Raw genomic sequence first — 72089 nt, forward strand, 5'->3', positions numbered from 1 at the left:
CTATTATTATAACAACATTGATTTTCAAAGCTAGCATGTACCTTTTGATATTGTTCAACATTTTAAAATTAGAACATGTCAGTTTAACATAAGGCTTTAATGAGAAAAACGGCAGAGGAAATAGCTGTACGTTTGTTGCAAAAAAAATGAATACATGTATAAGAAGACATATATTTGAATATATATTTATGTTGATCTAACATGCAAAAGGATCTTCAATGGCATGTGGTACATTTTGTATCAACACATATTTATCAATTGGAAATATCAGATTCTTTTTCGAATTGAATCAGGAACTAGTTACTTTTGTTTTGTTCAGCCGCAACAATACCTTGAAGTAGAAATATTTTAAAACACTTATATTGATTATATTTATGTTTAATACATTAATAGAGGTATTAAAACATAGGTATATGGTACATTGTGTGTCATGGCAAAGCACTGTTGTAATTAGAAAATGCTTTTTGTGATAAGATATGAAGCAGTTCCTTATTTCTTTCTTTTAAGGGGGAATGAAGTGCACATCAATCAAATGCGTTTGATTACGTGTATGTGGCAATTCAACAAATCTAACGTTTGAGTACTCTATCCTAAAGTGAGCATGTTTAAGTTACAAACGTCACAAAGTAGTGTTTCTCTGGACAACTTACTTGCACGTCCTAGTTGAGTACATGCACAACTTCTATACTGCAACTGTCATGTTGTTCTAAATTCTTCTAAATTGTTCACTTGCAAACATTTTATACAATATTGCGGTAAATAACTAAATAACGTTCAGACCTCATGTTTAATTGTCCCGTGTATTTTACACATAAACGAACGTATATCTTAGTGTACTGTTTTGTCTACTAGCGGATTAATATTTAGCATGTGTATTCGACTTGAGGTCATAAGTTATGTTAATATTTAACGTTATTTTACCGTTTGTTGTAGAATAGATATAGGGAAAGATTTCCCGAGTTGTTTAAGAACCAATACAACTATTTATGATACAGTCACGTTCCGTTAAAATTTGCCTGTTGATCTTTTTGAAATCCAACATGCGCTTCTTTTTAACACTCATATCATTATGTTTTCCTCCTTTTCGAACTGAAATACGATCTGCATACGTCTCTACCACTCGTCAATGAGAAATAATTTGTATTAGGTGTTTAGTTCCATTTTCTTACAAAGGCTTCTTGAGAGGGTTATCAAACCTCTCTCAAAATATATATAAATAAATATATAAATTAATATATAAATATAAAAAAAAAAAATATATATATAAATACATATGTATATTTATTTATATATATATATATAATATATATTATATATATTTATATATGTTTATATATATTATATATTAATATACAATGTTTCGAGCAGAGCATGATAAACTTGATCTCTATTCGACACCCACATAATATTCTATTTATCCTTTTAGTTTGGGGTCGTTTACCTTTTAAAAAGAGTAAAAATACTTTAAAATTCAAAGAAACAGCGCTGGTTTCCCAAGTTGACTCCGAAGTGTTTGTTTACTTCAAGGTCATCATTTGCTATGAGGTCACATTGAAAAATATAGTGTTCTTAAGATAGAGATAGGGAAATCATGGTCTACAAATATCGATAGTATAAAGCTTAAGTTTATACGATCGTTGTTAAACTATCGATTTTCATCTGGTAATAGGATGAATTTATATATATATATATATATATATATATATATATATATATATATATATATATATATATATATATATATATATATATATATATATATATATATATATATATATATATATATATATATATATATTTATTTATTTATATATGAGCCGTTCCACGACAAAACCTGCATTAATGACAAAAAAATCATTTTTTTTGTTTTTTTTTCAATTTCATATTGTGCGTTCATGAACAAATCCAATGATGTATAAATAACATGTGTACGCCACTATTTAACGTTGCTATGACAACATTATATACGCATACTATCAGGCAACAAAGATGTTGACATTGCGTCATTTTCAATCGGAATGACATATTCATGACGTTAACAGCATGCAAATAGTTCGCAATATCAAACACTAATTCAAATATTACTATAACTTGTTGGAAAACCCTTCATTAACACGCGCATGGATGAAAATCACTGTTTAGGTTGAGGTTCGAATATATGATGCAATCACATGCAATCAGTCTGTGGGTGTTGGACAGGTAATGTCCTGATAACATAGTCGCACAAATGGTCGGACAGATATTTCAAGCGATTCTCTGATAGCCCTGCCGGTTTAATTAAGCACGGTTCTGCTGAGGGGAGTTCCCTGTGTTTCATGATGAAGAAGTCTTCCTCTGGAAGGTCCGTTGCTTTCTTCGCGAAAACCGTGCCGGGCCTCGATTAGTCGAACCTGAAGTACTGGTACTTCCTGTAACACATTAGCCAGAAACAAATCTTTAGATATGTCTTTTAGCTAGTGTTTAATCATAAGTATGTGTTTTATTATTTAGTATAATAATTAAATACTAAATATCTTATAATTATTTACAATAAATAAATACACATTAACTGCTGCATTTCAAGTGAGTTCTAACACACTGATAAACACTATAATATATTGGTGACTCGCATCACACAAATATTTGTGGGGAACATGTGTGCATTTATAAATATTTGTGTGTATTTTCAAACATATGAAAAATGTGTAGCTTTTTCCTAATCCCGGGTATTGCTTTAAAAGATGTAGACAAGAAAGTATCCCAGTCACGCCAGCGGTAGATCGGATATTGGACAGCTTCGTTTGCAGCTGACGACTTGTTGACAACATCCTCTAGCTGCTGAATGGTGTCACAGTCCGAGCGTCTGAAGCGCATGTTCAATAAAATAAGTAAAACAAACAATGTATAACATGTTTTAAGGACTAACATGTAATGATACCATTTTCCATGTAATTTATTCTGATATCATCAATAATAAAACTTATTATTATCTTGTATATTTAAGCTGCAAATAGAACTTTTAAAACTTCTAATGCGTTTTTTCAAATGGTAATATATTTAAGTAATCGTTATTTATATAATAAATGTTAACTTATAACAACGATAAGGTTTATAACATGTACAGCTTTTTAATATGGGCGAACCCACTATCTACCAAAGATCGTGAATGACCCGGAACCTGCATCATATATTCGATTGAAGTATGGCGCCGTGTCAGGACTCGCCATGCAAAGTGCCCAAGCACAAACTGATTTTCGTTTTGACCTGAAAGCAACAACAATAACTTTGATCAAGAGATCAAGATCGTATTCATCAGACATCGTTTACTTAATCGTCATCATCTTCATCGTCATCATCATCAACATCACGATTATTACCATCATCATCTTCTTTACCGCCACCGTTGTCGTCGTCGTCAAAACCAGCACACTTCCATCATCATTCATTTTAAAACAACTGTTATATGTTTTGATAATTTATGATTCGCGTTATTATTATCACTATACATATAATCAATAAAATATTCCAATATTATCGTTATATTTTGCGCAAAATGAAATTATAATGATCAAAATAAAAATTTAACTCACCCGGGCAATTATCGGCGTGTTTTGTGCACGAGAGATCTTCGCATCCATGGGTGTCAAGCACGTAGTCTATCATCGAGATGACAGCGTTTGGTCTTTGGGCATTAGTTCCACTGCACCGATGCTCTAATTTTCGTCAATGAGAAAATTTAATTGACATGATTGTCTATCAATTCTCATTCCAAAAATGTCGACTTTTCTTAACGATGCGAACTATAATGGCCCCATCTGTCGTGCATGGTACGGTATACATACACTTTGCGCGAAATCAACCGTGAAGTGGTTTTTTATCGTTCAGCTGGACATAGATATGACGTTTCTTTTGCTTTTTTTAATGAGACTGTTGTAAAGGTCTCCTTCTTTTTGTGCCAAAACAATATGACTTCTTCAGTGGAAGCTAGTGCGTCGTCTTCCGATACCAAATCCATATTTTTTTCGCTGCTTCTCACAGGTCGCGCACACATCGTCGCTTGGGGATGCAACCTTTATATGTAGGATGCAGGCACTCCATATTGACTGAAAGGAGCTTTTTCGACGAAACGCACGCCAGCCTCTTTACAGCTTGCTTTGTACAGCTTATAAATGTTCATTTTCGTTGTACCACTGTGTAGGTATATCGGTGCCGTATCGTCTCTTCCACGCGGAGCTGCAGGTTGTGGCATCCCGAATTCTTCCGCATAGTTGCAGATGAATTGAACCACACGCTCGACATCTATACAGACCAGAGCATGTTTTGGTTCCTTCCTGTATTTCCATGCCGGCGTGGGCCCGGACCGGTCTTGTTCAATAACTGTCTTATTGATTTTAATGCACAGCGTCTTATGTCAAATAACAATCTGACCGTGTATGCGAATATTTTCTGACCGCGGAATGTGTATTTGCCACGAATTCGCATTCTCTTTTTCCCACGCTTTGTAGAGTCATTTTTGGGACCTTGAACACACAGCCTTTGATATAAATGTTTTGTTCTTCCCTCGTCATTTCCCGCGTATCAAAAATGTGCGTTTTGATTTGAGAGGCATCGAATTCTCGTGGCATTTCTTTGCACACTCACAGCCAGATTCGTGGAAACGTCAAATGCTATCACTCTGTGAACACGCATCACCGACATCACTTTCATCATCGTCAGTGGAGTCGCAGCTTGATTCCGAAGGCTTCCCAGAAACGAAGAACCCAATGCGGTTTTCCATGACGGCGCTACATGCACCTTCTATCTGGTCATTGTCGTCATCGGATGACAGTTCTTGAGCATGTGCATGCGTACATAAAAATGCTCAGAAAATAGACTTTCGAGCTCCTGAAAACAATTACGAAGTATCGATTCTATTATGTGCATTACACATAAAATAAATGTAATCGTTTCAATTTACATTTCATTCAAATACTTGTTTCATTTAATATTTTGACCTAAAATAATTATCTAAAACAAAATAAAAACAGACTGGAGCGTGGTGCGATTATGGTGCGATTATGGCTTACCAGCTGAGCTATTTACGTTTTATGCGCCTCACACAATAACATAAAGAAATGAAGTAGAATCATTTTACTACAAATAACATATTTCATACCAATGTCGTTCATTTTACAAAAAAAATGTTATGTATGATTAATTTTGAAGAAAACATTTAATACCGCAAACATATCAAAGTGACATTTCAATATACAACAGTCAACTTTGAAATTGTTTCAAGCATTTCAACGTGAGACGAAGATTAATTTGCTTCTTTCAATATAAATAAGTTTAAACTTTAATAATAATTGTGGTTAAATTATTGCATATTAAACATGTCAATGCAGTTTATTATTTTTGAGACCTTGTTTTGTAAAGAATTCATCACATAAATCGCGATCGGATTTAAACCCATGTTTTGAATACAAATGGGCGCTATTGTTAGTATCGTCACTTTGTCACACCTAATTTTGCATCGATATCGGTGTTTATACACATAGATCTATAAAAAATAAAATTATTTTATCAGTCCATAAATTTACGTCTATATCCAACTCCATTTATATCAAACAGAACAGAAATAACACTAAAAAACACTCCGTAAATCACAACTAATTTAAGCTCCGCGTAAATGCACTGTGTAAACTCGCATTTGACGACGCCATAATAAGTGATATTTTCCCAACGACATCACTGATGTTATTAATGCAGGTTTTGTCGTTGAACGGCTCATATATATGTATATATGATAAACGTTAAAGTTTTGACTAACACTTAAATAAAGCCCATGAAATACATGTATATCTAAAGAATGGTTCAAAATTACCCCTTTCTTTATATATAGATAGACGTTCAGTTCAGATCAGTTCTTGCAAGAAACATGTTCGTACTTCATTTTACACATATTGTGAACAAAACTACACTTAAAGTATAGAACATGAAATTAAATATTCGTTTTTTAAGGAATTGCTATTGTTTCCGTTTCAATACTTGACTATTAATTGGTTGAATTAGCAAAGTGGTTTTCCGATATATTTTCGATAAAATTCTGATATAACTGACATTTAAGATTGTATTGTACACTGCTCTGAATCATTGTATTAGAAACAAAGGGATGCGATTGAGGGCACAATGCTACATACTTTTAGTGATTTATTGGGACACAGTTAGAGGTTCAAATTAAACTGCACGACGTTGTTAGAGCCCATCTGATTATTGCTTTCAAAGAGATTACACCTGATGTCAAGAGAGCGCTGTGTTTGTCACGCCTGAAGCCCCCATTTCACACATGCCACGAATTCAATGAATAACTACATATTTAAGATTAATAAGGTTTCGTTACAAAATTGTATACTTTTAGAATTAATTTTACTATTTGAACTAGTTAGTAATAATAATGAGTTTTTTAATGCGGGCTGAACATTATTTAAACATTATTTTCGCTGTGTAGTAAACAGATCCGTGAAATAATTGTAGGAAATGTATAATCAAGTTAGAAAATGACACATTTTTAAACGGCTTGACTGAAAAATAATGATTAGGTCCCTTACTCATTATTCAAGGGCGAAAACGAATATGTAATTATATTTTATAAATAAAACAGTAGACTTGTTAGATTAACTATTGTATTTTATAACAACATTGTTTTTAAAAGTAATCATGTACCTTTAAATTAATGTTCAACATTTTTTCATTAGATCATGTCAGTTTTATATATGGCTTTAATAAGAAAAACGGCAAAAAAAGGGACGTAGCAGTACGTTTGCTGCAAAAATTAAACTGAATAAATTTATACGTAAACATATTCTTGAATATATATTAATTTCGAACTAACATGCAAAAGGATCTTCAATGTTAGTATTCGGTGTTTAGGTCCATTTCTTTACAAAGGATTCTTAATAGGATAATAGGCTTAATAGGATTACAGTATTTCTTACTGTGACAGTGTGCATATTATAAATGGAATATTACATAAATGTGTTCTTATGAGGAGTAATCTCGTACTCGTTTGATACGGCGAATGCTCTTTGAAAACAGCACGCAACTAACTCGTGAAATAGAACCGATCAAAATTATACAGTAATTTACGATTTCCGTGTTTTTCTGTTTGCTGCTTATAGTCCACTCCTTTTCGGCGAAGCTGGTTAAGAAATACTGTGTAGAATTAGCTTACTCAGTGTATGTCGTGATCATCTCTTTGACAGAACGAAATACCTTTTTTATCAATCAAAAACGGATTAATTAAAATGCTCCTTTTTAACATGTTGGCAAGTGGGATATAACGCACGACATCCTCTGCGTGTAACCTATGTATATGTATGGTTTCGAATGTTTATTTTGTTCATGATTAAAGGTTAATCTTCGATTATTATATGAAACGATTTCAAATTAAGTGGAAAAAATAATATTACTCAATTTCTAAGAGCTCATATATTCTAGTACCAATGTGGTAACATTTTACTGATCATCGTTACAGGCCATCAAACCAGTGACTTAACATGTTCTGGCGATTTCTAAAACTTAATGAAATGTTGTTGTCTTTTTTTCTTCTGTTTTTGCAAATTCAGTTTTTACAGTTAAGACGAATCTTCAACCCCAATATTTAAAGTAGGTTGTGGATATGCTGTCCGATTAGTGACCGCGAGGCCAACAATTCGATCCCCAAAGCGGGAGTGTTTTTTATCTTTCCCAAAAAACATTGATTACTGGTTCTACCAAAAACGGACACGAGAGCGTTTCAATAAGCTAACGGCTTCAATGTAATCGAACTAAAATAAATAAATATCGAACTTCAAAAAATCGGTTTAAACTTAATTTTGAATACACAATCATTTAGTTACTATAATACTAATTTAAAGTAGACGATGGTTGAAATTGTTCGGCTTAATTAGACATATTGATAATAGCATATATTTATTTATTAAATATGTAAACAAAACTAAAAAGGTAATTCTAGTATTTAGATCATTGGCATGGCTCAAAACTTGGGATATTGTGTGATCGTGATCCAGTTAAAAGCTGGATTATATGCAAGTTAAGCAATCAACCAGCAAGTATATTATCTTATTGAATGCTGTTCTTGCTTTTGAGTTATTTAACTCTGCCTTTTTAACTTAACTTTTTTGGAATTCTTTTTACACGTGTTCCTGAGACGAAGATCGTCCCGACCGTTTATTCCATCGTCAATGTTTAGACTTTTTTTAGACATTTATTGTTTACATAAATGAAAGAATTAACAAGAATGATCTTACACTTCATTGTCTTATATATGGAAGTGTGACATAAATATATTTGGATGTAAACATTCAGGTAACACTACTTTTATTGCTTTTTGGTACAGTTTTTATATGTTAAACAATGCCGATAGTTTAAGAACGACAGTTGTTTTATTCGGTTTGAATATAAAATACTTAACCAATGAACTTTAATGGGAACAATATTGTATGTACCCGGTAAGATTGTAGTTTCAAGCAGTACTATGCATCTTCAAATATAAATAATGCATAATGCAACTAAAACAGTTCTAGTATATAATCACTATAAAACTTTTTCTAATTAATCATGGCAAAGACATGTGCGACCAAAAATAAAGAACACACTTGATAGAGAAAAATTTATTTAATGATATTTTAAAAATTGTTTTTGTATACAATTGGAAAAATAGAAACTGCGAACAACAATATAATGAAATATAAGAAAATCATTACTTTGACATTTGAATACCTCTTTTTTTCGTAGTACAAATTACAAGGTCCCACTAAAATATTTCACTAGCTTTTCTTCAATTGGATTAAATCATAAAACAAAGTATTTTTACCAAACAAACAGTGTAATATACACGAATGCGTCTACTAACTATGTCCTATTGTCTTATCATGTTTAGAATGTAACGTGTTTAAGTTTTACGTTGTAAATTTAACGGACAAACACACAAACCAATCCAACGGTTTAAGAATACATGACGTTTGCTCCCATTAACATAGTTGTTTTATAACATACCGTTTTATTCATTCTTATATCTCATCTGTATAGACCAAAATTAAAGTGCAGTGTTTTTCACATAGCCAGCAGACAGGTATACATTATATGTAGCTGGGACTCGCTTGAGATTACTTTATGTTCTGTCCATCCACCCGGGAAATCTTTGAAACCTGTGCACTAGTGATGTTTGAATGTTAAATCACAAGGCTATATTTCTTACCGCCTTTACGTTGGTTCAAATATCCCATGTATTTTTGTGTAGAAAAGGAGACACAATGAATGGTTATTTTACCGGTAGTAATCCAACCAGTATGTCACGAGTACACTCATGGATGTTGTGTCCGGTAATTGCGTAGTACCAGAAAAGAGGTTTTAAACAGTCTTAAACAATTGTTTAATTAAAAATTCCATTTCTAAACGACATCTCGGTATTTAATTGCAATTTATAAAAGGTCTTTAGTTAGCAATAACACTGTGACAAACAATTAAACAAATGTGGATAAAATGTATTGTTTTTCCAGTTATCTATTTTACAATCCGCTCAACTGCGACTGCCAGATGGAATGGCTCATTGAGACGGCACAGGACAGCCAGTCCAATCTCACAGTATCCGGCGCCGTGTGTAGTAAGCCCGCACACCTGAAGGAACGTAACATAAAAAGTGTCACCCAAGCGGATCTAAACTGCAACGGTATGTGCATAGTTGTTACATTAAAATAACACACCGTGTCTTTTTTATCAGCTTACCAGAGCACAACGTGCAGACTTTTCTTGTCTGCCATGCGTCGTCCGTCGTCATTCGTCCGACTTGCGTCGTCAATACTCACCTAAGTAACACTCTAAAGGCCACAGTTATTGCCCAATTTTGTCGGAACATTTATCATAATGAAATATCTGCTGAGTTAAAAAAAAAAAATCCGTTTAAAAGATGACCGTTAGGGAGCGAGGCAGATGTCTAGAGTGACTTTAGTAAAACTTTTGAGACAATCGAGACTTGTTTTGTATTTGGTTTAATCTTCATGTAACTTTGTCAGAATATCTGTTCTTATGATATCCCCTCTAAGTTAGTAAATGGTCCCAGTCCTTTAAAAGCATGACATCCAGTGGGAATGGTAGTTTTCCTTAGATGGCTAAAGCAAAGCCTTGTTAATACCATTGAGTTAGAAAATGGTCTTCGTATGTTGAAAAAAACATGGCCGCCACTGGGCGGGACCGTGTTCCTTAAATGGCTAAATGCATTCATCATTTTACTTGACCGGTCTGGTCGTTAGGGGGGATAAGAGACGACGAAACATAGATCCCCCGCCAGTCAGGTTGTTTGTGGGCTGCCATGAGTAGCTCATCAAATTTACCATCCAGCTGTTCTTATGTCCGACTCGACGGTCACCTCTAGCAAGGGTTTCCTGAGCATAGTCTTGCATAGGAATTTAGCCGGTTGACGTGTTCAAATCAAAGCCAGCTTGCATCCTTTGACGGTCAGTCGGATGGGTCTTTGTGGGCTAACAAGTTCTGCTGTCATGTTCCGGACGTACTATTTGATCTTGCGCTCCAGGTAAGAGATAACGAACAGTCCACGTAGATACTTGTTCCTAAAGGCCTGTATCCTGCGTTCTGTTTCCGCGTGATGTGACCAGATCTCGTAGCCACACAGTAAAATTGAGACTACGTGGGACTTGAAACACCTATGCTTGCTAGAAAGCGGATGGATGTCTGGCCAACGCTGCAGTTGTTATGGTGATTCTTATTAGGACCTCATCGATGATTGTTCCATCATTAGGCAGGGTTTCTCCTCAATAGGTTTGTGTGTTTTTGTCTTCATGTTAATTGTCGTTTTTGGTGATTTTGTTCATGCTATTCGCCATATGCTTTGACTTTTCTGAGCTGACCTCCATCCCGTATGCTCATGCTCTTTCGTAGAGCTTGTTAATGAGATACTTCCATTACTGGTATCATCCATGGTCAATCGCATAAGCGAAACCCAAGTTGGAGGTGGATCTGCCACCGATGGAGACCGAGCTGTGGGTTTTTCGGAAATCTCCTGCATTATCTCCTCACAAAAAAAAGGTTAAACAGGACGGAAGAGAGAGGAAACCTTGACAGACGCCCACTGATATCCAAAAAAGTAATGCATTTGTCCATTTAGAACAACTGTGGTGCTAGCGTTTCCATAGAGTTCTTGGATCACTTGCAACAGCACTTTGTCAATGTTGAACCCTTTCAAAACCTGACATAGTTCATCACTCTGCGTGAGGTCAAACGCTTTGTTCACTAGTTTAAGTTGTGGAAGACCCATGTTAGTGTTTCAGGTGTCACAATGATGACTCTGCAGTTGAAGATCTGTTTCACTTTGATCAGCCCAGACTTTAATCCAGTCCGCTATTCTGCCAGCAGTTATTCAACCTTACTTTTCAATCGGTTGATGATGAATCTTGGATGGCTCATGAGGCTGATGGTATGGTTTTTCTCACACAGCTTAACATTGCCATTTTTAGGTAATGTAATGACCAGAGACTGTGTCCATTCATAGGGTCACTTCTTCTTGTCTTCTAGAAAAGTGCCGTGATTAATCCAGGCGTTGCCTCTCCTCTATGTTTAATAAGCGATTAAAGTACGTTGTCCACTCCAGATTGTCCTGTCTTCAGTTTGCTCACTGCATCATGCACCTCTGCCTTTAGTATGGACAGACTTTTGTCCTCTGCTCTCGCACTGTGATCACTTTGGAGAAGACTGGGTCAGGTTGAAGGAGATAGTTGTAGAAGTCGCTGCGGTTTTCACTTTATCTATTTAGGAATGCGGTACTCTCTTTGTCAATGTTGATTTATGCCACATCAACCAACTCCTTCTTGGCCTCTTTCATCTTCATCCTAAACTAGCCCACCATGTTTGTTTTCTGGTATTCTAGGCCCATGACTGGTGTACTTCTCTTGCATCAGACCTGTACTCTTGTCGCAGAGGTTAAGGATCTCTTCGGCCATCCGTGGCTTTTTCTTCGTCCTCTCTTACCTAAGAAGATCATTTGTTGAATACAAAAAACGTCTTTGATTATGTAAGTGATGGTGTCGATGAGTTTTTCTTACATGTTCATGGCTAAAACCTTACCGGAGAACTGTGATTTGAATGCCGCTTATAGATCTGGATCTCTCAGTGTCTCCAAGTTAAATCTAAAGTGAGATTCTTGGTGTTGCGCTTGTTCTTTGATATGAATGAGTGACACTAGTAAAAATGCATATTTTGAAACCTAATGACGTTATGCATGCTATTGGTGATATTTATCTCTAAGTATTGATCTTCAGAAATTATATATCAACCATATAAGTAAATGTTAAACAATGAAACTTTTGTTTTATCATTATTGAACGAAAATATAAACTAACAATTTAGAAATTAGGATGCAGACACATGATTATTATGGTTAGTTTTTTTATTGTCGGTAAATATAAAAAAATATTTATGGAGCATCCAGTATACATTTACACTAATTAAATGAAGCATTTAAACCTTATTTACGTTAATAAAAAAATGGAAAAAAATTAATCAGTGCATTTACAATAGAGTACGGCAGAAAATTGATTATTTCGCTCTAAACCGACATTTCGGTGTATAGGAAATGTTTAAGTGTTTTTCGATAGGGAACCTGTTCCTGGTGAAGATTTAGGGTCTTCATAACTGCAAGATTGCGTGCAAAATGTCTGCCATGGTCATTGTTATTTAGTTTTACGTAGCAAACTGTTAAATATAATGTATTATAATGTCCTTTTGGAAGTGTCACGCATGGTAAACATAACCAAATAAATGCAACTAATGTTATATTTAAGTATGAAGATTGCGTTTACAAAGGCTTCCCACTTTCAAGATGGCAGTTGACAACTTGCTGGTAAAATCATGATCATATTAACATTTGGCACAATGATATTACATGTGTGCACATGTTACAAATAAAGTGTCGGATTACATTATTTTTTATTTAAAATGTGTACAGTTTAGTTTTATATGGGTATATCGTTTGAACACGAACATTGGATACAGCTTATGTCTTTAAAGCCCCATCTTCGATTGTTTTATTTGTTGTATTTGACAAAAATACCGGTTTAATTTCATGAGTCAATTTATATATCAATACAGTATACGGATTTAGGTAACAATTGTTAACAAAGATCAAGAGCAGGCCATCTTTTCCAAACATGTATAAAACATGTATGTGTACCATTTTATCTAATGCTGGGTTGACTCTAGCATAGGGCAATGCTCTTGTGCTAATATTTGTTCAGTTGACATATTTTGTCTTTTATACCAACGATAACATGACAAAGTCTCCAGCGTCCCTTACTGTTAATTATGTTAACTCTGTTTACTTCTGGCTTAATCCTAAGCATCTTCGCTAATCTTCCCACGCTTTTGCTTTTTGTTTTAGTTATAAATGTCCACACATCTGTTACTACTAATATCTTTCAGCAAGCTCTAACGTCAATCTATGAGAGTTTCAGGCTTTAGTGTTGCACGTCTAATCCTCTTCTTACCATGGATATAACATTTACAAGGTGTTTCTATAATCATGTCGCTTGATATGTCATTCTATACCCCTTAAACATGTCTCAAGGCGTTCCCTCCTTTTAAAAACTTGTCGTGTACACTTTCAGGCATTTAGTCCATGTGAAGATAATAGATGCCGCATTTTGCATTATTGAGTTTGTGTAGCAACATAGAATTACGAGACGTTGTATAACATCCTGACACTGTTTGGCAATACACAAATACACACACACACACACACACACACACACACACACACACACACACACACACACACACACACACACACACACACACACACACACACACACACACACACACACACACACACACACACACACACACACACACACACACACACACACACACACACACACACACACACACACACACACACACACACACACACACACACACACAACACACAACACACACACACACATACACACACACAACACACACACACACACAAACACACACACACAACACACACACACACACACACACACACACACACACACACACACACACACACACACACACACACACACACACACACACACACACACACACACACACACGCACGCACACACACACACACACACACACACACACACACACACACACACACACACACACACACACACACACACACACACACACACACACATACACACATACGTGCATGCGGGTTCGCCTTGAATGAGCCATCCTGTTTCCTGTACAACAGGATCATACTTGAATTTACAATTAGCCACAATTAGCCACAATTAGCCACAATTTTAGTTATATACTTCAAATACTGTTGGTTGTCTTACCATTAACTTATAGCTGATAACTATTTGCTGATTAAGCTGAATAAAAACTCATCCATGTCATGTTCATTTTAATTTTGCGGCAAAAACAATAGTGGCGTTGTCAACCATTAGTAAATAATTTCGGAACATATTTAATAATTATATAAGACATTGTTTAATCCATGCTTACCGATTTTAAATCGTATTAAAATGTAAAGCATCTAAATTTAACGAATAAACGTACACGATACTTACACTTTGTTTGAATTATATTATGAAGAATATGAGTAAAACATGTTTCTTCTTATTTTCTTTGTCGTTGATCTTTTCATGTATAGGCAATAATAGATTGAATGGATTGTTTGTGGCTTATATTTAATATACCTTACAAAATGTCATTCATAAAGACAATTATTCCAGTTTACAATCATGACATTTAGATCCAATGGATTGTGATGGAAATTCAACTGCAAAAGTTTGCATAAGCGACCATATTGGCTGACATTTTTGGTATAATCTTGAATGTTAATGTGATCAATTTACTCACAAACTAGAAAGCATTTTACCAGCATTCTAATTTAGTTTTACAAAAGCTAGATAATTGATAAAAACATGATTATTTAACCACATTGTATTACCATTTCACAATGTTTTCCATTTGTTAAATACTTGTCTTGGCGTGTTGTTACATTGGTCGATGTCACCACAAATGCATAGGCTACGTGTGGCGCTCAAAGTTATCACTCTGTTACACATGTTCAAAACAAACACTGCGTTTGGAGCATTATTGCTAAATGTAATATTAACGACCTTTGTACATTATTTTTAATGTAATATAGGCGTGTTCGTCCAATAAACATTATTGAATGTAAACGAATGTATTTCAGACAACAGCGATTGCGCGCCTACCCCGTGTAAGAACGGCGCCACGTGCATTAACCTTCAAAACGCGTACTCATGCATATGTTCACCGGGCTGGCAAGGCATCAACTGTTATCAGGGTATGGCTATACATTGCTTGAAAATAAACAAACTTGTTGGATTGCATTTCAGTTATTATCATGTTTCTATGACAATATCTTAAAAAGATTTTGCATACTCAGCGTGTAAACTAGTAAAACAAGCTTTATTTTAATTATTATGTATTGTCATTGCTAATCAATGGTTTTGCTAATGGTACTGACATTTCAAAACTTAATATATTTGTTAGATAATTTCCATCGCGTACGTGGTGTACAGTATGAAAATGAATTATGCATTATGATGACAGTTTAATAGTGTTATAAATTTTAAATATGAATTACGGAATGGAAATTATAATTTTTTAATGAGAAAGATTGCGTCCAAAATGGCTGCCAAAGTCAAGATACCTCCTCAAAACTTGCTGCGTAAACCAAGATCGTATAACAATTTTTCTTACGAATAACGCAGATGTACAGATATTACAACTTAAGTAGAATTAAAGTGTAAAATAGATTTATGGCAAATTTGTGGAAGCGGTAAAAAACAGTACATATACTTTTTTAAACCCATATTTTGCAATTGTGCGAGTGCTCGTTTTCTTTTTTTTTTGTTACGTTGTGTCAACAACTAGGTAACTAGGTATTATTAAAGAAAAAGGCGTGTGAATACTTTGTTTAGCCAAATCGTCAGAAAGCTTTCTCAGAACATGTATTCTTAATATATCTCAGCTTGGTAAAAATGTGGTTCCAGATTGTTGAAAACACAGGCACATGAGAACCATACCAGTTTGCTTATATGGTTATGGTGAAATAATTTCTTTTTTGGATATTGCTAAACCAGCAATAAGAACAAACTTCCATCGTTAATTGATAACCACGATACTAGAGTACATATATATGCTAAGAAAGCGTTCAGTTGATGCCATGCGTTAATAGTATTGTGTTATGTTGCAAGCCTGCACTGACGGTACGTTTGGCAACAACTGTGAGCAAACGTGTTAGAAAATATGTAGATTAAGAATGAACATTTAAATCGTTTTGTGTAGAACATTTTTGACCGGTAAAATCTATCAGTAAGTTAATAATTCTTCTAGAACAAGATAAAAATAAAACCTTTCTGAACATAAATCAAGGTGATTAAGCCCGAATGTAAATGTCGAAGCGAAATAAATGTTTGCGCATGTATGCCACTGTTTTGGCCTCGGTTACCCATTGCCTAGTATGGCGGACATCAGTGGCACAACATAAATGAAATACGGAAGCGCGAATGTTGATGTTGAGACGGAGTCAAAACACGCTCGCTTGTAGGTAAATTAGAAAACGGTCGCGGCTATGTGTACAATGAAATCAAAAGGGATTTATTCGTATTTGCTCCTCCAATAGAAACAATATTGTGTAAGTTCTACTTAGACACTTTTTCAGAAAATGTCAAATACTTGATTAACCATCGTTTTAAAAATATCATATGAATTATTGAGCAGCTCAAATATTTAAGCTAGCAACACAATGAGTTTACCTATTTGAATACGCCACCTTTACAATAAAAAAACAGACACAACTATATGTAATATTATATGTATAACAGTCTCTTATATAAAGTATATAGTATATATATATATCTATATATATATATATATTTATATATATATATATATATATATATATACAGGGTTCGACATAAACTTTTTTTTACAGCCAGACCATCGGACCAGCTCCTCTTAAAATGTACTAGCCCGAATCTGATGTCTACTAGACCATTAATGACATAGCAAATAAACAGAATTGTGTTGTGTAACTGTTTAATCAGGTTTCATCAGAAAATTAATAGTGAACACAAGAAAGTTATTTGATGCACAGAGTAAAAAATAATATAAAACTATTTAACAACATAAATTGTTTGTTATAATTTCACTGTTTATCACCAGTTAAACAAATGATGTCTGTACAGCAGGTGACATTTATTAAACGTTATCAAATTCTAGCCTCCTTGACCGCTGTGCTCCATGCTACCACAGCTCCAAGGACCTCTTCCATCATAATCTGTGTCAGTTTTACCGTCTGATTCTTCTTTATTAACTTATTTGTCGGACGAAAATCCAACCTTGAACAAAGCCATTCTTTAAATTACATTCTCTCGTCTGTTACGCGGTCACCAAAATGTTTACATCGACGATAGCGATTTTGGATAGAAGTCGTAAAAACATGATATAAAGTTCTATGACACTGTAGAAAATCATTAACTCTTTCAGTGCTGAAACGGAATTTTGAAGGTCTTTGCAAACAGTTTGGATCCAGATGAGACGCCACAGAACGTGGCGTCTCATCTGGATCCAAACTGTTTGCTATTCTGATAGTATTCTTTGAAAAAAAATGAAAATGCTAATTTTAAAAATTCAGCAGACAACATTTTAGCAGACTACAAATTTCCCTGCATGCAAAGGGTTAATATTCATGACAACCAATGGAAACAAGCTATTTCTGCGGGAAGCTCTCCTTCGCGTCTATAAATAGCGATGAATCATGTGAATGCTCCGCGTTTATTTTATATACGCTAGTTTTGTTCTGATGTAAATAATGGATACAATTGTTATTTTACACATCAAGAGAAAAAGGTTTTCGGTTAGTTATAGTTATATGAATCAGTATAGATTGTGTATGTACGACCAGTCGGACAAGCTAGCCCACAGTTTAACTAGCCCGACCACCGATCTTACTAGACAATGTCTGTCGGACGTGCCTTAGTGTCGAACCCTGATATATATATATATATATATATATATATATATATATATATATATATATATATATATATATATATATATATATATATATATATATATATATTTGGCGTTCTTGTAAGCTTGTCTTAAGCGCGACTTTTAATAGTATGTGTTTAAGTTCACCTGAGCTTATTGCTCATAGGCGAGGGGGGCTTTTAGGATTACGTGTTGTCCATCGTCCGTCAGTCCGTGCGTGCCTGCGCCCGCTAACTTTGACTTAAATACTTTTCTGCCTCAACGTATGTGCAGATTTAAATGAATTATCACATAAATGATTATTGTGTAACACTTTAAAGTTCCTCGTTCCTGTAAATTGCATATGAAAATCACCAAAGCTAAAAATAAGTATTAAAAAACTTCCTTCTCCGAACGCACACGCGTCGTCGTCTTTAAATTTGGTGTGTGATTACATTTGAACGAGGGCCAACGACTCTTGCGATTGTATAGAAAACGATTTTTAAAGTTATTTTTGTTTCAGTCTATATAATATGGTTAAATGTTTAGTGTGTTACTGTTTCCTCAAAGTATGTTAAAGAATACCACGAGGTCGAAACTTGCCTAGCCCTTCTTGTTGTTTCTTGTTGTTCTATTCTATTAAAAGATGATTATATAAAACCACAAGGCCCCAACCATATTTGACTACATCATGCCCATGTTGTCATAGCTTGCCTCGCCAAACGGTTGCAATATTTACACAAACTTAAATTGTAAATAACTTTTAATATTTATTCTATGAAACCACAATGGCCTGAGGTTTGTTATTTGGAAATAAAAACATCGTGTAGTTGTATTTTACAAAGTGTAATAAATTATGTATTTTCACCTTGGTCAAAATTTACACCGACATAAAGCTTTCTATTTCTCCTTATATGTATATAGTCATGTATGTAATATTTTCCACGGGATTTTAAAGGGACTGTCAACCACAAAGAATGAAAAAAGGAAAGTCCTAAAATACCGTATTTTTACAATTATTGGTTTATATTGATTGAAATATCACGACTGTCATATTACATTACTTCAAAAAAGTTCATTAATTCGGTAATACAATTTCGCAATGTGACATCGAAAGTGCATCGCAAAAAAGGGGATATAACTATAAACACACAATACATAACGCAAGTAGATTGATTTGTCTATATATAAAATATATCCAATTCACAACGCATGCACAATTTGCATTCCTGGGTTTTACACGTGACGATGATGATCATTCTATTTGCGTAATTTAAATTTAACTGGTAGTTACCTGGTACCTGTACCCAGTAAAATTGTATTATCGAACATTATGAAAATATGAACACTAAACAACGTAATGTAATATACCAGTCGTGATATTTTTATCAATATAAACTAATACTTGTAAAAAATACGGTATTTTAGAAAGACAGAAAGTCGAAGGAGACTTAATTATTACCGTTCTATTACACTGTCAAGTTGTGTCCAAGCTCTTTTATACATTTATAAATGCACGCATAAAAAAGTTCTATACGGAAATTAACGTTTTTTTTCGGATGCGAAATTTCGATGTCGTTAAGGGTATCCACAAAAGTCGTTATTTTTATTGTTCACTCCTTTATTCAAGAAAGAAAAAAGAGTCCTTACGACATGTACGTGGACATGCTGAACTATTGTATTTTTTGTTACAGAGTTGCAATTTGCGAAATATTTGGATATACCAAGCCAATGGAATAAGAAAATGAGCACTATGAGAACGTTTTCTAAAGAAGATGTATTACGTTATTTGTTTTCGGGAAAGAATGTGCTCTTATCAGGAGGTCAATATCGAATGTTGTTCACAATACGAATACGATAAGCTCACTTGTTATGTTCTTCGGGTCATACTGTTTGCTTGCTTATTTTGTTGTGTGTTTGTTTTTAGATAAATAATCATCATAATAAGAGAGCGTGCTTAAAGCGTGTGCTCCCTGGAAAGTCCAAACCGCATAATAATATGTTCGTATAAGCTTCAATTCATTGAACCAATTCCTTAAAACAGGTTGATGTTGAAATATAATTGTGATTATTTTTCCACATTAAAAATGCGGGGTTTGCTATTTATTATGTTTGCACAATGATTCATATGGTTTTTGTTAGACGATTTAGCTCCTCCATTTATTTTAAACAACTTAGAATGTGTTATTATTACATGTTTACACAAATGTGAAACTGCTATGTTTGAGTGGTAATGGTGTTGCCATAATAAATCTACGCAAACGTGGGCGCGGTGTATTTCTATTAATATAAGGACACTAATGTTACTCCAAAACCCCCGTTATAGAAAAGGTCCTTAGGGAAGCGTGGTGTGGTCCCCGAGCGGCATGGATCTGGTTTCTGTATACTGATTATTAGGGACTTTACATTTATAACTGACACAGCAAACACAATAGTCACTTACGCATTTATTTATCTTTTTAGTACGTTCAGATCTTGTTAAAATATCATAAAAGTGTATTTCATTCACTAATAAATACCCTCAACGTACAATGCTAATTTGACATACCATCGACCTCGGAGACTCGGCTTCCATCGTAAATCAAACGCCCGCCAACTAAACTAGGTTATGAATCACTTAACACAGAGCGTCTTTGGGTAAAGACCGAGGGACACCGGAACTAGTGAAAAAAGAGTTTTACAAAAAGCGGTATATAATCATATAATTAAGGGGTTCAAAGTCGTCAAACGGAGTTAATATTCGGCATAAAAATAAGCATGTAAGCATGTAACATCTTTATTTCGTACAAATACGATTATTGTTGCAACCACTGCCATTTGTTTTGTAATTTAGTTGTTGCACTTATTACTGTTTGATCAATTCTTTTTTAAAGTCGCATTTTGTAATTTTTTATTATACCATGATTAAGACTTATGTACCACGTACACGTCGTTATATATTCAATGCATGAACTGTTCTGAAATATATTTTGGTAATTTTCTCTGAAACCGCAGGGAACATATGTTTGTTATTTGGCAGATAACATTCGCAGGACTTTATCGAATTATAAACTGGCTCGCTGGAATGCATTTTTAGAATCGTCTTTATGGAGCGAGTGTTCATTTGATATATATATATATACACTCAACTAGTTTGTAACCCGTATGCTGGAACAGAGCTGCCGAAATGACAGGCCATACACTGTGCAACATGTGTGTACGAGTTTGCAATCTGCGTTATATTATATATACATTTGGCAGCCATAACTCTTGCAGGCGCTGTGTTGTTGATTGGTCAAGTTAACGCTAAAACGGCGAAGGTGTGCACATCTTTTAATCTGTGTCAACACATATTGTAATCGCGCTGATTATTTGAGATATTGATGTTTGTTGTGTTGATCGTTCAGATATTACCGAATGCGACCTTGCGCCGTGTAAGAACGGCGCCAAGTGCACAAATCTTCAGAACGCCTATTCTTGTTACACTCATTATGTTCCTTGGTCTCCGTGATACAATAAGTGCTTTCGAGCGCTTCATGTAATATTGAATTCGCATTGTGTATTTATAAGTAGGTCTTCTATGAATCAGCATATACTTTAGTCTTTCGTTTTACGACATCAGGAACGGTTCCATAGAGAGCAGTCAACAACGGGTAGCATAAAATGTATTCCACTGGCTGGGGGCAGTGCGATTCTGTGTACAATTAAATATCATACGTTAATATGTTGCTATTTTTTAATGATTCTTTCAATATAAAGACGTTAAATAAAGCGCTGTCTATAAAACATGTTTAATCTTTTAATCTAATCATTAAAACGGTTATTGACATTCAACAGTTCAACCAGTAATAAATACACACACACACCACAATATTCACGTATTTTCGCACTGCTTTTAAACTCGATTATGTCAATGTTTTACACAAATCCACCTGCCAGTCATGTGTTGAATGAATTTGTAAAATAAATGTGATGTATCTATATACAATATTAGTTTCAATGACATAATTGCATATGAAAAAAAAGTTTAACCAAGACACGCCTGATTAATTACAAAACTTTTATTGGAACAACTATTTATATATTAATTTAATGTAAGGTATCGCAGTGTGCCTAAATGGTATTTATTTTTTTATTTTTTTTCAGTGCAACACCTCCGTATAATATTACATACATAAACAGAATATTACATGTCCACACATACGTTCAAAGCATTTCATATATTACCTTGAATTCAGTAATTGCACTTTTTATGACGGGATAAGCAATTGACTTTTCACTAAATAATAGTCTTGTTTTCTTGCTCTTTTTATAACTGCCGATAAACAAGGGCTATGAAACATCAATTCAACAATCCGTAATAGTCAATATGTTGAAAATTATTTTTGCATAATGATTAAACTGAATTTCGAGCATTTAAAGCTAATAAGAATATTTTTAACTGCATTTTACTTTTAATCTTCAAAATGCTCATTAAATGTTATTTCAGCGTGTTATATTACTTACATTTAAGAGTGTGGCGGGGTCCGGACAGATCCATTTGGCGTCATTACGAGCCCCAACTATCCACAGGATTACGAAGACTACACTGAGTGTACCTGGTTTATCAACGCACCAGAAGGCAGACGGATCAATGTGCATCAACATTTATATTTTTTAATTAATCTATGTATGGCATTGTATAAATACATAGGATTATATTGTTATTACATTTGACATTAAAGCAAAATCAAATCTGATTCCTTGTACAGTGTTACATATTCAGGTTTTTAATAAAACATGTTCTTCATGCTACAATAAATATGTTGTATAGGTACATAATTGTACCACTATATATTCCCGCAAAATTACGTGTCTTTTATGTTTTCAGGTGAACTTTACCGACTTTCGATTTGAGAGCTGCGACTACTGCGAATGTGACTACTTGGAGCTTTTCAACGAACCTAACGCCTCCTTGCCGTCAATTGGCAAGTTCTGCGGGACAACTCCACCAATGGGATTTCAGTCGCAGTCGAACTATGTCCGTATTGTATTATTCACAAACAACCACATTACTCGTAAGGGATTCAGTCTGAATTACACATTCTCCACACAAGGTAGGACTCCTTTGAATAATTCTGTCTTTTGCGTGTCAATTTAAAAGAGCTTTCAACATGGTCTGAATCAAAATATGCCCTTCTTCAGATCTTTAAAACCAGAGCACTTTATTGTAGTAATATTATTTTACTTATATAAGCTCATATCTATTACACCGCTATGCGCGAGATCTACATCCATTTCGCTGTGGCACATGATTGTCCGGCCATTTGCTGCGACGCTTGAACAATTTAGAAGCCTTTGCTAGCTATTATCCGAATGTTTTCTGAATTTTGCCAACGCCAAATCCAAACACCTACGCGCTTATCAGCTATGTTTGAATAAGGAGCTTAGATAAGACGAGAGCACGACTTGCGGGTCGTTTATAGGGGCCAATGATGGTGCTTGTCCCCTAATAGTGGTCGATAGGGATAGAAAATAATCGGTACACGTGATATATGAGCAATTAAAGGCATGATAATTTTTTAATGTTAATTGCATACGACTATTTCAGCAATGTTACAAAAATAAACAACCACTGTAGATTTTTGGCGGTAGTGTGTTATTGAAGAACACAACAGAACATGTGTTTAATTATGACTTACAAAATGTACATCGCCAATATAACAAAACAGCATGATTAAGAAGATTCATGTCAATTTAATCATATAATTTCAGTAAAATGCGGTAAACATTATCATAAATTGATTATGAATAAGAATAAATTGGACATCTCGCATTTACCTTACCTTTTGTTATTGCATCAAGTGTTATACATATATTTACACTTTTTCAAACACGTTGTAAGTCATTACACGCATTTCCAAAAATGCGTTATTCCGTTTTTGAAATCCCAAACGCATTTCCGAATGTTGTTAATGCAATGTTAACAAAATCTATTTACACATTATCATTACTCCAGAATGTCAGGTAAATATTTTGTCCTGATTAAAAGAAGGCCAAAGTTATGCATCATGTCCTCGAATCATCTTCACGAAAGTCCTGCTCTTCATTACTCGATTACTAAATAAAAATGTTGAACGTTGAGATCTTTACTTTTTATGCACGATTTTCTTTCAAAAAATAAAATCCTGCAACCCTCTTTTCTAAATTAAAACAAAAAGTGTATGTTGTATTTACGTTGTTGCAATTGTTGAGATAAGTCAATATTGATCTGTGACAGCAACAGCAGAAAAAAACAGCGACAATACGTTCTACTAAAATAACTACTTAAACAGCATCAAGAAAAACAGCAACAAAAACGTCTACTATTGTTCGCTAGTTTTAACGTACATGTTAAATATGTACAACGCTTCCGAGTCCGTTTTCTGTGACTCAAACCAGTATTTGGTGTCTTTGAGAGAGATGTAAAGAACGCTCTTACAGAATGGATCGAATCCTAGATCTCTCGGTCGCTAGGCGGACAGCGTGCCAAATACGCCATGGCAACCTGTTATACAATGACTATTCTTATAAATACTTATACGTTTACTATTGCTAATACTACTTCTTTTATCTTTAATTTATTCGATTTTATTATATGAACTCACATGGTTTTGAAAGTTTTTATTCTATTGACAGTTCAATTACGTTTTATCATGAATTCCATAGCCGATGAAAATAAAGAGCAATCGTCGACAATTATATGGATTGCAACGACGTTGGGCTTATGTGTGCTAATGGTTGGCTTCACCACCACTGCTTGTTTGTGTATCCGAAGGAAGAAAAGTAAGAACATAAATACATGTACTTATGCTATGCTCTGATATTTTGTCAACAATAAGGGATTGAACTTGTTTTTATTTAATTGCATCATGCATGGAAAAATCTTAATTATGTTGCTCTTGTATATTATTTTTATGGCGATAATACATTAACATTATATGAACTTAATACGCAATTTTATTGTTTCCGCTTTGAATCGCGATTCTATAATATTTTGATTGCAGAATGTTTATTAATAAGCACGCTTAGAGTTAATGTAAAACATTAATCTAACTAAGTAAAGATATTTTTATTTCAAATACAGAGAAGAGGGCCCAAAAAGCCATTCAACTGTAAGTAGATTCGTTTCAAACACATAACTTATAGTACCAATTAGGAGATTTAAAAATATAATATAACTGAAGTGAGAATATAAAATGGTAAAATTTGTTAGAGATTTCCGTTATTGCTAATAATGTGTAGTTGCAATTTATATATATATATATATATATATATATATATATATATATATATATATATATATATATATATATATATATATATATATATATATATATATATATATATATATATATATATATATATATATATATATATTGATACAGGTCTTATTTAATGTTTAGGAAGGAACTAACACCAACGGATATTCCACTAGGTGAGTTCTTGATATCATTCCAATACCAAGTCATATTAAGTACACAGTAAGTGATACGTCTTTTATAACATTATATATGCTTCAACTTATTTTGTGCAAATGGACGTTTACGCAATTGGTTTGCTTAATTAACCGCTCACATACTTGTATTCACACTGTTATTGAAACACACATTTGTAAATTTGATATGGTTAACCGTTAACAATCATTAATTGACAACTGTGATATATTTTACATTTGTATTTGCAGAATTGATAGAAAGCAACAGTGGTAATTATGATGTCTTGCCCGACGACAACAATGAAGACAACATCAGTAATTATGATGTCTTACCCGAAGATAATAATGACAACACCGATCAGTATGATGTATTGCCCGACGACGTCCATGACGACTGTATCGTTCCGTATGCAGTCGTCCATTTGGACAATACAGAGCGTGATGCGACACCAATGTACACATCTCTCCAGGTTTGTTGTACACTTTAAATTGATGCTTCTATTTGACGCAGATATATTTAATGTTCCTCTTAGATTTAAGTGTGTTATTTTATCATACAGTTTTTACTCTGCTAAATGTCAAAAATAACTCAAGATACAAGCAAAAAGGTATTCCTGATCTTGTTTGAATTGCCAAACGTATATGTTAACTATAACACGTTCATGCCAATTAATTGGAAGCCTAATTAGGTATATAAATAAGTAATCACAACAGCCAATGAATGGACAACATATTGACAGACAACGCTTATAAACATTGCAAACAAACAATTATTCAAGTAATTGACTTTTCACTGCTAATTGTGCGATCAGTATGCCTTGAAAACATCTTAACCCAAATGATTTAAACTGTCTGGTCCAAGGAAGTCCAAAGCAGTGCAATAAATTGTTATCATTTTAGGCTTTAGGCTTTTTGTTTCGTTTTCTTACTGCATTGTGTTGACATTGAAATTTGTAGATTGCCGTAGACATGCGTGTGATCGAAAGGCTCTCTTTATTTAAGGCTTTCATTATTCCTCTATTTTTTTAAATTAAGCCACATATAACAGATGATTATCTGCACACTGGTTTGCGAGAATCCACCTACATGATCCCAGCGTCATCGTATGTATTGGGCCGGATACGTGAGAGCGAAACTTCAGTTCAGACACATTCGGCAATGGCCGAAGAACTAGACAATGCCTCTTCATCGGAGACAAAGAACAAGGCGTCTGAAGAACTGATAAATTCCACAAAAGCAATAACAACTAATGCAAGCGCCGAAAAACTGTTTGATTACGTTGAATATGAGGACAACTTTGAAGCGGAGACAGATAACACCGGCGCCAAACAGGAGAAAAATTATGAAAGTGGCGCATCGAATTACACAGACTTTGTATTTTGGGAGAATGACACTCAAGGGGAGAAAAACAAATCATCCGGAATCAAGGAGTACGTTTTCGTATTAAAATAAGGAACACATACAGACATTTTTTTGCGAATAGGAAAATTTTCATGTTGTTTTAACATACGCAGTCAATTGTTCAATTCCTCAAAGCAAATTTACATGTTTGTGTAGCAAATATAAATATTTACCACCATTTACGAACCTTGTCAAAATAAACGACCTATACATAAACCTCATGATTTCAGAAATTCTTGGATATAGTTGCCATGCACATAATTACGATTAATGGTGTTCCTTCTTTGATTTATTGGTGTTTTTTTCTTTATTTGGGGATACCGCTGTGTGTTGTTGTTGTTGTTGTTAAAACAAAGACCGATTATTTTAAGAATTGTGTACGATAAAAGATTGCTGGGTATAAATGTCGAATACAGATTCTTTTATTTGCTCGGCAAGCATGCGTCTACCAATACCCAGGCTTATTGTTCATGTATTTTGTAAGCATCCCTTATTATACTAATTTCCATTAACGATTTGAGGAACATTGTTACGCGTAGTTAACGAACCTCTTTTTCGATTCCTCAGGACTTCCTTAATACACTATGACGTGAGTGGACGATCACTGGTTTAACTGGTTTGTGAATAGCATGCTCTTCAAAAAATGAACAAACACTACTCTTTCAAAAAAAGTTGATGAACCCCAACAGGTACTACAGGAAGTTAATTTATTTGATAATGCAGTTGGAGATTTTGACACACAGTATCATTCTATTTGCCGATAACATCAGCAATAAGAGCCCTATGAATACACAAAATGTGATCTCACGAATATTTAAGAAGAACAACACATCGGATTTGAGATATTCATTTTTCACAAGTATCAAAGTTAATTATGTGTTCAAAATATCAATGTATGTTGACCACAACAATATCAAAATGCAATGGTATTTTTTCTAATTTAAACTATATTTAGCCATGTTCATTTTCGAGGTTAAACTGTAATGTTAAACTGTTAGGTAAAGAAATATAATACTTTCCCAAATTGTGTTACAAGTTTATTTCCGATTTAAATATGGCTTTTTTTCCTTTATGTTGTGAAATGCAATACTTGAAGCTCAATTATTTTGCCATTTTACTTCGTATGTAAAAGATAAATTGTTTACTATTATGTTATGTCTATAAGTATACTATTCATATTATAATGTATTGTATTATAAAAATATATATTTTTAAATGTTTTGACGTATATTCAACAGTAACCTGTTACTAATTATGATCGCTAATTAACGCTGTGTGATTATTTTTTAAACCACACGATACCATTTTAATTAATGTACATACAATATACGTTTTAACCAAAGATAATACAAGAGTATTAATACTTTATATAACCTAGCGCAGTAGAACTGAAAAATGTACGCCGTGTACATAGTTTTTGCAATGTTTATGCCCCGACGGGAGGAATATAGTTTCCGCACTGTTTCCGTTTCTTCAACAGTCAGATAGTTTCGGTGTTTGCTCTCTAACTCAATAAGTGTTATACGATCATTCCATGCACTAAGAAATTATTACTATTAAATTCTGAATATAATGATATGTTTATATTAATCTTGTGTACAAAGCATATCTCGAAAACTTAAAGAGGTATCAATTTAAAACAAAATAAAGAGGCCGATCTCATTTAGTGGATGTGAAGTGAACAGTTTATGCTGCTTTCCTTAGTTTACAGTTACTGTCCGTTGTTTACCATTCTCCCGTATGTGCAGATTTATGGTCTTATAGTAATTTTTACTTTTCATTCGTCCATAATTACTCAAAAAGTCGCGTCGTGTAAATTATATACCGGGAAGATGTAATGATATAGAGCGGGGGCTTTTGTTTATATCTAACCTTTTTCTTGGCTCATTCTGTTAAACAAGCAAAGCAATTGTTTATGGAATATTGTTTTCCCTGAATTGTCCTGATTGTTTTCCAAATATTTGTGACAATATGAATTTTTTTTTGCTGGTGTTTATAACGCTCAAAACCCATTTATTGCTTATTATTTGTATGAATTGTTGTTGGTCTAGAAAGCATTGCAAACTTATTTTCTAACTATGTTGGAAAAAAATGAAGCATGAATATTTTCCTTTGTACATTTGCTGAATGTGTTTGTGCGCATATATATTCTAAAAATGAGAAACAAAGACGTTAGGTAACCTAACAATGACTTGAACGAATAACGTGTGATTCTTTAATGAAAACACGATTTCAATGCGAACTAGTTAATGCCGCTATAAAATAGCGCAAATGAATATATTTCAATTGGTAATTTTGACCAATTATACTTTTAAATGTATGTTCATTTTTATTAACATGCTTCATTCGTACTTTAATTAGACTTACATTATATTTTTTGTGAAAATTGGCGTAAATTTCGTTAGGTAGCAGTGAATTAACATGCAACTGTCAAAGCTGACATGCTACGTGCACCTTTCACCTTTGGAAAGGAATAAATCGTATGTTCAGATACCAATGCCCTTGCTGCATACTAGTCGGCATCAATAACTTATACTTTTTGTATATTTAAGTGATGTTGTTTGTTAACATGTGTTTGTTGTTCTACCATTTCTTGGCGTTGTATATTTACTTTCTACTCCTTGATAACTAAATCTGATTCAGTCTTAATTTAAACATCTGTGTTGTTCTTTTAAACTATGTATATTAAAGTAATTATAATGAGTAAAGATCTTTTTTACTAAAACAGGCAAATGTCGATTGTATTTACATCAACCGTTAAAGGAGCTGATTTTCTGACTTAAGATATTTCGTGCGAATTTAATTTTCCAGACTTTGATTTGTAATAACCAACTGATTATTTGACCATTATTTAGAAAACAATATCTTAATTTAAGTAAAACTTTTTTACATAACTGCACACACTGTTAATAAAGGCGTGTTCTTTAAAACGATAAATGTTCTAATTTAAAATTGTTATGTAATTATTATTATCATATTATGTATCAATATATTCATAGCAGAAATGTATACTTTTTAAAATCCAACATATATCATGCCATGTATCTTTGTTTTGTATATTTGTCAAATGATAAGATTGTTATGCTTAAGCTTAATTAATGTTCTGTTCTGTTCTGGCTTAATCATATTGAACGGTTTCAAATAATGCATTGCCGCAAGCACACCTTGCTCAGTAATTATGTTCATAATTGCACTGTTTTGGGGAAAATGTTTGTTGTATTATACCAAGTGAATACAATGTTGGTGATATTGTTCAATCTTTAATAATCGATATCCAAAGAATTGTTATACAATTATTAAATCATTAGATGATGCAGGTAGTATGTTTTGAAACAAACGTTTAACATTTATTGTTTGCCTATCTGTTAAGAATTCCTCAGCCCACACAAAACATTAAAAATGTTAATCTTTTTATATCAAGCATCAGCACATAGATTACGCAGCCTTATGAAAAATTTATAAAATTGTATTAAATACTTCAAGATTTTACAACATATGTAAATGCCAAAAGTACATTCTACTGAATTACAAAAATTGAGCTGGAGATTCACTTCTTTATATTAATGCACATGCATGGATGTTTATGGTACACATGCAATGTTAAGTGCGTCGTATGCCTTTATGATATTACTATTTCCATATTATGTATCAATATATTTAAAGCAGAAATGTATACTTTTTAAAATCCAACATATATCATGCCATGTATCTTTCTTTTGTATATTTGTCAAATGAGAAGATTGTTATGATTGAGCTTAATTAATGTTCTCTCTTCTGTTCATAATAATATTGAACGGTTTCAAATAATGTATTGCCGCAAGCACACCAGGCTCAAAAATTATGTTCATAATTGCACTGTTTTTAAGAAAGTGAACAATAACCGTTATGTTTGTTGTATAACACCAAGTGAATAAAAAGTTGGTGAAAATGTTCAATCTTTAATAATCGATATCCAAAGAATTGTTATAAAATTATTAAATCATTAGATGATGCAGGTAGTATGTTTTGAAACAAACGTTTAACATTTATTAATTGCCTATCTGTTAAGAATACCTCAGATCACACAGAACATTACAAAGGTTAATCTTTTTATATCAAGCATCAGCACATAGATTACGCAGCCCTATTATAAATTAATAAAATTGTATTAAATACTTCAAGATTTTACAACATATGTAAATGCCAAAAGTACTTTCTACTGAATTACAAAATTTAGCTGAAGTGTCACTTCTTTATATAAATGCGCATACTTGGATATACATGGTACACATTCAATGTTATGTGGGTCGTATGCATTTATTAACAAACACAATTATGGTCTGCTCTGTTCTGTTTATTGTCTGCCCTGCTTGCTGGGGGAGTTAAGTACTAAAACAGAACCACCTGAAAGTATACAACATTTTGTCCTTGATGATAACAAGAATGAATTGAACTCAAATTCTGGACATGTAGAGCATTTTGAGTACGAAACATGATTAGGCATAGAAGATGTGTGAACATAATTATTATCTGTTGTTAAAGAAATGTTAATAGTGGGTCATGGAGTCTAAAACAATTGAGCATGCATCAAGTCTGTATCTTTGAATAAACGTTTGAATATTTCATGCTACAACATTTTGTGTTTGTAAACAACATGTTGGAACTAATATGTTATCTTTGGATACAATTTATTATCACATGCATAATGCTATTGCTGTCAATGCAAAAGTTGTAAAAAGAATGCATATATATTAATTATATTCTATAAAAAAAAACAAAAAAGTATAATTTGTTTATTTACCGAAATGTACCCAGCTAAATTTTGATGTCCCCACTTCATGACTGGAATGACATACAGATTTCCCTTTTTCGTTAGTGTACTTGTTAAAAAATGAAAGAATCTTTATTATGTTATCCAACACTCATGTGTCCCTCAAGTAAATGATGATATTCAGAGAAAAGCTTAACAGAGCTATTCAGCTCGGAAAAAAACTATATTCACGGCTTGTTCAACGCTTTCGAAATTTTATATTTTCGTCGTAACCTTTGCTCGCAAGTAAAAGAATCCCCACAACACACCTATTACAGTTACTCTTTGAAAGTTTGACTCATAGTCAAAATGAAAACAAAACTATGAAACTATATATTTAATAGTCGTTTAAGCCCTATCATGGATGTTATTTCGACTTTTGACTGCAACTTTGCACCAGCTGCTGAAGATCTAGTTGATTTGATTCAAGCAATATTAATTATTGTTTCCAATTAGCTGACAAAGATATATTGGTAAGTTTAAACCATGATCTGTATTAACTATCTTATGTTAAGACTGATACTAAGGAAAATACTTAGAATTATGTAATCAAAAACGCAACGTGTGCATACTAAATGTGCCTTGCGACTGTGGTTCTGTATCGACGCTTTTAATTAACATGACTTATGTTTTAAGTACAACTAGTTGGATTTAAAATAATAACCTTAAGATAAAATCAAACTAATGCAAACATAGTTTTGATTTCAATTACAACGCATGTGTTAGAAGCTCCGGTAAAAACTATCAAAGCACATGCGAGAGGTTCGACGAGTCTTAGCAGAAAAATGTATCTTAGAGACCAAATATCGCGCAGTTTCTCAACAAAAACGAACATTTATATTTTACGATTAAGATAAGTTTAAATTGTACTATGTAGCCTTTTGCAGTTGTTTTGTAGTTATATTTAAAACACTACATTGTTTAACTGTAAATATGTTCACTACTAGCCAAAAGGTACGTTTCAAAATCACTTTACTACATGATCATTACGATGTGATGAGAAAACCGCTGGAGTTAAAAACTTGTTCACGAAGAAGTCTATTTAGTTCTAATATATCTAATGTTGAAGATTTTTACAATTTATATCAATGTTTTGTTTTTAATTGATAATATACAATTTATGATATAACGTTGGCAAAAATATGATAAAACTACGTGTATTATCCACATCTTTAGCGTTTAAACATCTTTAGCGTTTACACTTTTAAACATTTAATATAAATGTGTTTATATATTTGTCTTTTTGTTTACAAGGATACGAAGAAAATCGGACTCGATTCAATTCAATTCAATGTTTTTCATGATCTTTACATGTCAAATAGGTTTCGAAAACAAATGCTGTGTTATATATACTATGATATTTAAGCTGAAGTAAACTGATATTGACGGAAAGTGTGAATGCTCGTCAGTGAGAATAATTGTACATCAGGTATTTGAGATAACGACTGTATTTGCAAACATAAATTCAATCATTTTAGTATGGTACTTTTGAATTTAGTATAATTCGTGAATATCAAACAGACAGTCGAACGGATGCACGGAGAAAAGGACTTTGTAAATCAAGTTTAATGATCATATGAACGTTCTTGGATTTTTTAACCAGGACTTAATTTATCATCTTTGTGAAGATTGCCCCCTCCCCTTATTTTGTGAAACAAATAATCGTGAAAAAATTAGTCGCAAACTGCCAAAATTTGTAGCAAAAAAAAAATAATGTGAAAATTTGAGCCGGAAACTTCTTCCAGTTGCACAATATTACTTGGGAACTTCTGAAATTTGTGGATAACGGCCATTCTATAAGGCGAAGAAAAAAGCCCAGTTGACAAAATTAATGTTTTCTGATTATAAGTTACATTGACCTGATATCTCATAGAAAATGCATGCATAAACTTCGGTATTCACTTGCGTGATACCAATTATCATCGACGTTACTAAGAAAACCGGACGGAGGAACAGACACGACGCACCGACAGCGGTCCAATGTGACAAAAACCTTCCTTGAATTTGCATCACATTATAAACTTACGCTGTGATATAAAGTTTTCCATTTTATGTTGTATATTAAGACCCCTTAAGTATTCGTGTGTGTTTATAGCAGGAGTACAGACATTATATTAAATAGATTATAAAAAAGTATATTCAACAGTTCTACACTCACCGGAATATGCACACAGCAATAACAGAATAATTTTACAGTACAACTTATTGAATCCTCGATCTAGGGGGTATATTTCTGAAATAAATAGAGAAAATATATATCAAATTCAGTTCCAATATCAGCGAAAACAATAAATAAATTAGAGGCCACTTATCGTTTATTAAAACTAATTAAGGGGCTAGTATTTTCTAACTTACTACAGTCAATCTTGTGGATGCGACCACTTGTATTAAGCGACCTTTGTCTTATGCGACCATTTTGAAATCCCACGGAGCTTTTTCGCTATATAAGGATATTGTATTAAGCGACTTTTGTCTTACGCGACCAGCGACCGCTGATGTGTGTGTATTTTGATGTCCGAATCTTGTATTAAGCGACCACTAGGAGGTAAAAGTGGTTAATCTATCGATCTTTCAGGGACAAATCCGTGTTAATTGTTTATCTAAGCCGATAAGATGTACTGTTACACCTCGCTTTGTTTTCACAACCATTATGATTATGCTTTGTCTCGTTGACCGGTTCTGACCGGTATTGTTGTAGACTGCGTATTAATTTATTGAGTTGAATAATAGGGGAACGTATTGCGCACAGTCTACAGCTTAAATAGTTTACTATGTGGATCGTTAAGAGACAATGCCGATTTTTCTCGAGTATAGATAACAGGTGTAGAAACAATGCACTGTACGCGACAAACATTTCCTGAGAAGTGCGGAAAATAAACTATTAATCGGCATCATCTGTCGAAATCCGTACATTACCAATTTGTAATAATGCTAATTAGTAGATATTTGTAAGCCAATCACATTGTTATTTACTTAATAAATTTTCCAACCAGGTCTGATTGTTTGTTTTCAATTGACGTGTTTTAATTTTTTCAGCTCATTATGTATCATAATCGAGTTAGATTTCCTTAAGCGTACATGCAGAAATTAAAATGTCAAAACAAAAAGTGTTAACGTTGAACGAGAAGATTCGGGTTTTGGAATTGTCAAAGAGTATAAGTGCACGTAAAATCGCAGACGAGATTGGAGTCGGAAAAACCCAAATTCAGAACATTCTTAAGCGTAAAGCCGAGGTGCTTGAAGACGTGGAAAATAATGTGTCAGGTGAAAAAAAACGCGCAATATAGAAACGGAAAGAGAAATACATGTGATAATATATCATAGCTTTTGGCTTCTGACATTTATTTCTAGTTTTAGCTGAACACATGTATATGTAGACTGTTACACATTTTTAGCAAAATTCTTTGTTCTTAGGAAAAATATTTCCTTGTCTATGTTGTTTTTGCAAATAAATATGTACACACAATTGATTTATAATAAATGATAATTTATAATAAGTGAAAAATAAAACACATTATAAGTAAAATATTGTTTATGTATTGTGTTTATATTCATTTTATTATAAAAGTAAAAATCATTGTGGATAAAAGAGATAATCCTTCATATAGATTTAAATTGAGGGTAAGCATTCTTCCAGAATGGCCTTTTGTATTCAAAGACCGTTTTATTAAGAGACCACTTTTGATAACTCCCTTGAGTGGTCTCTTAATACAAGATTGACTGTATATGACTACAAATGTACATCGTTCTGCGCCACGTAACTTTGAAAATCTCTTGCAATATAGTCCTGATGTGACACTATTACTCGAACCAATACTTGCAAATGTTTACTATTTATAAGGAAATAAGTCCCCTTTCATTATTCAAGCAGGATAAATAACAGGCTTTTATACTTTAAAAATTTACTGTAGATTATTCAAACTACATCGCACACATATGACAATCATGCTATTCAAGCCAAATATGGGAATGGACTTTTTTAACTTTTGTTTAATCTTAACATAAACCAAACTGTGAAAATAATTGTTTATATAACTATGATGTCACACGAATTAAACCTTTATATAACCACTTCGTTTTGTTTACAATTAATTCATTTCATTTTCGCGGCGTAACATGGGACCTGAATTTTTGTTCTTTAACTAAATCTATTAATGTATTCAAAAGTACCTTTCATTAACAGTATTTTATGATAACACAATAAATTTAATTTAAAAAATAAGTATACAAATAATGATACAACTTAAATTAATATAGAAAATGTTTGCTGATATTTAAAACAAAAGGGTTGGCTTATTTACAATGTATTGTTTATTTTTTTACACCGGGATGCTATCAAAATTTCGCTTGTGAGATAATCAGTTACAATTTTAATGTATGTCTAGTATGATACTAAGACTGCATTGCATTTAGAATGATTTAGTCCATCTAATTTTGACAAAAAAATCTATTTAAATATGATTTCAATGAAATATGACATTTGAAGACCTTTTTCTTTTGTTCTTATAAAACATAGAATCTATCGCCAAAATAAATCAAAAGCTTTTTTCAAAGTGAAATGGATTTAAGAATAATGTATTTCCAACTTGGAAAAATGTAAATATGTTTACGCGAGTATTTTATTAGAGTTCAAGGTTGTTTTAGTTTTAAGGTATACTTTAACTCAAACGAAATCACACTTCAAATACTATGTTAAATAAATAAATTATTTATGGTACAATAAACGCATTTAATTTTGTGAAATGCCATTCTTGTTATTTATACGCAAACCCTATCATTATTGATAAATATATGAATGTAGTGATTTTTACATTGCCAGCAGTACACAAGTATACATATTATTGAGCATGGCACTCTCAAGATTTCACTACAAACTTACCACTAGGCTTGTCCATTCAATGGATTTGCTTGATTTCATATTTTGCTTGTAGTGTCATGATACATTTTAAATTTTGGTGTTCCCTGGTATCTTTGAAATATGTTTTCATGTATTACTTTTTTGTGTAATCAATTGAATTTATGTGCTGTTACTTCAGGTTCTTGAGTCATACATGTAGCTACCTATGGTGTTTTTTTAATTCCTCAGCAAGACCATTTGATATGCATCGACATTTTTTACTTAAATGCTTTAACACATTGTGTTGTTTAATGTTATTTTAGGGACCTGGGTAACAACCAGTTACGCAAAATTTCCCGGGCGGCGTTCAGAGGCTTGATAAAACTACAAACTCTGTGAGTTACATTTGATAAATGATTTGTCGTGAAATAAATGCCGTCCAGTTGTACATATTTACATGTCTACGTAAGTGGTCTGCTTGATGGAATGGAATACATTTATATTTTGTCGTTTATTTGTCTCATGAATTGCACAATAAAACATTCATTGGGGTTTTCTTCGCTCTCTCTGCAGAGTGCTGTTTATAATGAAACTGTGAATTAATCTCGTTTATTACTAAATGAAGTGTTTGAATACAGGCACCTGAATTCATTTCCCATATAAAGACAAGGCAGGCGAATGTTAAAAAATTATTAAATTTTTTAAAATATTTGTTTAAGTATTGCATAGCTGAAAAGTTATTGTCCATTGTATAAGTTAACGTTGTTTTTTTCTTTAAGGTGGCTATCAGTCATCCCACTTAAATCCATAGACGACGGTGTATTTGAAGGAGCGCCGGATCTTAACAGTCTATAAGAAATTTTCAGAGTTTAAATACAGTACAGGTTACAAGGGACATGATGTTTTTGTAATTTTCTTTTCGGCTAGGCATAACTGCCTAATGTTTTCAAGTACAAAATGCGTAATTTAGACATTTCCTTTATTATGCTACTATGATTAAATTAATAAATTCCTTAAATATTAAACACTTTTGACAGTATTGCATAACACTCCATTTAATAAATCGTTGTATTTATACATGTTACGCTTACTATTTGACTACAAATATACATCGTTCTGCGCCACGTAACTTTGACAATCTTTTGAAATATAGTCCTGATGTGATACTATTATTCAAACTAATGCTTGCAAAGGTTTACTTATTTATAAGGAAATAAGTCCCCTTTCATTATTCAAGCAGAATAAAGAACAGGCTTTTTTACTTTAAAATTACTGTAGATTATTCAAACTACATCGCACAACTATGACAATCATGCAATTCAAGCCAAATATGGGAATGGACTTTTTTTTTACTTTTGTACTATCTTTACATCAACCAAACTGTGAAAATAATTGTTTATATAACTATGATGTCACACGAAATAAACCTTTATATTACCACTTCGTTTTGTTTACAATTAATTCATTTCATTTTCGTGGCTTAACATGGGACCTGATTTTTTGTTCATTAACTAAATCTATCAATGTATGCAAATGCACCTTACATTAACAGTCTTTTATGATAACACAATACTTTAATTTAAAAAAATAAGTATAAAAATAATGATACAACTTAAATTTATAGAGAAAATGTTTGCTGATATTTAAAACAAACGGGTTGGCTTATATACAATGTATTGTTTATTTTCTCCGGGATGCTATCGAAATATCGCATGTAAGAAAATTAGTTACATTTTTAATGTATGTCAAGTATGATACTAAGACTGCATTGCATTTAGAATGATTTAATCCATTTAATTTTGACAAATAAAATCTATTTTAATATGATTTCAATGAAATATGACATTTGAAGACCTTTTTCTTTTGTTCTTATAAAAATCATATAATTTATCGCCAAAATAAGTCAAAAGCTTTTTTCAAAGTGAAATGGATTTAAGAACAATCTATTTCCAACTTGGAAAAATGTAAATATGTTTACGCGAGTACTTGATTAGAGTTCAAGGTTGTTTTAGTTTTAACGTGTATTTATTCTCGAACGAAATAAAACTTCAAATACTATGTTATATAAATAAATCATTTATGGTACAATTAACGCATTTAATTTTGTGAAATGCCATTCTTGTTATTTATACACAAACCCTATCATAATTGATAAATATATGATAGTAGTGATTATTACATTGCCAGCAGTACACATGTATACATATTATTGAGCAAGGAACTATCAAGATTTCACTACAAACTTACCACTAGGCTTGTTCATTCAATGGATTTGCTTGATTTCATCTTTTGCCTGTAGCGTCATGATACTTTTTAAATGTTGGTGTTCTTTTAATCCACACCAGGAATCTACGAAATAAAGTTTGATGTATTACTTTAATGTGTAATCACTTGAATTTATTTGCTGTTACTTCAGGTTCCTAAGTCAAACATGTAGCTATCTGTGACGTTTTGTTTTACTTCCTCACCAAAAACATTTGATATGTATCGACATATGTTAATTTAATGCTTTAACACATGACGATGTTTTATGTTATTTTAGGTATCTGACTTACAACCAGTTACGCAACATTTCCCGGGCTTCGTTCAGGGGCTTGATAAAACTACAGCATCTGTGAGTTACATTCGATAAATGATTTGTCGTGAAATAAATGCCGTCCCGTTGTACATATTTACATGTCTACGTATGTGGTCTGCTTGATGGAATGGAATACATTTATATTTTGTCGTTTATTTGTTTCATGAATTTCACAATAAGACATTCATTGTGGTTGTCTGCGCTCTCTATGAAGAGTGCTGTTTATAATGAAACTGTGAGATACTCTTGTCTATTGCTTAAATTTGTGTGAATAAAGGTACTTGATTGCCTTTCCCATATAAAGACAAAAGCAGGTGAATGTTAAAAAAGTATTAGCTTTTACAAAATATGTTTAGAGTATTTCATAGCTGAAGAGTTATCGTGCATTGCTTAATTTAACTTTGTTTTGTTTTGTTATAGGAGTTTACAAAGCAACGCAATCGAAACCATAGACGATGGTGTATTTGAAGAAATGACGAATCTAGGCGCACTGTGAGACATTTTCAGAGTTTAAATACAGTACAGATTACGAATGTGACATTATGATTTTTTAATTTCCTTTTCGGTTTAGGCATAACTGCCTTACGTTTTCACTTACAAAAAGCGTAATGTAGACATTTTCTTGATTATGTTACACATACATCAATACATTTCGTTAATATTAAATACTATTGACGGAATTGCATGACACTTCATTAAATAAATTGTGTTCTTTGTAAATGTCACACAACTTTGATTAAATAAACAAATGCATTGACTATTAAATATACTGATGACAGTTTTGAATAACACGTAAATAAAGCCCATGAAATATATCTAAAATGGATCAGAATACCCATTTCTTTATATACAGATCGACGTTCAGTTCAGATCAGTTCTTACAAGATATATGTTCGTACTTCATTTTGCACATATTGTGAACAAAACTACATTTAGAGTTTAGAACATGTAATACAATCTTCGCTTTTAAAGCAATTGCTTTTATTTCCGTTTGAATAAATGACTATTAATTGGTTGAATTACAAACTGGTTTATTGATATCTGTTCGATAAAATTCTGATATAACTGACATTTAAGATTGTATTGTACACTGGTCTGAATCAATGCATTAGAACCAAAGTGATGCTATTGAGGGCGCAATGCTACATACGATAGTGATTTATTGGGACAAAGTTAGAGGTACAAATAACTGCACGCCATTGATACAGCCCATCTGATTATTGCTTTCAAATGGATTACAAACCATGTCAAGAGAGTGCTGTGTTTGTCACGCCTGAAGCCCCCATTTCACACATGCCATGAATTCAATGAGTAACTACTTGGTTAAGATAAATAAGGTTCCGTTACAAACTTTTATACTTTTAGCATTAATTTTCCTATTTGAACTAGTTAGTAATAGTAATGATTTTTTGAATGCGGGTACAGTTATAACAATTATTTTTTGAATGCGGGTTAAACAAAATACATGTAGCTGTTTAAACTTTATTTTCGCTGTGTAGTAAAAAGATCTGTGAAAGAGTTGTAGGAAATTTATAATCAAGTTAGAAAATGTTATATTCTTACACGGCTTGAATGACAAATAATGATTAGGTCCCTTATTCTTCATATGGGACATAGCAGTACGTTTTCTGCGAAAAAGAAACTGAATAAATGTTTGCGTAAACATATATTTAAATATATATTTATTTCGTACTAACATGCAAAAAGATGCTCAATGTAAGTATTCGATGTTAAGGTCCTTTTTTTCCAAAGGCTTCTTGAGAGGATAACAAAACAGGAAATCGAAAGCCAACAAACTCACAAATTCTTAAAAAGAGTTAAAGCAAAACTATGAAACGTACATACAATGCATGTATTGATCAACAAATGCTATAGTGACAGAGAGATATTTATTTGTGTGATATTTAATTCATGCAACATTTCCCGGGCTTCGTTCAGGGGTTTGATAAAATTTCAAACTCTGTGAGTATCATTCAATAAATGATTTGTCGGGAAATAAATGACGTCCAGTTGTACATAATTCCATGTCTACGTATGTGGTCTGCTTGATGGAATTGAATACATTTATATTTTGTCGTGTAAACTATGTATATGTATAGTTTCGATTGTTTTTAATTCCTCTTCAAGAAAATTTGATATGCATCCACAAGTGTTACTTAGATGCTGTATCACATGGCGCTGTTTAATGTTATTTTAGGTCTTTTCTTTTCAACCGATTACGCAACATTTCCCGGGCGTCGTTCAGGGGCTTGATAAAACTACAAACTCTGTGAGTTACAATCGATAAATGATGTGTCGTAAAATAAATTTCCTCCAGCTGTACATATTTACATGTGTCCGTATGTGGTCTGCTTGATGGAATGGGATAAATTTATATTTTGTTGTTTCTTTGTCTTATGAATTTACAATAAGACATTCATTGCGGTTTTCTGCGCTCTCTGTGCAGAGTGCTGTTTTTAATACAACTGTTAAATAATCTCGTCTGTTGCTAAATTTAGTGTTTGAATACAGGCACCTGAATTATTTTCCCATATAAAGACAAAGCAGGCGAATATTAAACAATTATAAGCTTATTAAAAATATTTGTTTAAGTATTTCATAGCTGAAGAGTTATTGTGCATTGCATAATTTAACGTTGTTTTTTGTTACAGGAATCTAAGAGGCAACGCACTCAGATCCATAGACGACGGTGTATTTGAAGAAGTGCCGAATCTAAACAATCTGTAAGAAATTTTCAGAGTTTGAATAAAGTACAGGTTACAAATCGGACATGATGTTTTTTGTAATTTTCTTTTCGGCTAGGCATAACTGCATTATGTTTTCAAGTACAAAATGCGTAATTTAGACATTTCCTTTATTATGTTACTATGATTAAATTAATAAATTCCTTAAATATTAAACACTTTTGACAGTATTGCATAACACTCCATTTAATAAATCGTTTTATTTATACATGTTACGCTTACTATATGACTACAAATGAACATCGTTCTGCGCCACGTTACTTTGACAATCTTTTGAAATATAGTCCTGATGCGACACTATTACTCGAACTAATGCTTGCAAAAGTTTACTTATTTATAAGGAAATAGGTTCCCTTTCATTATTCAAGCAGAATAAAGAACAAGCTTTTATACTTGAAAAATTACTGTAGATTATTCAAACTACATCGCACAACTATGACAATCATGCTATTCAAGCCAAATATGGGAATGGACTTTTTTAAACTTTTGTACTATCTTAACATCAACCAAACTGTGAAAATAATTGTTTATATAACTATGATGTCACACGAAATAAACCTTTATATTACCATTTCGTTTTGATTACAATTAATTCATTTCAATTTCGCGGCTTAACATGGGACCTGAATTTTTGTTCATTAACTAAATCTATTAATGTATTCAAATGTACCTTACATTAAGAATCTTATATGAAAGACAATAATTTAATTTAAAAAATAAGTATACAAATAGTGATACAACTTAAATTAATAGAGAAATTGTTTGCTGATATTCAAAACAAAAGGGTTGGCTTATATACAATGTATTGTTTATTTTACTCCGGGATGCTATCGAAATATCGCATGTAAGATAATCAGTTACATTTTAAATGTATGTCAAGTATGATACTTAGACTGCAATGCATACAGAATGATTTAGTCCATCTAATTTTGACAAAAAAATCTATTTAAATATGATTTCAATGAAATATGACATTTGAAGACCTTTTTCTTTTGTTTTTATAAAACATAGAAATTATCGCCAAAATAAGTCAAAAGCTTTTTTCAAAGAGAAATGGATTTAAAAATAATGTATTTCCAACTTGGAATAATGTTAATATATTTACGCGAGTACTTGATTAGAGTTGAAGGTTGTTTTAGTTTTGAGGTGTATTTAAACTCGAAATCACACTTCAAATACAATGTTATATAAATAAATGATAAGTTTTACAATTAACGCATTTAATTTTGTGAAATGCCATTCTTGTTATTTATACACAGACCCTATCATAATTGATAAATATATGATAGTAGTGATTTTAACATTGCCAGCAGTACACATGTATACATATTATTGAGCAAGGAACTCTCAAAATTTCACTACAAACTTTCCGCTAGGCTTGTTCATTCAATGGATTTCCTTGATTTCATATTTTGCCTGTAGCGTCACGATACTTTTTAAATGTTGGTGTTCTTTAAATCCACACCAGGTACGAAATATGTTTTCATGTATTACTTTAATGTGTAATCATTTGAATTTATTTGCTGTTAATTAAGGTTCCTGAGTAATACATGTAACTATCTGTGACGTTTTTTTTCAATTCCTCACCAAGAACATTTAATTTACATCGACATATCTTAATTTAATGCTTTAACACATGGCGCTGTTTGATGTTATTTTAGAACCCTGTCTGACAACCAGTTACTGAACTTTTCCCGGGCTTCGTTCAGGGGCTTGATACAACTACAAACTCTGTTAGTTACCTTTGATAATTGATTTGGCGCGAAATAAATGACGTCCAGTTGTACATATTTTCATGTCTACGTATGTGGTCTGCTTGATGGAATGGAATACATCTATATTTTGTCGTTTATTTGTCTCATGAATTTCACAATTAGACATGTATTGTGGTTTTCTGCGCTTTCTACGCAGAGTGCTGTTTATAATGAAACTGTGAGGTACTCTTGTCTATTGCTTTAATTTGTGCGAATAAAGGCACTTGATTGCCTTTCCCATATAAAGACAAACGCAGGTGAATGCTAAAAAAGTATTAGCTTATTCAAAAAATGTTTAGAGTATTTCAGAGCTGAATAGTTATCGTGCATTTTTTAATTTAACTATGTTTTGTTTTGTTATAGGGATTGCACAGAAAACGCACTCGAATCCATAGACGACGGTGTATTTGAAGATGTGCCGAATCTAACCGAACTGTAAGACATTTTCAGAGTTTAAATACAGTACAGATTACGAACGTGACATTATGATTTTTTAATTTCCTTTTCGGTTCAAGCATAACTGCCTTACGTTTTCAATTACAAAAAGCGTAATTTAGACATTTTCTTTATTATGCTACACAACTTTGATTAAATCAACAAATTTCGTTAATATTAAATACTATTGACAGAATTGCATAACACGTCATTAAATAAATTGTGTTCTTTGTAAATTTCACACAACTTTGATTAAAATAACAAATGTATTGAATATTAAATATACTATTGACAGTATTGAATAACACGTAAATAAAGCCCATGAAATATACCTAAACTGGTTCGGAATACCCATTTCTTTATATACAGATCGACGTTCAGTTCAGATCAGTTCTTACAAGATACATGTTCGTACTTCATTTTGCAAATATTGTGAATAAAACTACTCTTAGAGTATAGAACATGTAATACAATCTTCGCTTTTAAAGGAATTGCTTCTGTTTCCGTTTGAATAAATGACTATTAATTGGTTGAATTACAAACTGGTTTATCGATATTTGTTCGATAAAATTCTCATATAACTGACATTTAAGATTGTATTGTACACTGGTCTGAATCAATGCATTAAATCCAAAGGGATGCGATTGAGGGCGCAATGCTACATACGATAGTGATTTATTGGGACAAAGTTAGAGGTACAAATAACTGCACGCCATTGATACAGCCTATCTGATTATTGCTTTCAAATGGATTACAAAACATGTCAAGAGAGTGCTGTGTTTGTCACGCCTGAAGCCCCCATTTCACACATGCCATGAATTCAATGAGTAACTACTTGGTTAAGATAAATAAGGTTCCGTTACAAACTTTTATACTTTTAGCATTAGTTTTCCTATTTGAACTAGTTAGTAATAGTAATGATTTTTTGAATGCGGGTACAGTTATAATAATTATTTTTTGAATGCGGGTTAAACAAAATACATGTAGCTGTTTAAACCTTATTTTCGCTGTGTAGTAAAAAGATCTGTGAAAGAATTGTAGGAAATTTATAATCAAGTTAGAAAATGTTATATTCTTACACGGCTTGAATGACAAATAATGATTAGGTCCCTTATTCTTCATTCGGGGGCGAAAACGAATATCTAATTATACTTTTAAATAAAACAGTAAACTTGTTAGATAAACTATTTTATAATTATAACATCATTGGTTTTCAAAGTTATCTTGTACCTTTAAATAATATTCAACATTTTTAAATTAGAACATGCCAGTTTTACATATGGCTTTTATAAGAAAAACGGCAAATTATGGGACATAGCAGTACGTTTTCTGCGAAAATGAAACTGAACAAATGTTTGCGTAAACATATATTTAAATATATATTTATTTCGTACTAACATGCAAAAAGATGCTCAATGTAAGTATTCGGTGTTAAGGTCCTTTTTTTCCAAAGGCTTCTTGAGAGGATAACAAAACAGGAAATCGAAAGCCAACAAACTCACAAATTCTTAAAAAGAGTTAAAGCAAAACTATGAAACGTACATACAATGCATGTATTGATCAACAAATGCTTTAGTGACAGAGAGATATTTATTTTTGTGATATTTAATTCATGCAACATTTCCCGGGCTTCGTTCAGGGGTTTGATAAAACTTCAAACTCTGTAAGTATCATTCAATAAATGATTTGTCGGGAAATAAATGACGTCCAGTTGTACATAATTCCATGTCTACGTATGTGGTCTGCTTGATGGAATTGAATACATTTATATTTTGTCGTGTAAACTATGTATATGTATAGTTTCGATTGTTTTTAATTCCTCTTCAAGAAAATTTGATATGCATCCAGAAGTGTTACTTAGATGCTGTATCACATGGCGCTGTTTAATGTTATTTTAGGTCTTTTCTTTTCAAGCGATTACGCAACATTTCCCGGGCGTCGTTCAGGGGCTTGATAAAACTACAAACTCTGTGAGTTACAATCGATAAATGATGTGTCGTAAAATAAATTTCCTCCAGCTGTACATATTTACATGTGTCCGTATGTGGTCTGCTTGATGGAATGGGATAAATTTCTATTTTGTTGTTTCTTTGTCTTATGAATTTACAATAAGACATTCATTGCGGTTTTCTGCGCTCTCTGTGCAGAGTGCTGTTTTTAATACAACTGTTAAATAATCTCGTCTGTTGCTAAATTTAGTGTTTGAATACAGGCACCTGAATTATTTTCCCATATAAAGACAAAGCAGGCGAATATTAAACAATTATAAGCTTATTAAAAATATTTGTTTAAGTATTTCATAGCTGAAGAGTTATTGTGCATTGCATAATTTAACGTTGTTTTTTGTTACAGGAATCTAAGAGGCAACGCACTCAGATCCATAGACGACGGTGTATTTGAAGAAGTGCCGAATCTAAACAATCTGTAAGAAATTTTCAGAGTTTGAATAAAGTACAGGTTACAAATCGGACATGATGTTTTTTGTAATTTTCTTTTCGGCTAGGCATAACTGCATTATGTTTTCAAGTACAAAATGCGTAATTTAGACATTTCTTTTATTATGTTACTATGATTAAATTAATAAATTCCTTAAATATTAAACACTTTTGACAGTATTGCATAACACTCCATTTAATAAATCGTTTTATTTATACATGTTACGCTTACTATATGACTACAAATGAACATCGTTCTGCGCCACGTTACTTTGACAATCTTTTGAAATATAGTCCTGATGCGACACTATTACTCGAACTAATGCTTGCAAAAGTTTACTTATTTATAAGGAAATAGGTTCCCTTACATTATTCAAGCAGAATAAAGAACAAGCTTTTATACTTTAAAATTTACTGTAGATTATTCAAACTACATCGCACAACTATGACAATCATGCGATTCAAGCCAAATATGGGAATGGACTTTTTTCAACTTTTGTACTATCTTAACATCAACCAAACTGTGAAAATAATTGTTTATATAACTATGATGTCACACGAAATAAACCTTCATATTACCACTTCGTTTTGATTACAATTAATTCATTTCAATTTCGCGGCATAACATGGGACCTTAATTTTTGTTCATTAACTAAATCTATTAATGTATTCAAATGTACCTTACATTAAGAATCTTATATGAAAGACAATAATTTAATTTAAGAAATAAGTATACAAATAGTGATACAACTTAAATTAATAAAGAAATTTTTTGCTGATATTCAAAACAAAAGGGTTGGCTTATATACAATGTATTGTTTATTTTACTCCGGGATGCTATCGAAATATCGCAGGTAAGATAATCAGTTACATTTTAAATGTATGTCAAGTATGATACTAAGACTGCATTGCATATAGAATGATTTAGTCCATCTAATTTTGACAAAAAAATCTATTTAAATATGATTTCAATGAAATATGACATTTGAAGACCTTTTTCTTTTGTTTTTATAAAACATAGAAATTATCGCCAAAATAAGTCAAAAGCTTTTTTCAAAGAGAAATGGATTTAAAAATAATGTATTTCCAACTTGGAATAATGTTAATATATTTACGCGAGTACTTGATTAGAGTTGAAGGTTGTTTTAGTTTTGAGGTGCATTTAAACTCGAAAAATGATAAGTTTTACAATTAACGCATTTAATTTTGTGAAATGCCATTCTTGTTATTTATACACAGACCCTATCATAATTGATAAATATATGATAGTAGTGATTTTAACATTGCCAGCAGTACACATGTATACATATTATTGAGCAAGGAACTCTCAAAATTTCACTTCAAACTTACCGCTAGGCTTGTTCATTCAATGGATTTCCTTGATTTCATCTTTTGCCTGTAGCGTCACGATACTTTTTAAATGTTGGTGTTCTTTAAATCCACACCAGGTACGAAATATGTTTTCATGTATTACTTTAATGTGTAATCATTTGAATTTATTTGCTGTTACTTAAGGTTCCTGAGTAATACATGTAACTGTATGTGACGTTTTTTTTTTTAAATTCCTCACCAAGAACATTTAATTTACGTCGACATATCTTTATTTAATGCTTTAACACATGGCGCTGTTTGATGTTATTTTAGAACCCTGTCTGACAACCAGTTACTGAACGTTTCCCGGGCTTCGTTCAGGGGCTTGATACAACTACAAACTCTGTGAGTGTCATTCGATAAATGATTTGTCGTGAAATAAATGACGTCCATTTGTACATATTTACATGTCTACGTCTGTGGCCTGCTTAATAGAATGGAATACATTTAAATTTCGTCGTGTAACCTATGTATATGTATAGTTTCTATTGTTTTTAATTCCTCTCTAAGAAAATTTGATATGCATCCACATGTGTTACTTAAATGCTTTAACACATGGCGCTGTTTAATGGTATTTTAGGACCCTGTCTTTCAACAAGTTACGCCACATTTCCCGGGCGACGTTCAGGGGCTTGATAAAACTACAAGTTCTGTGAGTTACAATCGATATATGATGTGTCGTAAAATAAATGTCCTCCAGCTGTCCATATATACATGTCTCCGTATGTGGTCTGCTTGATGGAATGGGATACATTTCTATTTTGTTGTTTCTTTGTCTTATGAATTTAAAATAAGACATTCATTGCGGTTTTCTGCGCTCTCTGTGCAGAGTGCTGTTTATAATGAAACTGCTAAATAATCTCGTCTGTTGCTAAATTAAGTGTTTGAATACAGGCTTCGAATTTTTTTCCCATATAAAGAAAAAAGCAGGCGAACGTTAAACAATTATTAGCTTATTAAAAATACTCGTTTAAGTATTTCATAGCTGAAGAGTTATCGTGCATTGCATAATTTAACGTTGTTTTTTGTTTCAGGTCTTTAAATAACAACGCACTCAGATCCATAGACGATGGTGCATTTGAAGAAGTGCCGAATCTAAAGTATCTGTAAAAAAAATTCAGAGTTTAAAAACAGCACAGGTTACGAATATGACATTATGATTGTGTAATTTTCTTTTCGGCTAGTCATAAGTGCCTAATGTTGTCAAGTACAAAACGCGTAAATTAGACATTTTCTTTATAAAGTAACACACAACTTTGATTAAATAAACAAATCATTAACTATTAAATACTGTTTACAGTATTGCATAATACGCCATTAAATGAATCCTTTTCATACATGTTACACAACTTTGATTTAATTAACACATTCTTAAATGTAAAATATACTGTTTACAGTATTGAATAACACTTAAATACATTCAAATAAAGCTCATGTTATATATCTAAAAATGGTTCAGTATACCCATAGATCGACATTTGTGTTCTTGCAAGATACATGTACGCACTTCATTTTATACATATTGTGAACGAAACTACAATTAACGTCTAGAACATGTTAAACAATATTCGTTTTTAAAGGAATTGCTTTTGTTTCCGTTTGAATAATTGGCTATAAATTGGTTGAATAACAAACTTGTTTTTCGATAGCTGTTTGAAAAACTTCCTATATTACTGACATTTAAGATTGTATTGATCATGGATATGAACTTTTGCATTTGAAACAAATGGATGTGATTGAGGGCGCAATGCTACATACGATATTGATTTATGGGGAAACAGAAGTGAAAAAAAAATACTTGCAGGACGTTAATGCAGCCCAGCTGACTATTGCTTTTAAAAGGACTATAAGCCATGTCAAGAGAGCGCTGTGTCTGTCTCGCCTGAAGCCCCCATTTCACACATATCATAAATTCAATGAATAACTACATATTTAAGATTCATAAGGTTTCGTTACAAAGTTTAATATTTTTAGCATTTACTATTCGAACCAGTTAGTAATTATAATGATTTTCTGACTGCGGATTAAGTAATAAAAGTGATTTTTTTTTAATGCGGGCTAAACAAAACAACTGCTATACATTATGTTTGCTGTGTAGTAAAAATATACGTGAAAGAATCGCCTAACATTTATAATCAAAGTAGACAATTTTAAAGTCTTATACGACATTCACGACAAATAATGATTAGGTACATTGCTCATTATTCAAGGGAGAAAACAAATATATAATTATAATTGATTAATACAAACTTGTTAGAATAAATACTTTATTTTTATAACAACATTGATTTTCAAAGCTATCATGTACCTTTCATACTGTTCAACATTTTAAAATTAGAACATGTCAGTTTTGCATAAGGCTTTAATGAGAAAAACGGCAAATTTAAGGAAATAGCTGTACGTTTGTTGCAAAAAAAGAAACTGAATACAAATAATTGAATATATATTTATGTTGTACAAACATGCCAACGGATCGTCCATGGGATGTGGTACATTTTTGTATTAACACATATTTATCAATAGGAAATATTAGTTCATTTCTAGAATTGAATCAGAAACTAGTTACTTTTGGTTTGTTCAGCCGCAACGATACCTTGAAGCAGAAATATTTTAGAACACTTATATTGATTATATTAATGTTTAATAAATTAATACAGGTATTTATAGATAGTTATGTGGTACATTGTGTTTCATGGTAAAGCACTGTTGTAATTAGAACATGCTTTAAGTGATTAGATATGAACCAGTTCCTAATTTCTTTCTTTTAGGAGGGAATGAGGTGCACATCAATCAAATGTGTTTGATTACGTGCACGTGGCAATTCAACAAATCTAACGTTTGAATAATCCTCTTCTATCCATATATGAGCATGTTTTAAGTTGCAAACGTCCCAAAGAAGGGTTTCTCTGGACAACATACTTGCACGTTCTAGTTGAGTACATGCACAACTACCATACTGACACTTTCATGTTCCTCTAAATTGTTCACTTGCAAACAGTTTATACAATAATATGGTCAATAACGAAATAACTTTCAGTCCTTATGTTTCATTGTCCCGTGTATTTTACACATAATCGAACGTATATCTGAGTGAACTGTTTTGTCTACTAGCGGATTAATAATTAGCATGTGTATGCGCCTTGAGGTAATAAATTATGTTAATATTTGACGTTATTATACCGTTTGTTGAAGAATAGATATATAGCAAGATTTCCCGAGTTGTTTAAGTAACAAGATAACTATTTATGATACAGTCACGTTCCGTTTAGCTGTTGATATTTTTGAACACCATCATGCGCATCTTGTCAATGATATACTTGCTCTTCTTTTAATACTCATATCATTAGGTCTTCCTCTTTTTGAAATGAAATACGATCTGCATACGTCTCTACCACTCGTCAATGGGAAACAGTTTGTATTCGGTGTTTAGGTCCATTTCTTACAAAAGCTTCTCGAGAGGGTTATCAAATAGGAAATCGAAAGCCAAATAGAGAGAGAGAGAGAAAGAGAGAGAGGTGAGAGAGCGAGAGAAGAGAGAGAGAGAGAGAGAGAGAGAGAGAGAGAGAGAGAGGAGAGAGAGAGAGAGAGAGAGAGAGAGAGAGAGAGAGAGAGAGAGAGAGAGAGAGAGACAGAGAGACAGAGAGAGAGACAAGAGAGAGACAGAGACAGAGAGATTAGAAGAGAGAGAGAGAGAAGAGAGCTCGCATCTTTACTTCGCTCTCTCTCTCTCTCTCTCTCTCTCTCTCTCTGCTCGCTCTTCCTCCTCTTCTAGCGCTCTCTCATCTCTCTCGCGCTCTCGATCTCTATCTCTCTTCGCTCTCTCTATTCTCTGCTCTCCTAGTCTCTCTCTCTCTCTCTCTCTCTCTAGAGCTAGGATAAGATATAGCTCTCATCGCCAGAGACATCCGATACATACATAGCATACAGACATACCTACCGCGACTAACAGACAGACAACAGACATACAGCAACAGACATACCGACAGACAGACAGACATACAGACATACAGACATACAGACAACAGACGACAGACAGACATACAGACAACCACAGACTACAGACAGACAGACAGACATACAGACAGACAGACAGACAACAGACAGACACCACAGACATACATCGACATAGACAGACAGACAGACAGAAGAGAGAGGAGAGACCGAGGAGAGACAGAGAGACAGTGAACAGAGTGAGAGACAGAGAGAGAGATAGAGTGCGCTATTAAAAAATACTTTCATTAAATATGCATTATTCTGGAAATGAATTGCGAATCAATATCACACAATACGTAATATATCCCATTAGGAAATCAACGTAATATATTAACCCATACGTATTATAAACCCTTATATATTAATGTAAAAATCATTGGAGATTTGTACTATTTACTACCGTAAATTTGATGGGAATACACTTTTTTAAGTGTTACAGTGTGCATATTATAAATGGAATATTACACAAATGCGTTGTTCTGATGGGGTATCTCGCACTCGTTCGATACGGCGCGGACTTTTTGAAAACCTCACGCAATTAAATCCTGCAATAGAACCGATCAAACTTATATAGTAATTTACGATTCCCTTTTCCTTTTGATGGTAATGGTCATTTCCTTTTCGGCAAAGCTGTTTAAGAAATATTTTGTAGAGTTAGCGTACTGAGTGTATGTCGTGATCATCTCTTTCACAGAACGAAATAACAATTTTTATCAATAAAAAAATGATTAAATTAGTGATTAAATAGAAATAGTCGATTATTATTTGACACGTTTTCAAATTAAGTGGACAACAATAATATACTAATTTCTTAGAGCTTAAATTTACCAATATCATTGCTGTAAAATTTGACTGATCATCGTTACTGTCTATCAAACCAGTGACTTAATTTTATCTGACGATTTTAAAAATGTTATGATTTTTTTTCCAACGATAACGCTTGTCTGTGTTTCTGAAATGCAATATTTACAGTAAAGAAGTAACCTATAAATATAAAAAAGGTAGTGGAAATAATGTTCGCCTAGCGAACGGGAGGTATACAATTCAATCTCCAGAGCGATACCGTTCTTTGTATCTTCCCCAAAATACACTGATTGCTGGTTCTACCAAAAACGGACTCGAGCGCGTTTCCATAAGCTTACGGCTTCGATGTAAATCGGGTAAAACTACATTTGTATTACACAATTATTATTTCGCTACTTTACTAATTTAAAGTAAAAGTTTGGTTTAAAGTGTATGGCTGTATAAGACATATTTATGATAGCATATATTCATTTATTTACTATGGTAACGAAAATAAATAGGTAACTCAATTATTTAGATTATTTGCAATTGCTCAAATCTTGGGATGATTGGTGATCGTGATCCAGGTTAAAATCTGGATTATAAGCAGTAAGTTAAGTAATCAATCAGCAAGTATATTATCTTATGGAACGCTGAACTTGCTTTTGATTTAATTAAGTTTGCATACTTAAATAAACTTATTTTGTATTCTGTTTACACGTGTTCCTTTGACGAAGATCTGCCCGACCATTTATTCCAACGTCAACGTTTAGGCTTTTTCGAGACAGTAGTTTTTTTACATAAAACAGAATGTAAAAGAACGATCTTACAATTTATTGTCTTTTATATCAATGCATTAATATGGTTTTAATTAAACATTTAAATTATGCGATTAGCATGTACATGTTAAACATCTACAGACCACGTCATACAATGACCTGTTAAACCGCCCTTTAAGTACCTTTCAGCCTTGGACCGTCACTCTTATCATGATACAATAGTTTGTTTTATTAATCGAATAATTTATGCATCGTCTTGTTTGAATCGGCGAAAAAGAAACGTATTCGAGCTAATGTTAGTAATTTGTTGGTACAACATTGTTGGGTTATTTAATTGCCCAACCAGATATGTGATTAATACTTATAAACTGTCCCTTCTGTAAGCAAAGACTCCTGTGTTAGAATAAAATTAACATGATTTCTTGAAGTTCATGTTTAGTATTTGTGTTTATCAAAAGCAGGTCAGCACTCATTTCCTTCGCATTTTTTTTTTATTTCGGATAAGAAATTGTCTGCAATTTCAGAATGTGCCTCCTCTGTCCGAATACGGAAACTCGTGTTTAAATTTTGCAACACTTGCGATAATCACCAGCATATATCTTTAATATTTAAAAAATGCCAAAATCGTTTTATCATTTATTTATACGGCATTTAGAACACTTGGTAATTTGAATAGCAAATAATATTGATAATGTTTAGATTGTGATGGCAATATATATATTTATTTAAATATAATGCTGGATTGCTGGATTTACAGACATACAGACATACAGACATACAGACAACCAGACAGACAGCCAGACAGCCAGACAGCCAGGCATGCAGGCAGGTAGGCATGCAGACCGGCAGACAGGAAGGCAGACAGACAGACAGACAGACAGACAGACAGACAGACAGACAGACAAACAGACAGACAGACAGACAGACAGACAGACAGACATTCATGCATTCACGCAGGTAGACATACAACCAAACAGGTAGACATAAATTCTGTCGAACGGAGAGATATACAGACTTACAGGCAGGCAGACAGACAAACAGACCTACATACACACAAACAGACACAACGATACACACAGACAAACGGACGGAAGGACGGACGGAGGGACGGATTAACGACAGGTAGACACGCAAACAGACATCCAAACCAATAAATAAATAATAAAAGTTCAATATTTGTTTTATTCGACAGCATTAAGGAACTGGATAAACAAATCATCAGAATCATTTCGGAACATTTTAAGCACACTTACAAGGGGTTACAGTTCCGTCTATGTATATATGTTTGTAAGCTGGACAGGTCATTATATATTTATAAAATATGTATGTAAGAACAATTAAATTTGAAAGTAAACTGCAAATGCCAGTTCGTTATATATTTTCAATATTGAATAAGGAACTGTTTCAATGCTCTTTATTAGGTCACGAAAACTACATATATTTTCAGTTTATTAATCCGTGAAATTAAGTGCAAACCTATACTTATTTTTAACATCAGAACTTCATGCCTAATGAGTGGTATTTGTGGAAAAGTTTGATACATAAGAAGTCATAAATTTAGTGCATGTTGCGTAGTTGGCCTAAATACATGTAAGCAGTAAGGAACAGAAATATAAATAGGTCCAATTTAATGGAAATGTGACATCAACATATTTGGATGTAAACATTCAGGTAACACTACTTTTAGTGCTTTTTGGTATAGTTTATACATGTTAAACAATGCCTATAGTTTAAAAACGACAGTGTTTTTTTCGGTTTGGATATGAAATACTTAACCAATAAAACTTAATGAAAACACTATTTTATGTACCCGGTAAGATTGTGGTTTCAAGCAGTACTATGTATCTTCAAATATAAATAATGTATCAAACAAAAACATTTTGAGTATATAATTACTATACATATTGTTATAATTAATTATAGCATATACATGTGCGACCAAAACGAAAGAACACATTTGCTAGAGAAAAATGTATTAAATGATATTTTAAATTGTTATTTTTTAGAATAGGAAAAATTGTAAATGCAAACAACAATATAATTAAATATAAGAAAAGCATTATATTGACATTTTTTACCCCTTTTTCGCATTACAAATTACAAGGTGTACCTAAAATATTTCACTAGCTTTTTTCAAATGGTTTAAATCATAAAACAAAGTATTTGTACCTCACAAAACGGTAAGTTGATGTGAAATTTAATTCCGTTTGCACCAAAAAAGAAACAAATAGTATGATATACACGAATACTTCTTATAAATATGTCCTATTGTTTTATCATGTTTTATGCATAAATGACCTTTGCTCACATCAACATAGTTGTTTTATAACATGCCGTTATATTCATACAAATATCTCTTATGTATAGACCATTATTACATTGCAGTGCTTTTCACATAACCAGCAAACAGGTATACATTATATGTAGCTGCATCGTCGGATACCCACGTTCGACCCATTCCGTTCCTTCTTTTCACCGTTTTTGGGTGTGTCAAACCCAGAAATTTCATTGGATCCCTCACGATTTCATGAGGATTTTTTTACCAATAATACAACTTGTTCTATAGAGACTTCGGGTTTGTTGTCAAAATAGCGTCGTCCGTAGAAATGGAATTTCTTCGTGCATGCGAATACTTAAAAATTGACAATTAAGACGACTTTTGTTCCCTTTTATAATTTTACAAAAAAACACACATTTATTTTCTATGGCGGCCGCCATTATACAACTTGACACTTCCAAAGCTAAGAGTATTATTTTTGTAAACAGCGATTTAATTGGTCTTCTTACAGGTTACAGTTAAGGTCAAAACGGTGTGTATTGCTTATTTTGTCCCACGGCTAATGCTGGAGAGTAACGGAATGAATAAGTCGTGTGTATCCGACGATGATGTAGCTGGGGTTCGCTTGAGATTACTTGATGTTCTGTTCATCCACCCGGGAAATCTTTTGAAATGTGTTCAATGTGATATTTTAATTTTTAATCGCATGGCTATATTTCTTTCCACGTTAACATTGGTTTTAATATATCATTGAGTGTTGTGTAAAAAGGAGACACAATGAGTGGTTATTTAACCGGTAACACTTCAACCATTATGTCATGAGTACACTCATGGATTATATGTCAGGTAATTGCGAAGTCTTGTACCGAGGTTTAAACGGCCACAAACAATTGTTTATTTAAAAATTCCATTTCTAATCGACATCTCGGAATTCAATTGTTATTTTTTTAAATGTCTTTATTAAGCAATAAAACTGTGGCAAACACTTAAACAAATGTAGTTCACAATATAATGTTTTTCCAGTAATCTATATAATATTCCGCTCATCTGCGACTGCCAGCTGCAATGGCTCATTAAGGACAGTCGGTTTAAGGACAACAGTCGGTTCATGAATGAAAACCCCGACCCCGTGTGTAGTGAGCCCGAACACCTGAAAGGACGTTACATATGGAACGTCACCCAAGCGGATCTCAGCTGCGACACGCATGCAAATGGTATGTGCATCGTTGTAACATTAAAATAATAAACCGTGCCTGTTTTATTAGCTCACTTTAGCACAACGTGCTCCTGTTGAGCTTTTGTGATCACTTTTTGTATGTCGTGGGTCGTCCGTCGTCAATATTCACCTATGTAACACTCTAGAGGCAACATTTATTGCCAAATCTTTATGACACTTGGTCAGCACATTGTATCATAATGAAAAATCAGCTTAGTTTCAAAAGTGTCGCGGTCCGTTTAAAACATGATCGCCAGGCAGAGAGGCAGTTGTCTTAAAGTAGCTATAGTAAAACCTTGGAGATACTCTAGACTTGTTTTGTTTTTGGTTTAATCTTCATGAAATTTGTTCTGAATAAATGTTCTTATGATATCCCTGCTTAGTAAGTTAATGGTCCCAGGCCTTAAAAAACATAGCCTCAAGAGGGAATGGTAGTTTTCCTTGTATGGCTAATGCAAAACATTGTTTATACTATAGAGTTAGAAAATGGTCTTCGTCTGTTGAAAAACACGGGCCAGAGGGCGGGGCCGTGTTCCGTAAATGACTATATTCAATCATCATTTCCTTGATCGGGCTTTTTTGTGGGCTGCCATTAGTAGCACATCCATGGAAAGGACGTCCACTCGTTCACACTTACCATCTAACTTTTCTTCTGGCAGCTTCGACGGCGACCTCTCACAAGGATTATCTGAGCAAAGTCTTGCATAGGAGTCGTGCCTGGTGACGTGTTAAAAAAGCTAGCTTGCGTCGTTTGACGGTGACTTGGAGGTTTTTGTTCGGGCCAATAAGTTATGTAATCATCTTCCGGTTGTAATCATAAATCTTGTGTTCCAGGTAAGAGATGTCGAGCATTCTTCGTAGATAGTTGTTCCCAAAGGCATGTTTCCTGCCTTCTGTATCCGCATGAAGTTTCAAGGTATCGCAGCCGTGCAGTAAGATGGGGACTACGTGGGACTTGAAACACTTTTACTTGCTAAACAAGCTGATGGAGCTGCTTGTCCATTATCTGCTAAGTCTGGCCAACGATGTAGTTGTCATGGTGATTCATATTCAGACCTCATCGATGAATGTTTCATCCTTGGGCATGGCTTTTCCGAAATATTTTAACGTGTTTTGTCTTAACGTTCATGGTAATGTCTGCGCTGATTTGTTCATGCTAGTCACCATGAGTTTTGACTTGTCTTAGCTGACCTCCATCCCGTATGCCCACACTATTTCGTAGAGCTTGTTAGAGAGATACTTTAATTACTGGAACTAACCATGCTCAATCGCATAAGCGAATCTCAGTTGAAGGTGGGTCTGCCGCCGACGGAGATTGAGCTTTGGTGTTTTGTGGAATCTCCTACAATGTCTTCTAACAAACTGTTAATCAGGACGGAGGAGAGAGGAAACCCTGACGGACGCCCACTTATAACATACAAAGTATTACATTTGTCCATTTAGAACAACTGCGGTGCTGGCGTTTCCATTGAGTTATTGGATGCATTGCAACAGCACTTCGTCAATGTTGAACCATTTTAGAACCTGACATAGGTCATCATGCCGCGTGTGGTCGAAAGCATTTTGTGCAGTAGTTTCAGCTGTGGAAGAGATCATGTTAGTGTTTCAGGCGTCACAATGATAAGTATGCAGCTGAAGTTCTGTTTCACTGTGATAAGTCCAGCTCTGAATTCAGTCTGCTCTTCGGCCAGCCCTTCTTCAACCTTACCTTTCAATCGGTTGAGGAGAAATGTGGTTTGTGTCTACAGCATCAATCGTTTCCTAATCACGACAACGTCAATTTCCTCATTGGTAATGTCAAATTCAGTTTGATTGATAATTACAAGTGTATATGATTCAGTATCAATATCTCCTGTAACGACTAACTTGTGTGTTTGAGAGCACAATATGTGAAGTTTTGTATTCGTGCATTCATGTTTTCAAATCAGTAAGATTATATGGTGTTTGTTCTTAGTGACCCCTAGTATAATATTATCTGGTGGTAATGACACGCCACTTTTAAGTTTTTACAACCTTGATACATTTGATTGTCTACGTGACCTCGCCATACTTTTGTTGCTGAACACCATGTATCAGTCAAACACAAATTAGAAAAAACCTAACATTTCCAAAGTTTTTGTCTTATTTCAGACTTAAAGTTGTCAACGAGGTTATGTATATTTCCGTCTATTGACCAGTGAAAAACATACAGTACAGCAGATCAATATAATTTATAACATGTAATATAATGACCAACACTTCTACTTTTAATTGTTTTTAGCAAACGCTTTGAAGTTTTTGTATCTGCGTGTTCCTGTTTCAGAAAGAGTAGCAGTAGGTACCAAAGTCAAATCATGTCTAATACAAAGTTAATGTCACATTCCTGGGAAGTATTTTGTAAGCCAATCACTATTGGATTTAAAAGATACACGTCTTACACTTTGGTGTCTGAAACACTTAAGTGCTTTCTGACACAAATTGGATTTCAACTTTATTAGATATTGTTAGAACCCTCTACGCGCGTTAGGACATTTTTTTTAAATAAACGGGTTTAACAAAAAACCAAAGCGAAGATATGTCCAATGTATTGTTTATTTTCTAGCAACAAATGTCACTTTAATATAAACCACACAACTGATTCTAGCCTGTATATGTAATTTTATTGACTGGTCATTAAGTATTAAAAAAGTCAGCAATAACTATAATGTTGCCAGGCTAGACTGGGCAACAATTAGGTGTGCAATAGTGAATTATGAAACACAAAACCGAGGTATGAAATTAAACAATTGATGATACATGTAATGGTTAACATCACTAACAGAATGATTACCACTGGGGTATATCGATATTGACCCATACAAATATTCTGGCAATGAGTTTTTAAATTTGTTGTTTGGGTTTTAAAAGCATCTATGACTTGATAAACATTAACAGTCGTTGGTGCTATTGTTCCAGTCGGAATGTTCACCATCCTTGCAAAATGAATGCTTTCGATTTAAAATACCAATACATTGTTTCAACTCGTTTGACTACTTGCTTAATCCTTAGCATCTGCACTAATCCTCCCATGTTTTAGCTATTTGCTTCAGGTATAAATGTCCACAAATCTGTTACTACTAATATCTCTCAGCTAGGCCAAACGTCAATCTATGAGAGTTTCGGGCTTGAGGGTTGCAACTCTAATCCTCTTGTTACCGTGGCTATAACTCACACAAGGGGTTTATATAAACACGTCGCTTGATATGACATTTCATACCCTTTAAACATATCCCATGAAATTATCTCCCTTTAAAGACTTGTCGTGTACACTTTCAGACATTTTGTATTTATTGTACTTAAAAGATACCGAATTTTGCATTATTGAGTTTGTGTAGCAACATAGAACTATGGTAATATGCGCTTAACTGATGTAACGGTCCATCAACGTCCCTTTCTGTTCGAAGATACATAATAATCAGTATTACGACCTATCAACCCGCAATTTAAACGAACGCCTGGCAGAAGCTTCGTTTGTTAAAATATAACACTACAGACTAATTTTATACACTAATGAGACATTGTATAACATCTTCAAACTGCTTGTCCACACACATATACACACACACGCGCACGCACTCACGCACGCACACGCACACACACACATGCATGCGGGTTAGCCTTGAATGAACCATCCGGCTTCCTGTACAACAGGATCATGCTTGAATTTTACATTTAGCACAAATATCCAAAATTTAGTTATACAATTCCTAGACTGTTGTTTATCTTCCGATTGACTGATTGCTGATAACCATTTGCTGATTGAGCCGATTAAAAACTCATCTATATCATTTTAATTACAAATTTTGGCAAATACAATTAAGGTGTTTTCAACCAGTATTGAGTAATTTCGCAACATATTAATAATGATATAACAAATTGTTTTTCCCATGCTTACCGAAAAGTGTGTATAAGCGAACATATTTGCTGACATTTCGCTATAACCTTTAATTTTAATTTGATCAATTTACTCTCCAACCACATATATCACAATATTGATATATTTGTCAAAATGCTGAAACGGGCGGTCTACTTGAAAATCGTATTGGAAATCTTTGGGCTCTCACTGATACATTGTACAAGACTGGCATTATTCAGATTCTTGATTGAGGATATGTTTCAAACTATAAATCCGCTATTCAGACCCAAATCTGGGTGTGTGACGTTTTCTACCGGATTAGCGATTTTGTTGTTGCTTGTTCAATTTAACGCTTACATGGCGAATTAATACACATCTTTTAATATGTGTCGATACGGTTTGATCTACATCAATAATGTAACCACGCTGATTAATTGAGACATTGTGATTGTTGTGTTTATCGTTCAGATACCAACGAATGTGCAACTGCGCCGTGTAAGAACGGCGCCACATGCACGAATCTTCAGAACACGTACTCGTGCACATGCTCACCGGGCTGGCAAGGAAACAACTGTGATCAGGGTATGGTTATAAAGAATATGTGACCATCCGTGTTAAATTCCCTTTAAATATATTTCCGGTGGCTATTTTGTCACAAAGCTATTTCATACCCAGCCTGTAAACGGATGGCTTTTTATGATTAGCACATTGTGCCATACAAGTCAATCGCGTAACGAATTGTATTACCGTTTCGTAACATTATACATTTGTAAAAAAAATGTCTTTTCGTATTGTTAAATGAGTCGATGTTGCCACAAATGCATAGGCTACATGCGGCGCTCAAAGTTATCACTCTGTTGCACATGCTCAAAACGAACACTGCGTTTGAAGAATTATTGCTTAATTTAATATGAACGCCCTTTGTCCACTTAATGTACTATAAGCGTTTTTTCCAATAAACATAATTGAATGTAAACACATGTATTTCAGATATCAACGAATGCGTACCCGCTCCGTGTAAGAACGGCGCCACGTGCAATAATCTTCAAAACGCGTACTCATGCACATGTTCACCTGGCTGGCAAGGCAACAACTGTGATCAGGGTATGGCTATACATTGCTTGAAAATAAACACACTTCTTTGATAGCATTTCAGCTGTTATTAGTTTTCTATGACAATATCTTTCATAGCTTTTGCATACTCAGCGTGTAAACGATTGGCCTTATTTTTAATTATTAAATATTGCTATTGTTTATCAATGGTTTTGATAATGACACTGTCATTTCACAACTTAATATAGCTGTTAAATTATGACCATCGCGTTTGTGGTTTAAAGTATGGAATTGCATTATGTTATGCATTATGATGTCAGTTTAAATGTGATATTCATATTAAATATGAATTACGAAATGGACCTTATAGTTTTTTTAATGAGAAAGATGACGTCCAAAATGGCTGAGTCAAGATACCTCATCAAAACTTGCTGCCTAAACCAAGATCGTTTCCCAAATTTGGCTTAAGAATAATGCATGTAGAAACATTACAACTATATTAGAACTTAAGTGTAAACTACGTGTCTGATTAAATGTATGTTAATATAAAATATGCAGAGTATAGTATTACATGATCATATCACCACGATCCTTACATTACGATATATAATTTATATCTTTGTATAAAGCAAACTCTATGAATATATGATTTATAATAAATGAAAATTTACCGGTGTTATATCAAGGGGCAAATTAGCTATTAATTGTTATACCATAAAACATATTCTTTTTTAACTTTCGTTCATTAAGATCATGTAGTATTTGTGCAAGTTGGCCTTATGCTGTCAGTTGTAAGCATATGGATATGTTTTTGTGTTAATATGTGTTAATATGTGTTAATATGTGTACATTTCACAACTTTTGTCTTTCATTCCGACGTTTCCATTAACACACCTGTATTTTGGGAGTTTTCATAGCACGCTTCAGAGGCTTGTTTATTAGCGATTGCATAGTCGCAAGTTATACTTGCCTTCCATGGCTGTTAGAACGTTTACCTTGTTATAAACCTTTCCTATAATGGAATCCTAATGTTCTGTCTAGACACTACCTTGGTTTCATTATTAAATATTGACCTCAACTTTTTCCGGCCATGAGTTTGTAAATGTCGTTTATGTTTTACAAGTCTGTAAATTAGTGACTGAATTTCGTATTATTAGTTAATGTCACTGTTGGTTATATTGTAAATATTGTTAATTGAAGACAAATGCACAGGTTACCTTTATGCTTAACGTCGTCTCTCAGTTGTACATGTCCATAACGTACAAAGCCTTTAGACAGGTTTTGCTTATTTTATATTCTTGCTTTTTGTTCTATCAGAAGATATTAAATTAAAGCGTTGTTTCAGATATAAACAAATGCGCACGTGTCACGAGTAAAACACGTGATAAATGATCACAAGTATGTTACTACTAATTTCTATCAACAAGCTAAAACGTCAATCTATGAGAGTTTCAGACTTTAGTGTTGCACATCAAGTCCTTTTCTTACCATGGCTACAACTCAAACAATGTGTTTCTATAAACATGGCATGTCGCTTGATATGACATTCAATACCCCTTTAAGATGTCCCATGACATTCTTTCGATTTAAAAACTTGTCGTGTACACGTTGAGGAATTTTGTCCAATATTTTACTAAATAGATGCTGAATTTGGAATTATTGAGTTTGTGTAGCAACACAGAAGTATGTTAATATACGCTTAACTGATGTAGCGGTCCATCAACGCCCCTTTCTGCTCGAATATACATAAAAGTAATACGGCCTATCAACCCGTAATTTAGACGTTAGCTTGACAAAATCTAGTTTGCTATAATAATGAATATGTGCACATTATACCAATTAAGTAGCAATACGTGTTAAATAAGTGTCGGATTAAATGATTCTTATATAAAATTTGTATAATTTGGTATTTCATGACCGTATCGCTTTATCACGAATAATAGATACAACTTATAATTTTGCATTAAGCCCCAGTTTCGATTGTGTTATTTGTTTATATGAAAATATACCGGTGTAATTTTATAATCAAATTATATATCAATCGAAATTCCAGTATGGTTATTATTTAACCTTTGTTCAATACGGTCAAGATCAGGTCCTCTTTTCCAAACATATATAAAGAAGTATCTGTTACATTTAATCGTATGCTGGGAGAAGTCTAGCATAGGGCGATGTTCTTGTGCTAATATGAGTTCAGTTTACATATTGTGTCTTTTATCCAACGATTACATGAACAAGTCTCCATCGCCCCTTACTCATCGACAAAATATGTTATATAACATGTGTTCGAAGTCTGAATACAATTAGATTCTATTATGTCAACTGAATATATTGATAAAAACAAAATATAGCACAACAAAGTCGCTAATTATAACATGCGCAACAAAGTTTTTATCATGGACTATCTCTTTTCTCTTAGATTTTATCATTTTAAGCAAAGTGGTTGCAGCTTAGGCAACGCTTGATGCAACTGTAGTGGATAAATACAAGTGTGTGATTCCTCGTCCTTTTGCAAACAATAGGCACATGGATTCAGATCCAGTGGGTCTGCATCTATAACGTGTTTCTATATAGACGCCTGTATGGGCACGTGTCACATTTTCATTACATGCGTCCGAGGCTGGTTTGCTTGCGATTGCACACCCATACCATATTATACGTCCATGGCTGCCCACATGTATTGATTACATTTTCCTTTGTATCAGGATTTCCGTAACATTCTGAGAAAAAAACCCGGTCGACTCTAAATTAGCTGTAATATCGACTTAACGTTTGTTTAGAGTTGCATGCGTTCAGCATCTGAATAACGTTAGCCTTACCGATACAAAAATATCAAGGAAAAGTGTTGCGTACAGAGATAGTCTGTGCAAAGATCGAATCCGTCGCAACATGTCTATGCTTTTAGTCCATTTACGAATTTAAATAACCTCCCACACCCTAACTGGTAATTGTATGATGATCAATAATAAGAGTTTCAGGACTACATAGAAATTTAAACCAAACCAAACACGAAAGTATTAATCATCTACCACTAAAATGCAAATGTGGTTTGTGTCTACAGCATCAATCATTGCATTATCACGACAACGTCAACTTCCTCATTGGTAATGTTAAATTCAGGTTGATTGATAATTACAAGTGTATATGATTCAATATCAATATCTCCTGTAACGACTCACTTGTGTGTTTGAGAGCACAATATGTGAAGTTTTTTATTCGTGCATTCATGTTTTCAAATCAGTGAAATCATATATTGTTTTGTTCTTAGTGACTTCTACTATAATATTATCTGGTGGTAATGACACGCCATTTTTAAGTTTTTACAACCTTGATACATTGGATTGTCTACGTGACCTCGCCATACTTGTGTTGCTGAACACAATGTATCAGTCAAACACTAATTTAATAAGATAAAAATTTCCTAAGTTTTTGTCTTATTTCAGACTTAAAGTTGTCAACGAAGTTATGTATATTTCCGTCTATTGACCAGTGAAAAACATACAGTACAGCAGACAAATCTATTAAATAACATGTAATATAATGACCAACACTTCTACTTTTAATTGTTTTTATCAACCGCTTTGAAGTTTTTGTATCTGCGTGTTCCTGTTTCAGAAAGAGTAGCAGTAGGTACCAAAGTCAAACCATGTCTAATACAAAGTTAATGTCACAATCCTGGGAACTATTTTGTAAGCCAATCACTCTTGAATTTATTAGATACATGTCTTACACTTTGGTGTCTGAAACACTAAGGAGCTTTCTGGACACAAATTGGATTTCAACTTTATTAGATATTGTTAGAACCCGGTACGCGCGTTAAGACAATTTTTGAAATACACGAGTTTAACCAAAACCAAAGCGAAGAAATGTCCAATGTATTGTTTATTTTTCAGCAACAAATGTCACTTTAATATAATTCACAAAACTGATTCTAGCCTGTATATGTAATTATATTGACTGGTCATTTAGTATTAAAAAAGTCAGCAATAACTATAATGTTGCCAGGCTAGACTGGGCAACAATTAAGGTGTGCAATAGTGAGCCATGCAACACAAAACCGTGGTATCAAATTAAACAATTCATGATACATGTAATGGTTAACATCACCAACAGAATGATTACCACTGGGGAATATCGATATTGACTCATACAAATGTTCTGGCCATGAGTTTTTTTAATTTGTCGTTTTGGTTTTAAAAGCATCTATGATTTGATAAACATTAACAGTCGTGGTGCTTTTGTTCCAGTCGGAATGTTCATCATCCTTGCTAGATGAATGCTTTCGATTAAATGGATCGATACATTTTGTCAACTCGTTTGACAACTTGCTTAATCCTTAGCATCTGCACTAATCCTCCCATTTTTTGCTATTTGCTTCAGGTATAAATGTCCACGAATATGTTACTTCTAATATCTCTCAGCTAGCCCAAACGTTAATCTTTGAGAGTTTCAGGCGTGAGGGTTGCACCTCTAATCCTTTTGTTACCGACGCTATAACTCACACAAGGGGTTTATATAAATACGCTTGATATGACATTTCATACCCTTTAAACATATCCCATGACATTCTCTCCCTTTAAAGACTTGTCGTGTACACTTTCAGGCATTTTGTATTTATTGTACTTAATAGATGCCGAATTGTGCATTATTGAGTTTGTGTAGCAACAGAGAACTATGGTAACATGCGCTTAACTGATGTAACGGTCCATCAACGTCCCTTTCTGCTCGAAGATACATTATAATCAGTAATACGACCTATCAACCCGCAATTTAGACGAACGCCTGGCAGAAGCTTCGTTTGTTAAAATATAACACTACAGACTAATTTTATACACTAATGGGACATTGTATAACATCTTCAAACTGCTTGGCCACACACAAATACACACACACGCGCACGCACTCACGCACGCACACGCACACACACACATGCATGCGGGCGAGCCTTGAATGAACCATCCGGCTTCCTGTACAACAGGATCATGCTTGAATTTTACATTTAGCACAAATATCCAAAATTTAGTTATACAATTCCTAGACTGTTGTTTATCTTCCGATTGACTGATTGCTGATAACCATTTGCTGATTGAGCCGATTAAAAACTCATCCATATCATTTTTATTACAAATTTTGGCAAACACAGTAAAGGTGTTTTCAACCAGTATTGAGTAATTTCGCAACATATTTAATAATTATATAACAAATTGTTTATTCCATGCTTACCGAAAAGTGTGTATAAGCGAACATATTTGCTGACATTTCGCTATAATCTTTAATTTTAATTTGATCAATTTACTCTCCAAACACATATATCACAATATTGATATATTTGTCAAAATGCTGAAACGGGCGGTCTACTTGAAAATCGTATTGGAAATCTTTGGGCTCTCAATGATACATTGTACCAGACTGACATCATTAAGATTCTTGATTGAGTATATGTTTCAAACCATAAATCCACTATTCAGACCCAAATCTGGGTGTGTGACGTTTTCTACCGGAAAAGCGATTTTGTTGTTGCTTGTTCAATTCAACGCTTACATGGCGAATTAATACACATCTTTTAATATGTGTCGATATGGTTTAATCTACATCAATAATGTTACCACGCTGATTAATTGAGACATTGTGATTGTTGTGTTTATCGTTCAGATACCAACGAATGTGCAACTGCGCCGTGTAAGAACGGCGCCACATGCACGAATCTTCAGAACATGTACTCGTGCACATGCTCACCGGGCTGGCAAGGAAACAACTGTGATCAGGGTATGGTTATAAAGAATCTGTGACCATCCGTGTTAACTTCCCTTTAAATATATTTTCGGTGGCTATTTTTTCACAAAGCTATTTCATACCCAGCCTGTAAACGGATGGCTTTTTATGATTAGCACATTGTGTCATACAAGTCAATCGCGTAACGAATTGTATTACCGTTTCGTAACATTATACATTTGTTAAAAAATTGTCTTTGCGTATTGTTAAATGAATCGATGTGGCCACAAATGCATAGGCTACATGTGGCGCTCAAAGTTATCACTCTGTAGCACATGCTCAAAACGAACACTGCGTTTGAAGAATTATTGCTTAATTTAATATGAACGCCCTTTGTCCACTATATTTAATGTAATATAAGCGTTTATTCCGATAAACATAATTGAATGTAAACATATGAATTTAAGATATCAACGAATGCGTACCCGCTCCGTGTAAGAACGGCGCCACGTGCAATAATCTTCAAAACGCGTACTCTTGCACATGTTCACCTGGCTGGCAAGGCAACAACTGTGATCAGGGTATGGCTATACATTGCTTGAAAATAAACACACTTCTTTGATAAAATTTCAGCTATTATTAGTTTTCTATGATTATATCTTACATAGCTTTTGCATACTCAGCGTGTAAACGATTGGCCTTATTTTTAATTATTAAATATTGCTATTGTTTATCAATGGTTTTGATAATGACACTGTCATTTCACAACTTAATATAGCTGTTAAATTATGACCATCGCGTATGTGGTTTTAAGTATGGAATTGCATTAATTTATGCATTATGATGTCAGTTTAAATGTGATATTCATATTAAATATGAATTACGAAATGGACCTTATAGTTTTTTTAATGAGAAAGATGACGTCCAAAATGGCTGAGTCAAGATACCTCATAAAAACTTGCTGCCTAAACCAAGATCGTTTCCCAAATTTGAAATAAGAATAACGCATGTAGAAACATTACAACTATATTAGAACTTAAGTGTAAACTACGTGTCTGATTAAATGTATGTTAAAATAAAATGTGCAGAGTATAGTATCACATGATCATATCACCATGATCCTTACATTACGATATAATTTATATCTTTGTATAAAGCACACTCTATGAATATATGATTTATAATAAATGAAAATGTACCGGTGTTATATCAAGGGGAAAATTAGCTATTAATTGTTATACCATAAAACGTATTCTTTTTTTAATTTTTGTTCATTAAGATCATGTAGTATTTGTGCAAGTTGATCTTATGCTGTCAGTTGTAAAGCATATGGATATGTTTTTGTGATAATATGTGTTAATATGTGTACATTTCACAACTTTTGTCTTTCATTCCGACGTTTCCATTAACACACCTGTATTTTGGGAGTTTTCATAGCACGCTTCAGAGGCTTGTTTATTAGCGATTGCATAGTCGCAAGTTATACTTGCCTTCCATGGCTGTTAGAACGTTTACCTTGTTATAAACCTTTCCTATAATGGAATCCTAATGTTCTGTCTAGACACTACCTTGGTTTCATTATTTAATATTGACCTCAACTTTTTCCGGCCATGAGTTTGTAAATGTCGTTTATGTTTTACACGTCTGTAAATTAGTGACTGAATTTCGTATTATTAGTTAATGTCACTGTTGGTTATATTGTAAATATTGTTAATTCAAGACAAATGCACAGGCTACCTTTATGCTTAACGTCGTCTCTCAGTTGTACATGTCCAACACGTACAAAGCCTTTAAACAGGTTTTGCTTAATTTATATTCTTGCTTTTTGTTCTATCAGAAGAAATTAAATTAAAGCGTTATTTCAGATATAAAACAAATGCGCACGTGCCACGTGTAAAACACGTGATAAATGATCACAAGTATGTTACTACTAATTTCAATCAACAAGCTCAAACTTCAATCTACGAGAGTTTCAGACTTTAGTGTTGCACATCTAGTCCTTTTCGTACCATGGCTACAACTCAAACAATGTGTTTCTATAAACATGGCATGTCGCTTGATATGGCATTCTATACCCCTTAAAGATGTCCCATGACATTCTTTCGATTTAAAAACTTGTCGTGTACACGTTCAGGAATTTTGTCCATTTATTTTACTTAATAGATGCTGAATTTGGAATTATTGAGTTTGATTAGCAACACAGAGGTATGATAATATACGCTTAACTGATGTAGCGGTCCATCAACGCCCCTTTCTGCTCGAATATACATAATAAAAAGTAATACGGCCTATCAACCCGTAATTTAGACGTTAGCTTGACAAAAGCTAGTTTGTTATAATAATGAAAATGGGCACATTTTACAAATTAAGTAGCAATACGTGATAATAAAAAGGGTCGGATTAAATGATTTTTATATAAAATTTGTATAATTTGGTATTTCATGACCGTATCGCTTTATCACGAATAATAGATACAAATTATAATTTTGCATAAAGCCCCAGTTTCGATTGTTTTATTTGTTTATATGAAAATATACCGGTGTAATTTCATTAATCAAAATATATATCAATCGAAATACCAGTATGGTTATTATTTAACCTTTGCTCCCTACGGTCAAGATCAGGTCCTCTTTTTCAAACATATATAAAGAAGTATCTGTTACATTTAATCGTATGCTGGGAGAAGTCTAGCATAGGGCGATGTTCTTGTGCTAATTTGAGTTCAGTTTACATATTGTGTCTTTTATCCAACGATTACATGAACAAGTCTACATCGCCCCTTACTCATCGACAAAATATGTTATATAACATGTGTGCGTAGTCTTAATACAATTAGATTCTATTATGTCAACTGAATATATTGATAAAAACAAAATATAGCACAACAAAGTAGCTAATTATAACATGCGCAACAAAGTTTTATCATGGTCTATCCCTTTTCTCTTAGATTTTATCATTTTAAGCAAAGTGGTTGCAGCTTAGGCAACGCTTGATGCAACTGAAGTGGATGAATACAAGTTGTGATTCCTCGTCCTTTTGCAAACAATAGGCACATGGATTCAGATCCAATGGGTCTGCATCTATAACGTGTTTCTATATAGACGCCTGTATGGGCACGTGTCACATTTTCATTACATGCGTCCGAGGCTGGTTTGCTTGCGATTGCACACCCATACCCTATTATACGTCCATTGCTGCCCACATGTATTGATTACATTTTCCTTTGTATCAGGATTTCCGTACCATTCTGAGAAAAAAACCCGGAGAACTCTAAATTAGCTGTAATATCGACTTAACGTTTGTTTAGAGTTGCATGCGTTCAGCATCTGAATAACTTCAGCCTTACCGATACAAAAATATCAAGGAAAAGTGTTGCGTTCAGAGATAGTCTGTGCAAAGATCGAATCCGTCGCAACATGTCTATGCTTTTAGTCCATTTTACGAATTTAAATAATCTCCCACACCCTAACTGGTAATTCTATGATGATCAATAATAAGAGTTTCAGGACTACATAGAAATTTAAACCAAACCAAACACGACAGTATTAATCATCTACCACTAAAATGCAAATGTGGTTTGTGTCTACAGCCTCAATCATTGCCTTATCACGACAACGTCAACTTCCTCATTGGTAATGTTAAATTCAGGTCGATTGATAATTACAAGTGTATATGATTCAATATCAATATCTCCTGTAACGACTTGAGAGCACAATATGTGAAGTTTTTTATTCGTGCATTCATGTTTTCAAATCAGTGAAATCATATGGTGTTTGTTCTTAGTGACTTCTAGTATAATATTATCTGGTGGCAATGACACGCCATTTTTAAGTTTTTACAACCTTGAACCATTGGATTGTCTACGTGACCTCGCCATACTTGTGTTGCTGAACACCATGTATCAGTCAAACACTAATTTAATAAAATAAAAGTTTTTGTCTTATTTCAGACTTAAAGTTGTCAACGAAGTTATGTATATTTCCGTCTATTGACCAGTGAAAAACATACAGTACAGCAGATCAATCTATTACATAACATGTAATATAATGACCAACACTTTTACTTTTAATTGTGTTTATCAACCGCTTTGAAGTTTTTGTATCTTCGTGTTCCTGTTTCAGAAAGAGTAGCAGTAGGTACCAAAGTCAAACCATGTCTAAAACAACGTTAATGGCACAATCCTGGGAACTATTTTGTAAGCCAATCACTCTTGAATTTATTAGATACATGTCTTACACTTTGGTGTCTGAAACACTAAGGTGCTTTCTGGACACAAATTGGATTTCAACTTTATTAGATATTGTTAGAACCCGGTACGCGCGTTAAGACAATTTTTGAAATAAATGGGTTTAACCAAAACCAAAGCGAAGAAATGTCCAATGTATTGTTTATTTTTCAGCAACAAATGTCACTTTAATATAATTCACAAAACTGATTCTAGCCTGTATATGTAATTATATTGACTGGTCATTTAGTATTAAACAAGTCAGCAATAACTATAATGTTGCCAGGCTAGACTGGGCAACAATTAAGGTGTGCAATAGTGAGCCATGCAACACAAAACCGTGGTATCAAATTAAACAATTCATGATACATGTAAT

General features: G+C 33.3%; 2 protein-coding genes across 2 annotated transcripts in view; both read left to right on the top strand.

Annotated features, from left to right (window-relative positions):
* The first annotated feature begins 9525 nt into the window (after positions 1–9525).
* LOC127846898 (uncharacterized) lies at positions 9526–27068 on the top strand. Its single transcript, XM_052378705.1, has 7 exons — positions 9526–9688; positions 15212–15325; positions 22514–22635; positions 22871–23096; positions 24688–24804; positions 25706–25926; positions 26492–27068. The coding sequence occupies exons 1-7, from the start codon at positions 9556–9558 to the stop codon at positions 26906–26908; spliced, it is 1350 nt and encodes a 449-aa protein (XP_052234665.1). The 5' UTR covers positions 9526–9555; the 3' UTR covers positions 26909–27068.
* A 21797-nt stretch (positions 27069–48865) lies between these two features.
* LOC127847502 (fibropellin-3-like) overlaps positions 48866–72089 on the top strand; it is a 116110-nt gene continuing 92886 nt past the window's right edge. The window contains exons 1-5 of the mRNA XM_052379854.1: positions 48866–48906; positions 56657–56847; positions 61192–61305; positions 61714–61827; positions 67429–67542. Coding sequence (XP_052235814.1) covers positions 56742–56847; positions 61192–61305; positions 61714–61827; positions 67429–67542 — 448 coding nt within the window. The 5' untranslated portion in view covers positions 48866–48906; positions 56657–56741. The remainder of the gene's footprint in view (positions 48907–56656; positions 56848–61191; positions 61306–61713; positions 61828–67428; positions 67543–72089) is intronic.

The sequence above is a fragment of the Dreissena polymorpha genome, chromosome 1 (assembly GCF_020536995.1).
Source record: "Dreissena polymorpha isolate Duluth1 chromosome 1, UMN_Dpol_1.0, whole genome shotgun sequence".
NCBI classification, from domain to species: Eukaryota; Metazoa; Mollusca; class Bivalvia; order Myida; family Dreissenidae; genus Dreissena; species Dreissena polymorpha.

What these genes read in the sequence shown, in the direction of transcription:
- LOC127846898 (XM_052378705.1), top strand. Translation starts at nt 9,556, where the DNA reads ATGGAATGGCTCATTGAGACGGCACAGGACAGCCAGTCCAATCTCACA. An exon ending in AGGCATCAACTGTTATCAGG is followed by an intron (nt 15,326 to 22,513) that starts GTATGGCTATAC and finishes CTTACATTTAAG; the next exon opens with AGTGTGGCGGGGTCCGGACA. An exon ending in CAGAAGGCAGACGGATCAAT is followed by an intron (nt 22,636 to 22,870) that starts GTGCATCAACAT and finishes TTATGTTTTCAG; the next exon opens with GTGAACTTTACCGACTTTCG.